This window comes from Symphalangus syndactylus, chromosome 4 (assembly GCF_028878055.3).
Source record: "Symphalangus syndactylus isolate Jambi chromosome 4, NHGRI_mSymSyn1-v2.1_pri, whole genome shotgun sequence".
NCBI lineage: Eukaryota > Metazoa > Chordata > Mammalia > Primates > Hylobatidae > Symphalangus > Symphalangus syndactylus.
Genome location: NC_072426.2, coordinates 138,077,509 through 138,149,597, shown reverse-complemented (window position 1 = coordinate 138,149,597; position 72,089 = coordinate 138,077,509). Strand labels below are relative to the sequence as shown.

The following is a 72,089-nucleotide window of genomic DNA, read 5'->3' as shown; positions in this document are numbered from 1 at the left end:
GTTCAAATTCTTTGACATTTTGAATTATCCTCAGAAGTCCTTTTGTGTATTTACTACACATAAAAATGGGTAAAGGCATATTTGGAAGAATGTTTGTTCAATACTGGAATGAAGAAACAGTTTCAAAGAAGAAAAAGCTATCATGAATTGGAGAATTAAAATGGTAACACAAACAAAATTGCCTTGGAGACAAAATTTAAACAATGGGGCATAGAAAAACTATCAAGATATTTTATAGGATGGATATTGCTAATTGCTGCCATTTACTGATTTTTTTTTCTTATGCGCCAGTCACTGTGCTTTATATACACCATAGCTTTTAAACTTCCCAAAAGTAATGTTCAGAGTAGCAGCTGGCAGGCCGGGCGCGGTGGCTCACGCTTGTAATCCCAGCACTTTGGGAGGCCGAGGCGGGCGGATCATGAGGTCAGGTGATCGAGACCACGGTGAAACCCCGTTTCTACTAAAAATACAAAAAAAAATTAGCCGGGCGTGGTGGCGGGCGCCTGTAGTCCCAGCTACTTGGAGAGGCTGAGGCAGGAGAATGGCGTGAACCCAGGAGGCGGAGCTTGCAGTGAGCCGAGATTGCGCCACTGCACTCCAGCCCGGGCGACAGAGCGAGACTCCCGTCTCAAAAAAAAAAAAAAAAAAAAAAAAAAAAAAAAAAAAAAAAAAAAAAAAGTAGCAGCTGGCTGTGAATTAAGACCGTTATATTTCCCATGATGAAACAAAGATGGGCTGAGAGATGTTGAATAACTTGTCCGTGGTCTTAGAGACAATAACAAAGCTAGGACTGACTCAAGGTGCTTAACCACATACTATACTGTTGATCTCCTTTAATGATTGTCTTATAAAATATCAGAGGAAAAAGGTTATAAATAGCTTTATTAGCTCAAATGAGATTTTATTATCACATTTGGCAAGGTTTTCGTACCTTATGAATGCAGAGGAAACTTTCAATTTTCAGATTTTTGGATTTTGGAATTATGATAAGGGATATGAACCTGAACTTAGTCTTTAAAATGCAGTATTAAAAAATGGTCTTGAGGATATTACCATTTTGGAAAGGAACGTGCTTTCCCAGAAAGACAAAAGCAGTCTCTGAAGCCCCATGTGCAACCTCGCATTTGGAAAAGCAGTCCCTTTTACATAAGAAGTGTTTTATATCTGTAGTTCATCATCTATAGAAGTCTTTCCTTGATAGAAAATAAAGCTGTTAAATGCATCAGGTTATTTCTTATTTTCTCACTTTTTGAGGGAACAGTTTGAGGTTTCATATATATTAATCAGTACATCATCTTCTGGAATCCATTTTACCTCTACTCTAGAGCCAATTCTGCCTCAAAAACAGTATTTCCTCTTTTGAAACATTCAGCTTAATTTAAATTTAAATTGGGAAATTTTACCTTATCCCTTTAGTTACTTTTACTAGATTTGGCATATCACTAATGTAACTCCTCTCCCCAAACCTAACTCAAACAGATTTACTCATACACTGGAGAAATAGCAGAGAAAAACTGAGAGGTCTTTTAGTACATTTTATGGAGCCTGTACAAATATTGGGAAATTGCAGATTTTTAACTTTTTTTCATGAATGTGCACTGAATTCATGTCAGAATTGTTGCTATATAGGTTTCAAGTATGAACCGTGTTCTTTATGAGCTTAAAGCACAATATGAGATGATATATGCAGTGGTTACCTGATATTAGGCATCTATCATGAGACAGAATAAAGTGACTGGAAAATGATTAGCTCTACTAGAAGACACTGGAGCTGAGCGCGGTGGCTCACGCCTGTAATCCCAGCACTTTGGGAGGCTGAGGCGAGCAGATCACTTAAGGTCAGGAGTTTGAGACCAGCCTGGCCAACATGGCAAAACCCTGTCTCTACTAAAAATACAAAAATTAGCTGGGTGTGGTGGCACGCTTCTGTAATCCCAGCTACTTGACAGGCTGAGGCAGAATTGCTTGAACCCAGGAGGCAGAGGCTGCAGTGAGCTGAGATCACACCACTGCACTCCAGCCTGGGCAGTAGAGTGAGACTCTGTCTCAAAACAAAAAGCAAAAAACAAAAAACAAAAACGCTGGAAACCAGGAATTATGGCTTGTTTGTATATTACCTATGGGCAAAATTCTTCCTGGTTGATGTTTACATGTGTTCATTTACATTTTATTGAATAAATAAAATAATATAAATATTATATATTATATAATTATTATATATTATATATTATTTATATTATTTTATTTATTTATTTCTTAGAGACAGGGTCTTGCTCTGTTGCCCAGGATATAGTGCAAATGGCATGAACATAGCTCACTGCAGCCTCGAACTCCTGGGCTCAAGCAATCATTTCACTTTGGCCTCCCAAAGTGTTGGGATTATAGGTGGGAAACACTCTACTCAGCCAATAGAAGTTTTTAAAGTACCAAACCAGAAAATGTTTTGGCAATTGACACACAGGTTAAGTTACATGTATATATATCATCTATTATTTTATGATTAACATCTTTTAAAAATTATGTTTTTATTTAATAAAAATTACGACACAGCCAAATGAAATATAGAGAATATTTTAATTTTTTACTTTTCCCATAAGGCATCATATATAAATAATATGAAGTCTTCTCCCTTCACTGAGCCATGACACAATTCCACATCACATATAAGATGTTTTCCTGGTTGGGCGCGGTGGCTCACGCCTGTAATCCTAGCACTCTGGGAGGCCGAGGCAGGCAGATTACAAGGTCAGGAGATCGAGACCATCCTGGCTAACATGGTGAAACCCTGTCTCTACTAAAAATATAAGAAATTAGCTGGGCATGGTAGCGGGCGCCTGTAGTCCCAGCTACTCAGGAGGCTGAGGCAGGAGAATGGCGTGAACCCGTGAGACAGAGGTTGCAGTGAGCCGAGATTGCGCCACTGCACTCCAGCCTGGGTGACAGAGCGAGAATCCGTCTCAAAAAAAAAAAAATGAAAAAAAGTTGTTTTCCTGTCTGTCACTTTAAGGCCTTGCAAAATGAAATAGTAAAATGACAGTATGGTTTAGCATAGAGTAGCCTGAAATGGTAGGTAAAATAGTTAATCCTGGACTTATTAGAAATGATTAATTTGTTGATATAAAAAATATTCTAATTTATATCTCAAAGTCATTATAAAAAATGTCTTTGGAATTACTTGGTAATTGCGGTGCATAATAGTAACAACCACATTTTAGTAGATCTTTCCTTTATGTTACTGAAAACTCAGGCTGGGTGCAGTGGCTCACGCCTGTAATCCCAGAACTTTGGGAGGCCGAGGCAGGTGGATCATTTGAGGTCAGGAGTTTGAGACCAGCCTGGTCAACATGGTGAAGCCTCCATCTCTACTAAAAATAAAACAGTAGCTAGTGTGGAGGCACATGTCTGTAATCCCAACTACTTGGGAGGCTGAGGCAGGAGAATTGCATGAACCCAGGAGGCAGAGATTGGAGCGAGCCAAGATCGCACTACTGCACTCCAGCGTAGGCAACAGAGTGAGACTCTGTCTCAAAATAAAAGAAAAAAAAAATCACACATGGTTACAAGCTGAGCCGAGCTATATGTAGCTCAGTTTAAGACCTAATTGCATGTGTGGTTTCATCTGTTATGTCTGAATGCTATGCTATTTTCATTAACTGTGCAACATTTTATTCCAGGGGTTGTTGATTTTAGTTATTTGGGTATCATTTATCAAACTGAACTTTACAACCTTTTATTTTTGCTCATAAATTTCTACAAATCTACTTTAAAATGAAAATTTTTCATATTAAAAGAGAGCACAATGGTTTATTTGTTAAATCACCAAAGCCTGGAAATTAAAAAGAAATTTAGATTTTTCTTAGTAAGCTACATGATATTCTAGCTTTGTGTGTTACTAGATTATGTGTATAATCTGGTGACATTTATTGTGCATCTTCTGATCCTGACAGAATAAACCTTTGATTTTGTGCTAAAGTTAAAACAGAATGTGTTCCTAGGTCCAGAGAAACCCAGCTTTTAATGTTTTGTTTAAGTTATATTTATCATTATGCTTTCAAAGAAGAAATAAATCATCACCGTTCTTCCATACAAGTCAAACAAATGACTGTGAAAATGTCACTACCAGTTTCATGATTTGATCTATTTCAAGATATGATCCCAAAACAGTGCCCAGAAGTACTCAATAAATTTACTCATCAATTTACTTCTGGTCTCTATAGATACCTTAAACAGTCTTTTCTTAAATCACTGAGGAAAAATGTAGATTCTATTGATCTACATTCCCAGACCCTTTGCCACTCACTTAAGAGACACTAAAACAATGATATGGAGTTTATCTAACTACTGTCCCCTGCCACCATCATTAACTAACAAAGACAAATAAACACTGATAAGTCATCAGAGGGCCTTTTAGGAATGTGTTAGCTCTTGGAAAAGCTTCAGGACCTCATTCTTCAGATTCGGTAGAAGAGAAAGAACTTCTTCCACCTTGATGTTGATGAGCACACCTGACTTTCAAGATTCAGGTTAATGGTGGACTCGCTTTCTTTACATGTACTTCCAATTCAAGAGATTAAATAGCGTGAGATCCATTTCCAATAATTAGGATCCAATAATTGGGCTTATTTCCTAACTGGGGTCCATTTAACTGTGGTGAAGGGAAATGACAGATTTCACAAGACTGCTCAGATAAGCCTTCACACACTTGCAGTTATCCACATTTCTTTATTCCAGCATATGAGTGGCAGATTTTTTCCCCATCTGAGTCTCACTTTGCGTTCATGTTTCTGCTCCTTTATGGGACACAGAGGTTCAGGTGTATTACAAGTTAAAAACATGCTGCATGTGAACACTAGCTTTACTTTTTTTTTTTATCCAGAGGGAGTCTCATCTCATTTCTTCAAAATCAGAATTTTAAAAAAGTATTTTGAATGCAATAGTGTTTCATACCAACATGAAAGTACCATTATAGTTGGTGGAACAGAAGTGAAGTGTTCATTAAGACAAACCAATCAAGAAGACATCCAAATAGAATCCACTAGAGATTTATTCAAAACACAGAGCATTGACATCTGTGGAAAAGTGCCACAAAAGATAAGTCAGCCTGATGGAGGGAGGAAAGAGCATTTTAGGCACAAAGAAGTGTAGGCAGAAAGGTGAAAGAGCCTAGAGAATGCCAGGAACTTAATAAAGATGATCAATGGGACCAAGATTGGGAGTGAAGGCGGGCACAGTCTGAGATGAGGGCAGGAGCCCTCACAAACACCAGATTTTGCACAGCCTTCTGGAGAAATTAAGGAGTTTTAACTTCATCATAACTACAGTGGAAAGACTGGAGAGTTTTAGGGTGTGTCTATTGTGGGATGGGGAAGGTTGGGAGGTAGATGGGATGACTGGGAGTCCTGTGAGTAATGACCAAATTTTTGAACAATACACTAGCTCCATGGTGGAGAACACGTGGAGGAGAGCCAGTGAGACTGGGAGGCTGCTTCCCACATGTTAGTGAGTGATTATTATCTCCGGGGTTCAGATGGTGGTGGTACAGGGAAGAAATGCAGATGCTTCAGGTCTCCAAGGTTCTTTGTATACAGTTTCATGAAAAGACAAAGGATGGCCAGGCGCGGTGGCTCACGCCTGTAAAAAAATCTCAGCCCTTTGGGAGGCCAAGGCGGGTGGATCACCTGAGGTCAGGAGTTAGAGACTAGCTTGACCAATATGGTGAAACCCCGTCTCCACTACAAATACAAAATTTAGCCAGGTGTGGCGGCGTGTGCCTGTAATCCTAGCTACTAAGGAGTCTGAGACAGGAGAATTGCTTGGAGGCGGAGGTTGCAGTGAGCCGAGATTGCGCCACTGCACTCCAGCCTGGGCGACAGAGCAAGACTCCATCTCAAAAAAAAAAAGAAAAGACAAAGGAAAGTAATTTGATGAGTAATGGAGGAAATACTGAAGATAAAGTGGGAATATTGGTGCTTTTCTTTGGTATATGGAATGAAGCCCAGTTTTTAATACAGTTTCTCATCTCTAATGTACAAAGGGCAAAATGTTATAATTCATTTTAGGAAAACTGAAAAAAAAAATCCAACTGAAATCATTTAATCTCCAGCAACATATACTGCAAAATGAAGATGAATGAAGACTTTCTTTTTAGACAGTATATTTTAAGTTTCTTAAGTGATTAGGCCAGGGAAGATATATTTTGGTATGTACAGCAAGAGACTTAATTGGATACCTAATCAAAATTACAGATTTTTTTTTCCCCTGAATTCTTTCCTTACATGATGATGCTATGATGTAATTGGTGAAATTACTCCTAGTTGACCCATAGAACTAGTGAAAGCTGAAAGCTGAGAAGCCTGTATAATTTGATCTACAGGTTTCCGAAATGTGTTCTCCATATGGTCTAAACTATTTAGAGTTATGTTACTTAAACTGCAGCAAGAGTGCAATAACAGCAAAGTACTTTTGTTTTTGTATTTTTTCTTAAGTGCAAAGGATTTTTTTCCTTGATAAAAAATGTTTGCTGTGGCCGGCAACTCTTTAGTATAGGCATTGTGTTTCTAAGAAGAGCTTTGAGTTTCCTACACAGAACTAATTCCAAGACTTAGACTGACAAAAGGGACAAGTAAACATGTTCTCTTTCTTTCCAGAAGACTCCAAGGTCATTCTGTCTTTTCCAGGCTTTTATGTAAAATGTATCTGTTCAAAATGTAATCTTTTCTTTCTTTCTTTTCTTTTTTTTTTTTTTTAATATAGAGATGGGGTTTCACCCTTTTGCCCAGGCTGGTCTTGAACTTCTGGGCTCCAGCAATCCTCACACCTCAGCCTCCCAAGGCGATGGGATTATAGGAGTGAGCCACCGCACCTGGCCTGGAATGCACATAATTTTATTCCCTCTTCTCTCCCTGTTTTTTTGCAGAAAATCACACAAGTCTGAGGACCTGTAAGGCAAATGACAGGGGCAATCTTGAGTCCTTTTTTAAAAAAGATGGTGTTTTATTCTTCACAGCAGCCACCTTGGGGCCTCTACGTACAGGGGCCCCACCTTTGCCTGTGACCCCCAAGGAGTAATTTTTATCTCTTGTGCCATATGTTAGATGAGTTGTTAATTCTTTCATTGAGCCTGGATATTATTATGAGATGCTCATTCAAGTTCCCAGACTCCTCAAAAAACCTTGCAACTGCATAAGGTCCTAAAATCACTCACGGAACATTTCCAGGGAAGTGAGGAGGAGGCAGAAAATCCCCAAGGCTAAACCCCTGAGGTTAAAATTTTCAATGCCTTTCTTGTAAACACAAATTTGTGGTCTGAGATCTACGGACTGAAATCCACACCTATAAATTTATCTCATTTATGATTTTCTGAGCCTGTTTCTATCTCTCTTTTTGGAGAATGCCTTTCTTCTCACTGAGAGGTAATTTGAAATCTTAGATGTGGGTAGAAAGGTTTTTCTTACTTCAACCTGAACGGTTTGATTACTTTACCTATGAAGGTCAATTTTTTTAATGTTTGATTTCTGAATGTAATTTCTAAAGTCTTATGTAATCTGAGCTCTAGCTTGCTTCTCCTTTTTGAAGTCTCGTATGAGCAATGTTGTGCTCCTACAAATGTTGTCTTGCGTTGATGTTTCAAGGAGGGCGAGTAGTATAAAGCAGTGCTTCCTAAATTCGGCAGCCTGGCAACCTCCCGGACTTTTCAGAAATACAAATTTCCAGGTTCTGCTTTAGACCTACTAAATCATACTGCTGGGGAGCAAGACTCTAGAGTTCATGTTTTATAAAGGCTTCCCAGGTGATTTTGATGTAACCATCGACTCATTTACAGATTGCCTTTAAGAGCTCTCTAAGCATTTTCTTGGACAGAGTTAATTTACTTAGAAAACCTCTGTATTTGGATGTGGAAAAGATTTTAGGACATCTTTTGCCATTAGGAAGGGTCATATGACAGGACAAATACAGATTTTCATTTTGGTGGCTGCCACAGTGTTAATTTTAATAAAAGTTTAAAAAAATCTAACTACCAGAAATTAAATCTATTCCTGATATTCAGTTCTCAGGCATTTAGTTGTGACAGGATGGGATTAAACATTTTAAAAACATGCATGGAAGCCTATAAGGTCAAAATTCTTTTTTTTTTTTTTGAGACAGAGTCTCACTTTGTTACTCAGGCTGGAGTGCAATGGTGCGATCTTGGCTCACTGCAACCTTCACCTCCCGGGTTCAAGCAATCCTCCTGCCTTAGCCTCCTGAGTAGCTGGGACTACAGATGCGCATCACCACACCCAGCTAATTTTTGTATTTTTTAATAGGACAGGGTTTCACCATGTTGGCCAGGCTAGTCTTGAACTCCTGATCTCAAATGATCCACCCACGTTGACCTCCCAAAGTGCTGGGATTACAGGCATGAGCTACTGCACCTAGCCCAAAACTCATTTTGACCTTACATTTGCAAATGTATTTTTAATGATTCACCATATAAGCTTAAACAATTAAATGTGCTTTGATAATTCAGACAGTCACATATTGAAGGCATAACCATATAAAGTTCCTAGTATTCAAGTTCATTGATTACTGGATTTAAAATGAATATAGTAGTCCAATTCTTGATTAAGCTGAACAACAAAAAACATAAGCTACAAACAAATAGATACATACAAAAGTACTCATTTTGTCAGCAGAGTCTACAGTCTTGCTAGAAGGTGAGAGAAGACTAAATGTATTTCTTTTTTTCTTTTTTTTTGAGACAGAGTCATCCAGGCTGGAGTGCAGTGGTGCGATCTTGGCTCATTGCAACCTCCACCTCCTTTCAAGTGATTCTCCTGCCTCAGCCTCCCAAGTAGCTGGGATTACAGGCAACTGCTACCACGCCTTGCTAATTTTTGTATTTTTAGTAGAGACAGGGTTTCACCAAGTTGGCCAGGATGGTCTTGAACTCCTGACCTCAGGTGATTTGCCTGCCTTGGCCTCCCAAAGTGCTGGGATTACAGGCGTGAGCCACAGTGCCTGGCGAAGAGTAAATATATTTCTTAGCATATGATGTAACGTTCCTTGAAAAGAAATGGGATAGGCTTTGTAATGATAATGGCCTGAGACCTAATTCAACCTAGCATCATGTGGTAGGATGTTGTTAATTATTTCAAGCAAAACTTTTGCAGGATCTCCTTTTCCCTCTCCCTCTCCCTCTCCCTCTCCCTCTCCCCCTCCCTCTCCTCCTCCCCTCCCCCTCCCCTCCCCCTCCCCTCCCCTTCCCCCTCCCCTCCCCCTTTCCTCCTCCTCCTCCTGTTCTTCTTCTTCTTCTTCCTTCCTTCCTTCCTTCCTTCCTTCCTTCCTTCCTTCCTTCCTTCCTTCCTTCCTTTTTACACAGGGTTTCACTCCCATTGCCCAGGCAGTAGTGCAGTGACACATCACTGCTTACTGTAGCCTCGACTTTCCAGGCTCAGATGACTCTCCCACCTTAGACTCTGGAGTAGCTGGGACTATAGGCATGTGCCACCACACCCAGCTAATTTGTTGTATTTTTAGTAGAGACAGGTTTTCACCATGTTGCCCAAGCTGGTCTTGAACTCCTATACTCAAGTGATCCTCCTGCCTTGGCCTCTCAAAGTACTGGAATTATAGGCATGAGCCACCATGCCTGGCCTCTTCCTTTTATATCCTCTTCTAGGTATTTCCAGATTCACAATACTGTTGATATCACACACGTTTATCACAATAAATATTTGTTTACTAAATCAATGCGTAACTGAAACAAATGTAATTTAATTTCCCTCATAATTTATGTGCTAAAAATAAATATTGTAGTGCAACCTAAGGTCTCTTGAGGAAGAAAAGTACTATCTTAGTTAATCCTAGCAACACTGATACTATACAAAGCACTATTGCAGGAAAAAAGCAAACTATGTTTTTTGAAAGACACAATTTCATTTAAAAAATAAGGCACACATACACAAAGTTAACTCAGAATAACATATGAAGGTTTGCATATGAATGAACATTATGCACTTTTTTATAATTATACTTTACCAAATTGATACAAATGTTACTAAATTTTAAAGCAGTTTATACTTGCTTATCTATTTCTTGAGTCCATATTTGTCTGCTATAAATGTAAAAAGGTAAGCTCAGGAATCAACCTGAGAGGTATTTGAGAATCCATACAAGTTAAATGTTTCTTTTAAAAAAGCAAATTCTTGGCCGGGCATGGTGGCTCATGCCTGTAATCCCAGCACTTTGGGAGGCTGAGGTGGGTGGATCACCTGAGGTCGAGAGTTCGAGACCAGCCTGACCAACATGGAGAAACCACATCTCTACTAAAAATACAAAATTAACAGGTCATGGCGGTGCATGCCTGTAATCCCAGCTACTCGAGAGGCTGAGGCAGGAGAATCAGTTGAACCTGGGAGGTGGAGGTTGCTGTGAGCTGAGATTTGTGCTATTGAACTCCAGCCTGGGCAACAAGAGCGAAACTCTATCTAAAAAAAAAAAATTCCAGTAAGATCATGTGAGTATTCTGATGTCAATAATAATCTATGGAAAATCATTTTGAATTTGGCAGTGTTGAGTAAAATCATTATTGAAATGTATTTGTTATAAGTTGTGTGTTTTCTTGATTTCTCAACAGGACAAAGACAATGCTATGTGTTCATCAAACCATTTTATTTTTGTCCTGAGCACATTGGAAGATGCATTTCCCAGTTTTCTTGCAGCTAGGTAGGATATCATATCACTAATTCTGGCCAATGGGATATTGGTGGCAACGATGAATGTATTTTCAAATCTGGTTCATAAAAATCTTACTTACATTTCTCTCCCTTTCTTATGGATGACATGTTGAAGCGGCAACATCACAATGGAAGCAGTCTTTGTCTCTGAGTCCCCACTGGGATGTAAGTAACCCATCCATAAAACCAAATTGTCAACCATGTTCAACATGAGAAATAATATATGCTCTCAGGTGCTGAGATTTTTCTTTTTCTCCTCTTTTTAAATTTTTGTTAAAACAGTATAGCATAGCTTCCCCTGACTAATTCCCACTTCAGCCTGTGTGCTAAGGATAAGCAGGTTTTGTCTTCATATCGCTCAGCATTTTCATATACTCTGAAACACTCTCAGGTCGGAATAATATCTTCTCAAACTTTAACATCTTTATTAATCCTTGTAAAATTGGCTGTATACTTTATTTTCCATGTGTTGTCGAGAACTTTGTGACTTACGGAATGTTAAGTGAAAATTGTAAGTAGTTAAAAGAAAAGATAAATTATACAAAAATAGACTTAAAACTATCAAAGATTTGAAGAGAATTACAAGAGAAAGCAAGTGGCAAATTCCAAGGGAGTAAAAGGTTATATTTGATAACTGAAATTGGATTTCTTTTATATTAGAAGGGCATGAACTTGAAAAAAAGAACTACCAACAGACATTTTTTGGGAGTTAATCCAATTTTTTGTCCATTTTTTCCTTTAACTATTTAAAAACAGCTAGTTAATGGATACGTAATTCATACAAATCATAGAGCATATTTTACTTTTTTAAATTTTAAGGATTTAATTTAATTAAAATTTATTTGTTGAATTATGCATTATATCACATGGTTTGAAGTTCGAAAGATACTATATTTGTATATGTATCTATATATCTATCTCTCTATCTATCTGTATATTTTTTGTTTTGTTTTGTTTTGAGATGAAGTTTCACTCTTGTTGCCCAGGCTGGAGTGCAGTGTCACAATCTCAGCTCACTGCAACCTCCGCCTTCCGGGTGCAAGCGATTCCCCTGCCTCAGCCTACCAAGTAGCTGGGATTACAGGCGCCCGCGACCACATCTGGCTAATTTTTGTATTTTTAGTAGAGACAGGGTTTCACCATGTTGGTCAGGCTGGTCTTGAACTCCTGAACTCAGGGAATCCACCCGCCTGGGTCTCCCAAAGTGCTGAGATTACAGGTGTAAGCCACTGCACCCAGCTCTATCTCTATATATTTTTTACATACATAAAACAGATTTAATGAATCGGTATTCCAAGAAATGCCAAAGTGAGGTACCAAGACACTGGGCAAATTCCTTCAATACTCTATGCCCCAGTTTCCTTAACTGTGAAGCAGAGGCAGCTATGGAGTCTCCAGGAGGGTGGCGTCATGGGAGAACTCCATGAGGCCACGTAAGGCAAGCACTTAGTCTTGCTCACAATAAACACTTGGGAGTAAAATCTACCCAGATGCACAGACAGGATGCCAATGCAGTTCTTCCAGTATCAAATGAAGGTAATGGTGACATTTCAAAAATCTAACCAAAGACATCTGCTTAGGGAATAAGAGGCTCAGGGTAAGATCTAAGGAATTCTAGCAAAACCAAAAACAAAACAAAACAAACAAACAAACAAACAAAAAAACCGATAGGACTCATCCCAACACGAAGAGAAAACAATACAAATCACAGTGAGGGAAATTCCAAAGTTCCCTAACATGAAAGGAATGCCTTCATCCTCAAGTGTGTGGTGTCCACCCTGGGGTTTGTCCAAGCACACAAACCTCTTAGGCTGAATGTTTCTGTAGAGCTTCAGACAGGCTGACCATGAAAAATCCCAGCCTGCTAGAGGGAGCTTGCGGAGACAGAGATGCCATTTTCTTTGCCTATGTAGTTATTCTTCCACTTCCGGAAGCTCTGAAAATTTGCATTTTTGAGCAAAGGTATCTACCCCTCAGATCCAAGTTACTCCTGGCAGATGAACCTCTGGAATTTGCTTCTCAGTAATAAAGAGGAGTTTTCTAACTACGTTCTCGTGCCAATTAAGCTTCAGGTGGCTTAAGGCTGCAAAGATGTTGGTTCTCATCCAAAAAGGACCGATTTCTATTACTCCAGAGAAGAAGATCTAATCATTTCATCTATGAACTAAGACTTTTCCTTGTTTATAATTTTTATTTTATTTTATTTTATTTTATTTTATTTTATTTTTTGAGAAGGGTCTCACTCGGTCACCCAGGCTGGAGTGCAGTGGAGCAAGATCACGGCTCACTGCAACCTCCACCTTCTGAGCTCAAGCGATCCTCCCACCTCAGCACTGTCCCCCACCTCCCTACTGGCAACCGGGACCACAGGTGCTCATCACCGGCTAACTTTTTTATTTTTCATAGAGACAGGGTTTCTCCAGGCTGCCCAGGCCAGTCTCCTGGACTCAAGTGATCCACCCCACTCGGCCTCCGAAAGTGCTGGGCCCACGGTCGTGAGCCACTGCTCCCGGCCATAATTTTTTAAAGGAATCAATTTGGTTCCATTTAACATACATTCAACTGAGACAAAGTATTAATATTTTCCTCTATGAAGAGACTTGGGGTTGGGCATGGTGGCTTATGCCCAAAGGCTGTATGTTCAAAAGTCTCCTTCCCACAATTGTTCCCAGACCCTTAGTTCTCATTAGGAACAAATAATACAACCAATTTCTTGTTTACTCTTCCAAAGTTTATATACAATTGTAAGCAATGACATATCTGTATCTACTCAGTTTCGCCATTATGGCTTCAAAACAGTCATAGTCAATACAAAAATGAATGAGCATGACTGTGTTACCACAATACCATATTTACAAAAACAGGGCTGAGTGCGGTGGCTCATACCTGTAATCCCAGCACTTTGGGAGGCTGAGGTGGGTGGATTACCTGAGGTCAGGTGTTCGAGACCAGCCTGGCCAACATGGTGAAACTTCATCTCTACTAAAAATACAAAAATTAGCCAGGTGTGGCGGCATGCACTTGTAATCCCAGCTACTTGGGAGGCTGAGGTGAGAGGATTTCTTGAACCCATGAGGCAGAGGTTGCAGTGAGCCAAGATTGTGCCATTGCACTCCAGCCTGGGCAAAAGAGCAAGACTCCACTCAAAATAAAATAAATAAATAAATAAAAGTACAAAAAAAGTTAACAAAAACGGGTGGGCAGCTGTGTTCTTAGTTCGTCAACACCTACCCTAAAGCATTAATGTTATGAGTTAATTTCTCTCCTGTGCAGTTAGAATAGTACTAGTTATGTACAACCCTTGGGAAAATTGAAAAAATAGTCACTCAAATAATTTTCTGTATGGCTAATTCTCTTGCAAACTGTTGTTGAAAAAGGCTGTGGGATCTAGAAAACCATCTTACAATTGAAGTCAACTAGTCCCTTTGGAACCTGAGAGCTGTGTCTCTGGAAATGGTAGGCTGTGATACATGTGGGACCAGCCCCTTTCATTCCTATTTAGTATCTTCAGTTTGTGATCTCTGTAGTTTCACCTTGTCCCAGCCCCTGAAGTTGGGTTGGAAGCATACACTGCTGCCTTCTCTGTTCTACTTCTAATTCCCTAATGTACACCACTTAATTGATGTAAACTGTATTTTTAAACAAACCTAACCTCATGAATAGTTGTTGTAACCTTTATTCAGTGGATGGGAAATTAATGGGTAGAGCACTAAAGATATTTATTGATGGAGGAAGCTCATGTAATTTTTGAGAGAAAAATCGGTGGCCAGAAGATTAATGACTCAAGCCCAGTAGCAGAGCATGTGGGGTCCAGGCTACATACACAGGTTGTGCCTTTAGAGTCACTTCGGGGTTACACAGAGCGGGATAAATTCTGAGACTGGGGAAAAACACAGTTTACTTGTCTCTCCACGTTTTTCTCTTCATGTTTTTACTTCCTGCAAGACTTATGGTCTTTTCCTTGTACTTTAATATCTTTTTCCACAGGGACTTAGAGCTGAAAGAAGAAAAAGATAAAACTTAAGCTGATTCGTTTAGTTTCTGGTTAACTATTCAAATAATAGATTACGCTTAAGAGAAGCTGGAAACCACTGAATGAAGTCAGCTTTTGTATTATTTGTGAAACTTAGTTATTCTTTCTCTACTTCCAGGTAGCACAAATAACGGATTGTTGGTTTTACTTTTAGAAAAATTTACATCTATTTTCCAGTCATTAGATAATAATCATTTTATTTGGATTGATAAATGCAGAGGTAACATTTTGAACCCATCTGTGGGTTCATCACTGTTATGAGTGCCTGAAATACAAAGGTCTTCTTAAGAATAAGTGCTTCTGAAGTCCCATCCTTTCTTCCCAAATCAGAGCAAAGAGAAATAAAGTACTTCAGTCTTTTATCAGTTAAAATACTAACAGATAGAAAATAACAAAGAATAGACTGTTTTCCTGCCTATTGTAAGGCCAAATAAAATGTTTACTTGTTGGAAACACTATAGCTTTCTTTTAGTCTCTCTCCCCTATCTTCTTATTTTCCTTGATGGACTCTTTCTCTTATCTGAGCAAACTTTTTGTTTGTTTGACTCTTAGTCTCTCAGTGGACAGCATAGCGACCCATTAGCTCCAGCGTTGGACTCTGACTGTGTCAAGAGTAGAAGTTTGAAATGCAATTCTTATCCATCATATTTCTCCAATTTTTAACTCTCCTTTACTGCCTTTTAAATACTTCACAAAATGGAAACCCCTTTTGAATAAGAACAGCTGATTTTCTGGGAGATGGACAAGGAAAAGCTATGGAGAGATGCTGGGTTTCTTTGTTTAGTATGTGGCTGCTTGAAAGTTGCTATTAGATCCAGAGAACTTTTTTGTTAACTGTGATTAGAGTTCAAGGAAAATGTTTATTTCTTAGATCCTTCTATTGAAACAAACATAAGGTGTCTATATCTGTATATCTATAATAAAATTCAGAAAGCAAGTACATATTTAAATCTATATTAACTGCACACATAAAAACAGAATGTATTTCTGATGGGTAAATTTCAAAAGGTCTGAGAGTTGTAATAAACACTCCAAACTTCATATACTTATCCGAACTCCTTCATCAAGAAACCGGGATAGGTTGCTATGAGAAAAGGATTTCTTAAGAAAATTCCTATACCTTCCAGTTTCTGGAAAACTCAGAACTTTCTCACTCAATTTACTATTGCTCTGACTGCAAATCAAAAATGATAGAACACTTAAAGTAAAAGATGGTAAGTTTGTTACTACATTGAAAAAAATATTTTATGCTGGATGAGAATACTGTTGAATAAATATCTCAGTTATTTATCTGAGATGGTTTGTCTATCCTTATAGGCAGACATGAATGGCAGAAATCTTATGTTCCGTATGTCTCTGTTATACAGTTGCTTTTGAAGCATTTTTTTTTTTTTTTTTTTAGACAGAGTCTCGCTCTGTCGCCCAGGCTGGAGTACAGTAGCACAATCTCTGCTCACTGCAAGCTCTGCCTCCTGGCTTTAAGCAATTCTTGTGTCTCAGTCTCCTGAGTAGCTGGGACTACAGGCACGGGTTACTACACCCAGCTAATTTTTGTATTTTTAGAGACAGAGTTTCACCATGTTGGCCAGGCTAGTCTTGAACTCCTGGCCTCAAGTGATCCACCTGATTCGGCCTCCCAAAGTGCTGGGATTATAGGCCATAACCAATCTACCAAAGCAATCCAAAATGCTTCAGAAGGCCATGAGCCGCCGTGAGCCACCACGCCTGGCCTTCTGAAGCATTTTAGATTGCTTTGGTAGATTGGTTATGCTTTGGGTAACAAAAATAATAGCCTGGGGTTTTGGCAGTTATTTCTTTTCTTTTCTTTTTTTTTTGAGATGGAGTTTTGCTCTTGCTGCCCAGGCTGGAGGGCAATGGCACAATCTTGGCTCACTGCAACCTCCGCCTCCCAGGTTCAAGTGATTCTCCTGCCTCAGCCTCCTGAGTAGCTAGGATTACAGGCATGGACCACCACACCCGGCTAATTTTTGTATTTTTAGTAGAGACGAGGTTTCACCATGTTGGCCAGGCTGGTCTCTAATTCTTGACCTCAGGTGATCCACCCACCTCGGCTTCCCAAAGTGCTGGGATTTCAAACGTGAGCCACTGCGCTCAGCCTTTTGCAGCTATTTCGTAAACATGTTAGGGAAATTTTATTTTACGTGTCCTCTTTAACATCTAATTTGACAGGTTTTTAAAATTTTTTGTTTTTTGAGATAGGGTCTTCACACCCAGGCTGGAGCTCACTGCAGCCTCAAACTCCCAGGCTCAAGCGATCCTCCTGCCTCAGCCTTGTGAGTAGCTCGGACTATAAGCATGCCCAGGGCGCCTGGCTGACCTGACAATATTCCTAATTGTGAAGTGCCTCCCATTTCCAGTCAATGCAGTAATATATGTAAGATGGGCTAAGGGAGTGAATGGAGCCTCATCCGAGTATTCAAAACCATGTTGTAGATTTTTCCGCTTTTCTGAAAAAACGTATCAGTAAACTTAAAAGTCCAAGTGTCCCAAAATGCTTTCCAATAATAATAGGTAGCCTTATTCAGCAATGATCCTAGGCACTGAGTTAAACATTTTGCTTATACTATCTCTCATCCATTCATCAACCCAGCAAAGATTTTTTTAAATGCTCATTTTTTCAGAGAGAACACCAAGGCTAGAGAAATTAAGTAATTTGCCCAAGGTCATATAATAAGGAAAGATTGGAGCAGACTCAAACCCAGATCTGCTCATCTCTAAAGCCCATTCTCTGTCCTCTCTGACTTAGTGAGCCCTTTTAAATGTTTAGTACTCTGACCTGGGTGACTACTTGGTTAACTTTGTAAACATTCTGTTTACACTAGTATGCCTATCTCTCTATGGCAGAAAGCCATCTTTATTGAATCTTTCTTGAAAGTGAGCAGTATAGGGCAGGGGTAAGTACAGATAAAGCGAGTCTCTCACATGACTAAAACTCAGTGGCAATGGAGACCTGAGCTATGATTCTTACGAGATGCAGGTAGGTAGGTATCTTTGGTTGTATCGTGGATTCCTTCCTGCCACGATAATGCTGCCAGCATTGATTGTGATAGTTTAATGTCTGTAAGAGTTATAAATAACAGGCCAGGCATGGTGGCTCATGCGTATAATCCCAGTGCTTTGGGAGGCTGAGGCAGAGGATCGCTTGAGTCCAGGATTTGGAGACCAGCCTAGGCAACATAGAGAGGCCTTGGTTCTACAAAAAATTACAAAAATTAGCTGGCTGTGATGTCACATGCTTGTAGTCACAGGTACTTGGGAGGCTGAAGCAAGAGGATCACCTGAGCCCAGGAACTCAAGGTTGCAGTGAGCTATGATTACACCACTGCTGCACTCCATCCTCGGTGACAAAGTGAGAGCCTCTCTCTCTCTCCATTTTTTTTTTTTTTTTTGAGATGGAGTCTTGCTCTGTCGTCCAGGCTGGAGTGCAGTGGCACGATCTTGGCTCACTGCAAGCTCCGCCTCCCGGGTTCACGCCATTCTCCTGCCTCAGCCTCCCGAGTAGCTGGGACTACAGGCACCCCCCACCACGCTCAGCTAATTTTTTGTATTTTTAGTAGAGACAGGATTTCACCATGTTAGCCAGGATGGTCTCGATCTCCTGACCTTGTGATCCGCCCACCTTGGCCTCCCGAAGTGCTGGGATTACAGGCTTGAGCCACCGCACCCGGCCTCTCTCTCAAATTAAAAAAAAAAAAAAATTATAAATAACAGAAAACTTTCAACTTTTAGGACGAATAAAGGACACAGAATGACAATTTTTCCTGGATGCTTACACATTAAGGATTTACATAGTATTGGGATGAGAGATTTACAAAAACTCATGTCTCTGTAAACCATATTGCTTCAGAAAACATAGACATTTGTGTTTTAAAGCCTACTGAGGCAATGCTAATATTTCCATTGAATGTAAACCTTTCAAAATTTCTGCTGTAAAGCTGTAAAAATATATAGTGTTTTTTCCCTCTTTCACCTGTTTCAGATACGGAAGCAATAACACAGTTACTTATAGCTTTTCATTATCATTTGTTAGGAGAATTAAGACAAAAATTATCGTGTGTGTCGCAGGATCAAAAAAAATGATTAAAATTTATTTTTTTTTTTGTTTTATCTTACCAAATTGTAACACATGTAGTTTTCTTCTTTCTCTATCTTCTATTTTATTATTGTAACCACTTTGGCCTTTTTTTTTTTTTGTATAATCAATTGCAGCTAGAATGGTGCATAGCTCTTAATAGATATTTTGGATAATGCTGAGTCCCAGAAATGTTGTGAAACCTTTCCTGAGTATTGAGTTCATTAATGGTTATTATCATCGTGTTTAATCAGTAAGTGATTTTAACTTTCTTCATTATCCCCTCCTCTTGTTTACTGTGGTTAAGTAGTTCCCATGGATTGCTTCCTCTGTCTTCGTAGCGAGAAATATCCGTGGCTATGAGATCATAGCTCAACAGCTTCAATTCTATGCTCTTCCTCTGAGCAATTTTTCTTCTTTTCAGACTTTTTCCTTTTCTTTTCCTTTCCTTTTATTTCATGTTCTTCCTCTACAATAAAAAAAGAATTTAGAAAAAAGAATGTAAATTCACCATTTGGAAAAAGTAGAAATTAACTTCGGTTATAAGAAGACTTGGGTGCTCACTAGCGTAACTTTTCCTGTTGGCTAGGAAAGGGATTACATCTAACGAAAGGAGACAGAGCAAGGATGAGAGGACATTTGCCCACTGAGAAGAGACTACTGAACACTTGTTTCTTCCTAGGTAATGTTTTGGTTCAATATTGCAAAGGCTAATGACATCTTTTGTAAGGTGTGAACTGCCTCTGAACTAAGAGGCACTAAGATGATGAGCAGAAAGAGCACTAAGATTGATGTTAAAATTAATGGCATGGGCCGGCGCGGTGGCTCACGCTTGTAATCCCAGCACTTTGGGAGGCCGAGGCGGGCGGATCACGAGATCAGGAGATTGAGACCACAGTGAAACCCCATCTCTACTAAAAAAATACAAAAAAATTAGCCAGGTGTGGTGGCGAGCGCCTGTAGTCCCAGCTACTCAGAAAGGCTGAGGCAGGAGAATGGCGTGAACCCGGGAGGCGGAGCTTGCAGTGAGCCGAGATTGCGCCACTGCACTCCAGCCTGGGCGACAGAGCGAGACTCCGTCTCAAAATAAATAAATAAATAAATAAATAAAAATAAAATTAATGGCATGTGAGAAACATGTCACATATAAAGACAGAGAAAGCTGTAGAGGGCTGGGTGCTCAAGACAACTTGTGATAGATTTTGGGAGCTCACTGTCCACAGACTGGGATCCATAAGCCTGAGGGGCATTGTCACTTGGTCCGGTAACCCATCTCAGTCTGTTCTGGGGTCCCTGGACCTAGTGTGTGAACTATCAAGATACCATTTCTTAGGCACTAGTTAATATTTCCTGAAATAAATAAGTTAAACAGGCCAGATGCGATGGATCATGACTGTAATTCCAGCACTTCGGGAGGCTGAGGCGGGCGGATCGCTTGAGCCCAGGAGTTCAAAACCAGCCTGGCCAACAGGGCGAAATCCCGTCTCTACTAAAAATTTAAAAATCAGCCCGGCGTGGTGGCACGTCTGTAATCCCAGCTACTCAGGGGGCTGAGACAGGATAATTGCTTGAAACTGGGAGGTGGAGATTGCAGAGAGCTGAGATAGCACCACTGTACTCCAGCCTCGACAGAGAGAGACTTTGTCAAAAAAAAAAAGAAAAAGAAAAAAATAAGTTAAACACCCTTTAAATGTAATTATGACTGTCCTCTGGAACCTCAAGAAATCTAGGCTAAAGCATTCCCTAGGCAAGAGAAGTGGTGAAGAGCTGAGGAAAACTACTAAACTAAAAGGCTCAGATTTTCTTTACTCTTTGCCACTAGTTTGCAGAATGATCTCTCATAAACATTTGATTTCTCTGGTTCTGTTTCCTAAATGTTTTAAAGGGGTTGTGTTGGGTGAGCCTTAAAGCACCTCATGGCTTTGAAATTTTACTTCTATCTGCTTTGATTGCACGTATTGTCCATTTATATTATTAGTCCTGATGTCAATTAGCACCACTTATCTTCAATTATTCATTCACTCATTCATTCAGCAATTCTTACTGAGCACACACCATGCTTCAGACTGTGTTTTAAATGCTTGGGACACATCAGCGAATAAAACTGACAAAGATCACTGCCTCTTGTGATGGTTAATTTTTTGTGTCAACTTGAGTGGGTCATGGGTGCCCAGATTAAACATTGTTTCTAGGTGTATCTGTCAGGGTGTTTCTGGGTGAGATTAGCATTTGAATTGGTGGACTCAGTAAAGCAGATCGCCTTCACCATATGAGTAGGTATCATTCAACCTGTTGAGGGCCTGAATAGAACAAAAGGCTAAGGAAGGAGGAATTCCTCCTGTTTTTCCTGCCTCACTACTTGAGCTGGGGATCTCATCTCAGATATTCTTCTGCCCTGCATTAGGCTGTTATTTCCATTGCTATTAAAAAAATCACTCAGACTGGCTAATTTATGTTTATATTTGTTTTATTTATTTATTTTTTATTTTTTTGAGACAGGGGCTTGCTCTGTTGCCCAGGCTGGAGTGCAGTGGCGTGATCTTGGCTCACTACAGCCTTGAACTCCTGGACTCAAGCGATCCTCCCACCTCAGCCTCTTGAGTAGCTGGGATTACAGGCATGTGCCATCATACCCAGCTAATTTTTGTAGTTTTGGAGGGATGGGGTTTTGTTATGTTGCCCAGGCTGGTCTTGAACTCCTGAGCTCAAGAGATCCACCTTCCTTGGCCTCCTAAAGTTCTGGGATTATAGACGTGAGCCACCACGCACAGAGACTGGGTAATTTATAAAGAAAAGAGGTTTAAGTAGCTCATGCTTCTGCAGGCTGCCCAGGCATGGCACCAGCATCTGCTCAGCTTCCGGGGAGGCCTCAGAGAGCTTTTACTCATGGCAGAAGGTGAAATGGGAGCAGACACTTCACATGGTGAAAGCAGGAACAAGAGAGTGAGGGGGAAGATGCCACACACTTTTAAACAGTCAGACTTCATGAGAACCTACTCACTATCACGAGGACATCACCAAGGGGATGGTGCTAAATCATTCACGAGAAATTTGCCCCCATGAGCCAATCACCCCCCACCAGGCCCCACCTTCAACACTGGGGATTACAATTCAACATGAGATTTAAAGGGGACAACATCCAAATAATATCATGCCCTGAGACTGCGGTTTATGTCACTGCCTCTCCTGGTTCTCAGGTCTTCGGACTTGAGTGGAAATATACCATCAGCTTTCGTGGATCTCCAGCTTGCAGACAGTAGATCATGGAATTTCTCAGTCTCCATAATCCCCTAAATCAATTTCTCATAGTAAATCTCCTTTAAAAATCATTATATCAGGCCAGGCTCGGTCGCTCATGCCTGTAATCCCAGCACTTTGGGAGGCCGAGGTGGGCAGATCACGAGATCAGGAGATCGAGACCATCCTGGTTAACATGGTGAAACCCCATCTCTACTAAAAAAAAAAATACAAAATATTAGCCGGGCGTGGTGGTGGGTGCCTGTAGTCCCAGCTACTCGGGAGGCTGAGGCAGGAGAATGGCATGAACCCAGGAGGCGGAGCTTGCAGTGAGCTGAGATTGAGCCATTGCACTCCAGACTGGGCGACAGAGTGAGACTCCGTCTCAAAAAATAAAAAAAATAAAAAATAAAAATCATTATATCAAAAAGATACCTATACTGATATGTTTATCGCAACAATGATCACAATAGCAAAGACATGGAATTAAACCTAAGTGTCCATCAATGGATAATTGGATAAAGAAAATGTGGTATGTATACACCATGGACTACTTAGCCCATAAAAAAGAATGAAATCATGTCTTTTGCAGCAACATGGATGGAACTGGAGGCCATTATCCTAGGTGAACTAACTGACAAACAGAAAGACAAATACTGTGTGTTCTCACTTATAGGTGAGAGATAATCAATAGGTACAAATGAACATTCAGAGTGGAGTAATAGACATTAGGGACAACAAAAGGTGGGAGGGTGGGAGAGTAGTGAGGGTTGAAAATTACCTATTGGGTATAATGTTGACTATTTGGGTAATGGGTACACTGAAAGCCCAGATTTCACCACTGTGCAGTATATGCAGGTAAGAAATTTGCACTTGAGGCCAGATGCGGTGGCTCACACCTGTAATCCCAGCACTTTGGGGGCCTAGGCAGGCTGATCACCTGAGGTCAGGAGTTCAAGACTAGCCTGGCCAAAATGGTGAAACCTCGTCTCTCCTAAAAATACAAAAATTGTCCGGGCATGGTGGCACACACCTGTAGTTCCAGCCACTCCAGAGGCTGAGGCAGGAGAATTGCTTGAACCCGGAGATGGATGTTTCAGTGAGCCAAGATCATGCCACTGCACTCCAGCCTGGCTGACAGAGTGAGACTCTGTCTCAAAAGAAAAAAAAAAAAAGAAAAGAATAAAGAAAAGAAAAGAAATCTGCACTTTACTCTCTAAATACATATATATATATACATGTATATAAATGTCCTTTCTTATCTGTGTTTATATCTATATTCTATTGGTCTGTGTTTCTGTAAACCTTGACTAATATACTTTCTTCCCATATCCCCAAGTTTACCTTCTTGCAGACAGAGATAGACAATAAATAACAAAATATAATAAAGAAGAAAATGTATGGCATGTTAGCATGCATGATATAAAAAAAGTAAAACTTTGCAAGGAGGATCAGGAATGCTGAGGTAAAGAGGAGATTGAAATTTAAATGATGTGGTGAGCGTAAAGCTTATTAAGAAGGCGACATTGCGTAAGTACTTGAGGGAGATGAGGAGTGATGTATGTGAATATTATTAACTAAAAGACTCGTCCAAGCAATGACAGCAGCCAGTAGAACAACCTAAAGCAGGAACCCCTCTGTGTATTTCAGAAACAGTTGGAAGAACAGTGTAGTCAGGGGTCTCAGAGACAGATACAGAAAAGAAGATCAAGAGGCTGGGTGAAAGACGTTAGGCTCTGTTAGTCATTGTAGGAATTTTGGCTATTGGTCTAAATGAAATAGCAAGTCATTACAAGATTTTGAGCCAATGAATGATATGATCAATTATTGCCGTACTCTGGGGTGAGAGATGATGGTGGCTTGGATCAGGGTGGTGGCAGTGGAAGTTTAAGGAATGTGATCAAATTCTTGGTGTATTTTGAAGCTACAGCCAACAAGATTTGCTGACAGTTTGGATATGGGTTATGAGAGAAAGAGGTTTGTCTTGAGCCACTGGAAAGGTGGAGTTGCCAACAAGTTTGAAGGGAAGGTGGTGGGTGGATGAGGTTTTGGAAGCAAGATCAGGAATTAAGTTTGGATTTGACTTTGAAGTAGGCATGCTGAGCAGAAAAGAGGTCTAGGCTAGAGATACAAATTTGTGACTCATCAGCTTACAGATGTTGTTTAAAGCCAAAGTAACAAGGTAAAAGCGATCCCCAAGGGAATGTGTACAGATAGAGAGGAGGTGGAAGGACTGAGTCCCAGGCACTCCAGCATTAGGCGGAACCTACAAAGGAGGCACACAAGGACTGATAGGGGAAGTACAGGGGGAACCAAGAGGTGTATATCTACTCATTTCTTGTTATTGAAGGAATTCAGATTTAAAATCATCACCGCAGTAACATTTTCGGCAGTTGTGAATAAATTAAGTTTGCAAACTGAAGAAAAAGAACAGAATAAGTGATGCTGCAGAATTTATTTTACACATGGTGGCTTGAACACAACCCAGCCAACAGAAATAGTGCATCTCCTGATGGGCTAGTTGAGGATTTATCAGAGGAAATGATTCAAGTTCACTTATATTTTGGGTAAGCAAATTCAGGCATTAAAGTATTTCTAAGCCCACTGAGAATTAGCCCATAAGCTGGATACTTCTGTAAATTTCTGATAACATGGCCACCCTCTCAGAGTCTTTTGAGGATGTCAGCAAGGAGTGAAGGTAGGGGTTTCTCTGCAGTGTCTGGCGACCTGTGATCAGAAGCCGAATGGAGGGAAGTGAGAAGTTGCACCTCACTAGACTGTGCTTTCTCGGAGGGCAGAGGTTCTGCTTTAGTCACCTTTATACTATGCATCCCCGGCATATTGTAAGCAATTAGTAAACAGTTATTAAATGCATTATTAACTGATTATAATTAATACTTGATTGCTTACAACATGGCAGGCCTTGGAAATATGAAAATGACTAAGAAATACAATCTTTATTTATTTATTAAACATTTGCTCTTCCCAACAACTCTGTGAAGTAGGATTATATTCAATTATCTTATATTTGCTTATATTCAATTATCTTACTCTAACAAATTAGGATTCTTCTTTTTTCTTTCTTTTTTTTTTTTTTTTGAGATGGAGTATCTCTCTGTCACCAGGCTGGAGCGCAGTGGCGTGATATTGCCTCACTGCAACCTCTCCGCCTCCCAGGTTCAAGTGATTCTCCTGCCCCAGCCTCCAGAGTAGCCGGGATTACAGGCGACCACCACCAAACCTGGCTAATTTTTGTATTTTTAATAGAGACAGGGTTTTGCCGTGTTGGCCAGGCTGGCCTCAAACTCTTGACCTCAGGTGATCCACCAGCCTTGGCCTCCCAAAGTGCTGGGATTACAGGTGTGAGCCATGGTGCCTGGCCCCTACAAAGTAGCTCTCAAGGAGTCAGAAGCAAATTTGAGATTTGAATGCAGAACTTTCTGATTCAAAGTCATGATACAATGTTGACTTCATTAAAATTAAATTTTGTACAATCATGTAGCCGAATTTAGAACTTGCAGTGTAAAAATAGAGATTTATTAGTATTGAGAGGACAATTTTATTTTCTCATTGCAAAGTATGTAAAGTAAGAAGTGAAAGTTATTCTTTTCTAATTCCACTCATTAGAGTTCATGTTAAGAGGCAATAGTTCATTTTATATATATTTCCAGATTTAAAAAAATATTTTTTAAAAAATATTTTTATACTTTCTCTTCCTCTCTGTGTATCTCTATAAGATATATTTATTTTAGTTTTTAAAAATTATTATTATTATTATTATTTTTTGAGATGGAGTCTTGCCCTGTTGCCAGGCTGGAGTGCAGTGGCCTGATCTCGGCTCACTGCAACCTTCACTTCCTGGGTTCAAGCAATTCTCCTGCCTCAGCCTCCTGAGTAGCTGGGACTACAGGGGCACGCCACCACGCCCAGCTAATTTTGTATTTTTAGTAGAGATGGGGTTTCACCATGTTGGCCAGGATGGTCTTGATCTCTTGACCTTGTGATCCACCCGCCTCGGTCTCCCAAAGTGGTGGGATTACAGGTATGAGCCACCGCGTCTGGCCTTATTTTAGTTTTTAAAGAGAAATGTGATTGTACTAAACGTATTGTTCTATATGTTGCTTTTTTACACTAAAGATTGTGGAAATTTCCCCACATATACATCTACTTTTCTTTCTCTTTCTTCTTCTCCTTTTTTTTTTTTGAGACAGGGTCTCACTCTGTCACCCAGACTGGAGTGCAGTGGCACAATCATTCATGGCTCACTGCAGCCTCAACCTCCTGGGCTGAAGTGATCCTCCCACTTCAGCCTCCCAAATAGCTGGAACTACAGGTGTGCACCACTGCTACCAAGTAAATTTTTTAAATTTTTTGTAGAGATGCGGTTTCCTTATGTTGCCCAGGCTGGTCTGGAACTCCTGGGCTCAAATGATCCACGTGCCTTGGCCTCCCAAAATGCTGGGATTACGGACATGAGCCACTGCGCCTGGCAGGTTGCCTTTTCAACCTGTTGATTGTGGCTTTCGATGCACAAGTCTTTAAGTTCAATGTAGTTTATGTCATTTATTTATAGGTATTTATATTTACTTTTGTTTGTTCTTACTTTTGGTTGCATATGCTTTTGGTGTCATAGCCAAGAAATCATTGCCAAGTCAAATGCTACGATGCTTTTCTTATGTTTTATTCTAGAAGTTTTATATTTTTGAGTCTTACATTTAGCTCTTTAACCCATTTTGAGTTAATTTATGTATATGGTATGTTATAGACTGAATGTTTCTGTCCCACTTAGCCCCAAATTCAGATGCTGAAGCCCTAACCCCTACTGTGTGTGTTTCGAGATGGAACCTCTAAGGAAGTCATTGAGGTTCAATGAGGTCATAAGGATGGGGCTCAGGTCTAATAGAATTAGTATCCTTATAAGGTGAGACACCAGAGATCTTGCTCTTTCTCCCTGCATTCACACGAAGAAATCATGTAAGCAAACAGCAACATAGTGGCTGCCTACAAGCCAAGAGAAGCAGCCTCAGAACAAAACCCACTTGATCAGTACCTTGATCTTGGACTTCCCAGCCTCCAGAACTGTAAAAAATAAATTTTTATTGTATAAGCCGTCCAGTCTAAGGTATTTTATTATGGCAGGCCTAACAGACTAATACCTGGTGTAAGATGAAGGTCCAACTTCATTCTTTTGTATGTGGATATCTAGATTTTGTTTTATAATTTCAACTTTTATTTTAGATTCAGGGGTTACAAACACAGGGTTGTTACCTGAGTTATTGTGGGATACCGAGGTTTGGAATACAAATGATCCTGTCACCCAGATAGTGAGCCTTGTGCTCAATCATTAGTTTTTCAACCCTTCTTTTCTCCCTCCTCACTCCGTTAGTCTCCAGTATCTATTGTTGTCCATGTTTATATTCATGAGTACCCAATGTTTAGCTTCAGCTTATAAGAGAGAACATAATGGCATTTTATTTCCTGTTCCTGTGTATATTTGCTTAACGTAATGACCTCCAATGTCAGCCATATTGCTGCAAAGAACATGATTTTGTTCTTTTTTTATGGCTGCATAGTATTCCATGGTATTCAGTTTTCTCAACACCTGTTGTTAAAGAGGAGGCCCTTTTGCAATTGAATGAGCTCTTTATTCTAATCCATTGGTATGTTTTTTTTCTGTTTTTATGCCAGTGCTACACTGTATTGATTACTGCGGCTTTGTAATGTTTTGAAATCAGGAGATATGAGTCTTCCAACTTTGCTCTTATTTTTCAAAATTGTTTTGACTAGGGTCCCTTGAGACTCTATATGAATTTTATGATAAATTTTTTTATTTCTGCAAAAAAGGTTATTGAATTTTGGTAGCAAGTTTGTTGAATCTGTAGAAAACTTTGAATAGTATTTGGATTTTTATGTGTACTGAAGTGGTCTTCCATAGTAGTAATCACAGTTCAGATGCTGAATTCACCAATTAATAATGCTAAAAGAAAAATTAAAAAGACAAAAGCTTTTGAAACAAATTCAGTACTTTGAAATGCTATAAAATTTAGACAAGTTTTGGCAAATTTCTCTTTTAGGAATTACAGACTGCATCTTCACGTTGTTCCTTTCCTCAAATCTCATGTAGAAAACCTTAATTAAATAAACTGTGAAAAAAAGTTATTGCTAATGATTTATTGGCAAAATTTACATAAAGACAAACTAAGTTTCCCAAAGGGTGGAGAAATTTGCCAAAATATTGCCTAAATATTATATTACTTCGGAACACTCCTTTTGTTAATGAGTTTCTACACATCTTTAAAAAATATATTTTCGATTATCTTCCCCTTTTCAGACAGCTTTCAAGAAACTGCTTTGAAAAAGGTTAATGATAATCCAAAATGTTGCTACTTAAAGTGTAGTCTGTGGCCTAGCACCATGACATCACTTGAGAGCATTCTGAAACAATGCAGAATCTCAGATCTACTAAATTAGAAGTTGCATTTTAATAAGATCTTCAAGGGAATCAAATGCACATTAAAGTTTTGAGAAGCACTGATTAATGCATAGCCAATTCAATGGAACTTTGTGTAGCAAGGATCTAAAGCATCAGCTTGCCCTGCCTTGCCCAGAAAATCTTGTGTAGCTGACAATAATATTGAATAGAAAACCAAATACCACATGTTCTCACCTATAAGTGGGAGCTGAGCTGTAGATACGCAAAGGCATACCAAGTGGTATACATAGACATGGGAGACTCAGAAGTGGAGAGTGTGGGAGGGGGTGAAGGATGAAAAATTACATATTGGGTACCATGTACACCACTAAGGTAATGGGTACACTTAAAGCCCAGACTTCACCACTCCACAATAAATTCAAGTAACCAAAAACCACTTGTAACTTAAATCTATTGAAATAAAATTAAATAATAATAATAGTAATAATATTGACAACAAAACGTCTGAGAACCATTGTTATAGATGATTACTGTAGACATTATAACTAGTTTGTTACGAATGAGTAAACTTTTGGAAGGCCAAGGCAAGTGGATTGCTTGAGCCTAGGAGTTGGAGACCAGCCTGGGCAAGGTAGTGAAAACCCCATCTCCACCAAAAAATTACAAAAATTAGCTGGGTGTGGTGGTCTGTGCCAGTAGTCCCAGCTACTCAGGATGCTGAGGTGGGAGGATGGCTTGAGTCTGGAAGGCAGAAGTTGCAGTGAGCTGAGATCGCACCACTGCAGTCCAGCCTAGGCAACAGAGCCAGACCCTGTCTCAAAAACTGAAAAATGACTAAAACTACCAAATGTATTATAATTTTTAAAACAGTGATACATCATGTCTTCTTTCATAGTAGGCAAATAAATTTGTATTCTAACAGATTTAAATATTTTAATGATAATTAAGAAAACATTAATCTACTCAATGTAATACATTTATTGAGAATAAGAAAAAACAGTCCAAGATAACATTAGAAGTAGCTATAAATTAACGACAAAAGAGGATAGAAGTTATATCTGTGATCTGGAAAAAAAATCTTGAAAGTGACTATTCTTGGATATTTTTCCTTATACACATAACAAGCATTAAAGAATAATTTAATTATTATATGGAGTTTTTCAGCTTCAGTGCTAGCCTCTGAATGTTTGCGGATTCCACAGATCTGCAAATAATTAGCTGACAATGCTGGAATGCAGAAACAGGTCTATAATCTATTTGTTGATTGACCATACATATTTTTCTTTGAATATATATTTTTCTAAAAATTGTTAAGGTCTTTTATTTTGATTTCTTAAGATAACCTCTGCAGCATTTGTTTCTTACATTAAAGTTCTATACTTACGCATTCTTTTCACCATAAAATCTAGAGGTGAAACTAGATCAACAGATGAATATGCCCAAAGAGTATACTTTTTACTAATGAAAAGTATGTAAAATTTCAAGAAACTGCTTTGAAAAAGGTTAATGATAATCTAAAATGTTGCTACTTAAAGTGTAGTCTGTGGCCTAGCACCATGACATCACTTGAATAGAAAACCAAATACCGGCCGGGTGCGGTGGCTCACGCTTGTAATCCCAGCACTTTAGGAGGCCGAGGCGGGCGGATCACGAGGTCAGGAGATCGAGACCACGGTGACACCCCGTCTCTACTAAAAATACAAAAAATTAGCCGGGCGTGGTGGCGGGCGCCTGTAGTCCCAGCTAGTCAGAGAGGCTGAGGCAGGAGAATGGTGTGAACCTGGGAGGCGGAGCTTGCAGTGAGCCGGGATCGTGCCACTGCACTCCAGCCTGGGTGACAGAGAGAGACTCTGTCTCAAAAAAAAAAAAAAAAAAAGAAAACCAAATACCACATGTTCTCACTTATAAGTGGGAGCTGAGCTGTAGATACGCAAAGGCATACCAAGTGGTATACATAGACATGGGAGACTCAGAAGTGGAGAGTGTGGGAGGGGGTGAAGGATGAAAAATTTTAACCTTAAATATTGTAAAGGTTTGGTAAAGTAAAAATACAAAACTTTATTTTATTTTTCGTGTCAAAATTTAGTCACTTTGAGGTTTTCTGTGTTTTATTTTTCAGCAGCCTTGGTTACTGGAAGCATGAGAAAAAAAACTAAGGCTAATTTACTTTATTTGTAGTCATAAGAATTTATTCCCACTCCCACTGCTTCACTGGACTAATAAAAAATGGAATATTGTCATGTGATGTCACTTAAAGTGAATTACTTGCATGTTGAAATTTATTAGATAACCTTATTAGTGATTTTGCAATCTGTAACATATGTAAATAATTTAGTTTTCAGAGCTTGTTTTAATACTTGAATACTAATTCATTTAAAAGGATATTTTTTTAAAAAAAATACAGTATCATTCAAATCAGTGATAGCAGGTGAAGTAATTATTTAGCTTATAAGTTTTCAAATTTCCTGTTTAGGTGTTTTAGTCATCATAGCATTTCATGTATATTTTTTAAAGTTAGGATTTTGCTTAGTAAAATGTGCCTAGAAAGTAAAATGTGCCTAGAAGAATTCTGACGCTGTGTGTGGCCTATTAAAAACTAGGGAATCATGTGTTCTTTGTTTATCTTTTTCCCTTGAATATATTGTGAGACAGAAGTAGGCATAACCTGAAGAAAGGAAAGCTGAATGAAGTCTCCAAATGAATAAATGTGTATTTTAGGGTCTTAAGTCCTCTTCTATGTATAACTAGATTTCTAGTCCTTTGTTACATAAAAACAGACATACTACATAACAATTTTAGGCTTGTTTGATGTATCCTGGAAATAACTAAGAGATCCAAGAGAACAGGGACTCAGAGAGAGAAACATTAACTTCAGTTTTTGTCAGAGAAGGATAAAAGATGAAACAGAACTTATTCTCAAGAATAAGTACCATCTTCCAGCATTGCTTATCTCTTGAGTTGCAGAAATGCACTGTGGTAATGCAAACACATTTGTGACAAAGCGTCGGATTAATAAAATTTAGTGAAACCCTTACATCTCTGTAATGACTATGGGGTAAAATTCATTTGAATTTTACTCTTTTCCACTTATAAATCTTCTATATAGGTAGGAGCAAGATCCCAAAAGCTAAATTACTAAAAATTATGCATTGAGAGTATTCTGCCTCTACCCAGTGAAGTTTCTCCTAGAGTGGACAAATATTTTGGTAGTCATGAAAACGCAATCATTTAAAATGTTCAGTTAAATTACAAGATGACTTTTATGTAAGTATGAGATTCTTAAGTTATTCCTTAATTCAGTCCATATAGACATTTGAGAAAGTTTTTTGATATTACCCATGGAGTGTAGATAAAGGAGAGACTGAAGTCTTTTCCTGAGTGGGTTCATTTGTACCTCTGCTGGCCTTTGATTCTCCCTCAGTACTTAACACCAATGCTGCTGACAGACCTGTTTCCGCATTCCAGCATTGTCAGCTAATTATTTGCAGATCTGTGGAATCTGCAAACATTCAGAGGCTAGCCTTGAAGCTGAAAAACTCCATATAATAATTAAATTATTCTCTAATCCTTGTTATGTGTATAAGGAAAAATATCCAACAATAGTCACTTTCAAGATTTTTTTTTTCCAGATCACAAACAATTTTCAAGTAAGAGCATTAGCCTTGTACACAAATCAGTTTCTTGTTTTTATTGCTTCTTAAATCTAAAGTTCCATTAATGTCTCAGAACTCCCCAATTTTCCAGTTAAAAGATAAAATCAACACATTTTTCTTTCGGGAATGATAAATTTTGTACTGAAATAGCATATAGAATACCAAATATTTCGATTTGAAAATGTTTAAAATTTCTGAAGAAGAGATACAAAATATAGCACATGTTTTTAAATCTAGCTCAAAAAGTGCTCTTAAAAAATTAGAAGAGGCCGGGCGCGGTGGCTCACGCTTGTAATCCCAGCACTTTGGGAGGCCGAGGCGGGCGGATCACGAGGTCAGGAGATCGAGACCACGGTGAAACCCCGTCTCTACTAAAAATACAAAAAATTAGCCGGGCGTGGTGGCGGGCGCCTGTAGTCCCAGCTACTCGGAGAGGCTGAGGCAGGAGAATGGCGCGAACCCGGGAGGCAGAGCTTGCACTGAGCCGAGATTGCGCCACTGCACTCCAGCCTGGGTGACAGAGCGAGACTCCGTCTCAAAAAAAAAAAAAAAAAAAATTAGAAGAAAAGGGCCGGGCGTGGTGGCTCGCGCCTGTAATCCCAGCACTTTGGGAGGCCGAGGCAGGCAGATCACCTGAAGTCAGGAGTTTGAGACCAACCTCAACATGGAGAAACCCTGTCTCTACTAAAAATACAAAATTAGCCGGGCGTGGTGGTGCATGCCTGTAATCCCAGCTACTCGGGAGGCTGAGGCAGGAGAATTGCTTGAAGCTGGGAGGTGGAGGTTGCGGTGAGCCGAGATCTCACCATTGCACTCCAGCCTGGGCAACCAGAGTGAAACTCCGTCGCAAAAAAAAAAAAAGAAAAGAAAAAGAAAAATTAGAAGAAAAGAAATTTTATAGATTCGGATTGGCCACGAGTAGTTAGTTTATTTGAAATATTTTTCCATCAGTACTACCCCAGGGCATTAAGTTTGGTGATTCTGTTTCTCCTTTTATAAAATGAAAATTCTAATATCTCTCACAGTTTTACCACACAGGACAACACAGTGCATTTAGCCCTGTAAATAGTGTTATTGATCAGAAGAATTGGCACTAGCAAGTCTCAAGAGTTAGAGGGAGCAATTATCCTCAGCTCTCTACTTTTCTGAAACATAATTATTACATAGCATTAAAAACATTCTTCCAAACAGGGACCAGTGGGTTCAATGGATTGCTGATGATATTTATTTTCCAGTAAAAGCAAGTTATTGAAAATACATCTGAGAAACATTTCTGCAGTCTTCCTAATATATATTGTGTAAAACTGAGGATGGTGGGGAGAATCTTTGAAAAGTACTGAACCAAAGAGCTGAGTGTAGAACCTAGGCAGGAAATGGTATTATAATTCTGAAAAATTGATGATAATATGTGCCCCAATGTAGTAGTACATCTATATATAAGTAGATTGCCGAAGATGTTAAAAGAACAAATACGTGTCTAAATCAGAAAGTGACGCTATTTTCAAAGACTTTCTCTTAAATGGCTGACGTATAGCACTAAAAAGACTTGAAGAGAACTGGATGAAAAATAGGCCTATATCCTTGGGCACATGATAGTGTGCATATGTTTACATAAAACACACTTTTTAAAGAGGTAGGGATTTGGAGGCCAGGATTAAAAGATCTAGAATTTCCATTATCCAAGTAAAGTGAGTTCTAGTTCATGACATTTGAGATTCAACTGTCATGGGAGAGAGAAGACAGAGCACACTGGGCCTGCTCTGACTGTGTCCACTAGTTTTCGCTTAAAAAAAAAAAAAGCCCAAATGCTTATTTTTAACTTTGAAAAAAAAAGAATAGAGAAAAGAAGGAAAAAAAGGGAGAAAGAAAGAAAGAAAAGAAGGAAATAAATTAAAATATAAGAACAACACTGCGTTTATCTTCTGGAAACTCTGCATTTCTTTTTTTCTTTTTTTTTGTTTTTTTTAATCGAACACTTCATGAATTTGCATGTCATCTTTGCACAGGGACAATGCTAATCTTCTCTGTGTTGTTCCAATTTTAGTGCATGTGCTGCCAAAGCAAACATCATTTCTTTCTCTAAACATCTTACAGTAGTTTAAAAAAATCTTGGCACACCATTTAGTATCTCTCCAAATGCTGTCCAGGAAGTAGTAACTAATACCAATTTACCACAAATGTCAATATCCCATTGTTAAGTAGTTTTAAGAATTATTTAATAAAAACTCGGAGATACAAAAAAGGAGATTGAAAATTATTAACACACAACCATCTATCCCTGAGGGTAGGACTTAATGTCACTTCTCTCCCTTAAGTTGCTGTCCTTAAACATTTCTGCGAAATGTTCTTTAGTTTGTGCAAAGAATTACTGGTGCCACCTGTAACCTCATGGTTCTACTAGCAATTCCAAGAATAAAGTTTGAGCTATGATTCCTATTGGTTTATGTGTGCTTATCTAAGCTCAAATAATTTTTTAATTAAATGTTTTTGTGTCCTATACCTACTCATTTATGTTTGAAGTGGTCCATCTGGATGAAATCAAGCAGGCTGTAAGCCTTTTGACCCAATGTAAAGTGTCCACATGTTCAAACAAGGCAGTGACAATGTCCTTTGGGATAGGGGAAAATTTAATCCAGCTTTATTGGCTTGGATCTATACCTATAAAGCCTTGCCACTAGCATTTGGGCGTTTAGGCACACAAAAAAGAGGGATTTTAGTAGCTGAAGTGTGAATAAATTTTCTGGATAACTAGTTTCTGACTCAAGAATGGTAGAAAAGAGCACTAGAATTCTAGCACAACATATACATAAAAGCTAAAATATGTTTTCAAAAGTGAGCAAATATTAATCTCTCTCTTTTTTTATTTTTGTTATCCAGAAATCCTAGGGTTTCTGGCAATAATTCAGATTATCCATAGCACAGTTTTAACTATCCCTAAGGAAATGTAGTTATCATCATTTCTGGAAAGATGTCTTTGATGTACTCTTTCACCTGGAACACAGACTAGGCCCTGGGAACAGCTTTCAGGTAGCTCCTGAATGGCGTTTTCAGTAGCTGCTAGGGTAGTTTAAATGTAACTCGTTACGTAAAACTGGAGCCACAAAGGCTGTAACTGCTAGCTGGTGGGAATTGTTTTACTGAGCAAATAGTATAACAAACATCCATCCTTAGCAAACATCCTTCAACCAAGATTAAGTTCCTGGGAAATTGTGTCAGAAAAATAAGTTTTATTATTTTTCTAAAATCTGTGAAGTTGATTTTTCCTTAGGGTTATAATATTTAGATTTAAATTTGATAATGGTTTATTTTACATGCTGTCTTAAAAGTGCTGGAAGTCTCGATCATTTCCGATAGGAAACCGTAGTTTATGTGGTCTTTAGGGACAACAGCTATCCCTCATAATACGTGATTTTTACTAGCTACAAATTGAAGTTTGGGATGGGATTTAGGGAGCTCCAAGGATCTGGGCTATTTGTAGCCGTGACATTTAATAACCTATTCCAAATGATATTCTACTTCTTCCGTTATAAGAAACTGATTCTTAAAAATTCTCAGAAGATAGGTTTCCTTTTGTTAAAGATATATGTGTATGTATATATATATATATGTGCATGCACACACAAGAAGCTTAAAGATTATGTAAATATATGCTTGCATAGCTGAACACTGAATAAGATTAAGGTTAAAGATATGTATATATACTCACACACAATAAGTTTAAAGATTATGTAAATAGATGCATTGCATAGCTGAACACTGAATAAGATTAAGGTTAAAGATATATATATATATATATATATACACACACACACAAACACAGTAAGTTTAAAGATTATGTAAATATATGCATTGCATAGCTGAACACTGAATAAGATTAAGGTTAAAGATATATATATATATATATATACACACACACACACAAACACAGTAAGTTTAAAGATTATGTAAATATATGCATTGCATAGCTGATCTGTGTCTCAAATTCATTTCAGTATCAAAGAAAATATATTTGGTACCTACATAAATAATTCCTTAAATATGGTTACTATTTTATAGTTTCCATATAATTTGATTCTCACAAAAACCTTGGTATGTGGTGCTATCTCCATTATATAGAGCAGGAGATTGAATCTTACTAATGTTTGATGATGGACCTTGAACTTTGGAGTTAGTTAATAAAATTTTGAAAAACAAAATGTAAACAAACAAGGAAAAAAATGGTTAAAGAAACCCATTTTGGAGTGTTTTTAATTGCTCTTGTCATGAAGAAATCATTCTTCTTTTAGTAAATGTTACAAGATTATTTTTTTATTTTTTATTTATTTTTTTGAGATAGTCTTGCTCTGCCGCCAGGCTGGAGTGCAGTGACATGATCTCTGCTTACCGCAACCTCCACCTCCTGGGTTCAAGTGACTCTCCTGCCTCAGCCTCCTGAGTAGCTGGGATTACAGGTGCGTGCCACCACACCCGGCTAATTTTTTTGTATTTTTAGTAGAAACAAGGTTTAGCCATGTTGCCCAGGCTGGTTTCGAACTCCTGAGCTCAGGCAATCCGCCTGCCTTGGCCTCCCAAAGTGCTGGGATTACAGGCGTGAGCCACCGCGCCCGGCCTTACAAGATTATTTTTACAACTCAAGGAATTAAAAAAAAAAAAACCCAAACAAATAAACAAACAAAACCTTGGGGAGCGGCTGATGATAGCAAAGATCATTTGATTTCATGTATGGCCACTAATCTCTTCTTTTCCAAACATAGCACTCCAAAAGCATCCTATTTATATAATCAGTCCAATGAGCCCAGCTATGGCACAACTCCTTGAGATGATTCTGTACTGATTCTTGTGATTCTCAGACTCATAAGTAGGACCCAGGATTCCCAAACTAGGCCTTTCTTATTTCCGTTTCAACACTGTAGGAAGTAAACTGTTAGTAAATCTTATTTCTCCCAGCATCTTTGTAGTCCCTTCAACAGGAATCAACAAACCATATTCTTCAATTTACTGGCTTAGTGCTGAATTTCCTTTCATACAAAATTCATTATATATTATCTGATTCTACCTGTTTGTGGTTGTTTTGCCATCTTTTTAAAAAGTTTTCTTGTACTCATCAAATGACTTTTTCTGTATTAGAAAAATACTTTATCCAAAACGTGACATATAATACTATCAAGAACCAATGGCGTCTAGCAGTTACATTTACCCACCACAAATAAAACTCCTGTTTGTTTCAGGGTTCAGTTAGAGAGCTAGCCAAACTGCGGTCATTAGTCTATAATAACTCAAAGGCAAGCAGTCTTGGGAGTCAAGCTTGGAACGTCTTTTGTTGCCTTAATCATATATTTTACATCTCCCTGGGGAGTGGTGAGAAAGTCTTAATGTGCAGTTACCACTCCCACAGTATTAGTCTCAACTCCCAGCTGGGCCCTCGCCCCCAAATTTCTTCATCGTTAGTTGTACTTTTAATTTTTATTTTTAGGGCCACCATTCTTCCAGCCAATGATGTGTGAGCAGGGGAATTTATTATGCTCTGGTGAAGGAAAATAATGCCTGGAATTCTTGTCATTTCCAAGTTACTAAAGCAGTACTTTGAGAGTTAATTTTAAAAATTTTATGTCATAAAGAAAACTCCTTTTTTTTCACATTTTCTGAGGTTTCTCTGTATAAGTAGTTACAGGAAAATTCATATAAATGAAGTGAAAATGTCAGTACAGGCAAAAAATTAATTATTTTATTTTAGCAAGATATATCACATATTTTTCTTTTTATGTGTGTATGTATTTATTTTTTCAGAGATGGAGGTGGGGGATGCGGTCTCGCTGTGTTGCTCACGCTGGTCTCGAACTCCTGGCCTCAAGTAATCCTCCCACCTTAGCCTGCTAAGTAGCTGGGATTACAGGTGTGATCCATTACACCCAGTTTATGGATCACATGTTTTTCTAAGAAGCATGAAGAAAACACTGTTTTCTGTATTGGCAGACGTTTAGAAATTTCATTTCCATTTAGAAATGGAATGGAAATTCCTTTTTTTTTTTTTTCCTTTTTCTGAGACAGAGTCTTGCTCTGGCACCCAGGCTGAAGTGTAGTGGCTCAACAGGGGCTCACTGCAACTTTACTTCCTGTGTTCAAGCGGGTCTCCTGCCTCAGCCTCCCGAGAAGCTGGATTTAGAGGCTCCCGTCACCATGCCAGGCAAATTTTTGTGTTTTTGGTAGAGATGGGGTTTCACCATGTTGGCCAGGCTGGTCTTGAATTCCTGATCTCAAGTGATTCACCCTCCTTAGCCTCCCAAAATGCTGGGATTACAGGTGTGAGCCACTGCACCCGGCCGGAAATTCCTTTTTTTTTTTTTTTTTGAGACAGAGTCTCGCTATGTTGCCCAGGCTGGAGTGCAGTGGCCTGATCTCGGCTCACTGCAACCTCCACCTCCCAGGTTCAAGCAATTCTCCTGCCTCAGCCTCCCGAGTAGCTGGGACTACAAGCGTGTGCCACCATGCCTGGCTAATTTTTGTATTTTTAGTAGAGATGGGGTTTCACTGTGTCAGCCAGGCTGGTCTTGAACTCCTGACCTCGTGATCTGCCCGCCTCGGCCACCCAACGTGCTGGGATTACACGTGTGAGCCACCACACCCGGCCCGGAAATTCCATTTTTATTTAGAAATTTATTTAAGAGATCCAATAAATTCATTTTTTTGAAATAATTACTGTAAGTAAACTATTATAAAGTCTTTAAAAACTATCCTGTATGTATAGATATCCAGTTATTCATAGATAGAGAACTTTAAACCTTGCAGTACTGTTTACATATTTTATCATCATTTCTATATTAATTTATTTGATATTTGATGTGAAAATTCAGAACTTTGTTATTCAATGCTGAATTAAGTAGTATTCTTTTTAAGTTTAGGAATCTCTCCTATGATGTTTATATCACTTAAGAGACAAAGTAGTGTTGGGGCCGGGCACGGTGGCTCACGCCTGTAATCCCAGCACTTCGGGAGGCTGAGGCGGACGGATCACGAGGTCAGGAGATCGAGACCATCTTGGCTAACACGGTGAAACCCCGTCTCTATTAAAAATACAAGAAAATTAGCTGGGCATGGTGGCGGGCGCCTGTATTCCCAGCTACTCGGGAGGCTGAGGCAGGAGAATGGCATGTACCCGGGAGGCAGAGCTTGCAGTGAGCCGAGATCCTGCCACTGCACTCCAGCCTGGGCAACAGAGCAAGACTCTGTCTCCAAAAAAAAAAAAAAAAAAGAGATAAAGTAGTGTTTTATAGGTTTGTAAAAATTCATTTTTAAAATTTATGTAGGGTAAAATTCACTTTTTTTTTTTTTTGAGACGGAGTTTCACTCTGGTTGCCCAGGTGGAGTGCAATGGCGCGGTCTTGGCTCACTGCAACCTCTGCCTTCCAGGTTCAAGGGATTCTCCTGCCTCAGCCTCCGGAGCAGCTGGGATTATAGGCATGTGCCACCACCCCCAACTAATTTTGTATTTTTAGTAGGGACAGGGTTTCTCCATTTTGGTCAGGCTGGTCTCGAACTCCCAACCTCAGGTGATCCACCCACCTCAACCTCCCAAAGTGCTGGGATTACAGGCATGAGCCACCATGCCCGGCCCAAAATTCACTTTTTAAGGTAGATAGGCCCATGAGTTTTGACAAATGCACAGACAAATACATCACCCATCATCAAGATGTGGAACAAGATTCTGGCTTGTGCAATTCCCTGTGCTACTCCTATGCAGTCAAATCTTCTTCCTGGCCTTAATGCCTGGCAGCCACTGTGCTGTTTTCTGTTTCTGCAGTTTGGCCTTTTCCAGAATGTTACGTAGGTGGAAGCATCCACTATGTAACCTTCTGAAGTTGGCTCTTTTTGCTTGGCACAGTGGGTCTCACCTGGGAAAAACCTTGGCCTCTCCAGGGGACATTTGGCAATCTCTGGAGACATTATCGGTTGCCACAACGAGGTGGGTTGGGGAAGTGCAACATGGATCTAGTGGGAAGAGGCAAGGAGGCTGCTAAAAGTCCTCCTATGCTTAGGACAGTCCGCTACAACAAAGAATGATCTGGCCTAAAACAATAATGAGGTTGAGAAACACTAACTTAGCAAAACACATTTGAGATTCGTTTGTACTGTTGCATGTATCAATAGTTTGCTTCTTTTTTATTGCTCAATAATATTCTGGTTTATAAATGTATTATAGTCTGTTTATTCATTTATCTGCTAAAGGACATTTGGTCTGTTCTCATTTTTTGGCAATTATCAATAATGGTGTAGACATTTGTGTGAATGTTCTCGAGTGAAGGTAAGTACTGGGGTAGGATTGTTTGGTCCTTTGGTAAGCATATGTTTTATCTTTATAAGAAATTCCAAACTGCTTTCCAAACTGGATGTATCATTTTGCATTCCCACCAGCAACATACGAGAATTCCAGTAGTTCTTCATCTTCAGCAGTACTTGGTATTGTGTGTGTGTGTATACGTAAATTTAGTATATATAGGGCCAGGAATGGTGGCTCACACCTGTAATCCCAGCACTTTGAGAGGTGGAGGTGGGACAATTTCTTAAGGTCAGTAGTTTAAGACCTGCCTGGGCAACATAGCAAGACCCCTGTCTCTACCAAAATTAAAAAAATAGCTGGATGTGGTTTCATGTGCCTCTAGTCCTAGCTACTAGTAGGCAGAAATAAGAGGACTGCTTTAGCCCGGGAGTTTGAGGCTTCAGTGAGCTATGATTGTTCCACTTTACCTAGCCTGGGTGACAGAGCAAGACCCTATCTTTAAGAAAAATAAAAATTAAAAAAAAAGTAGTATATGCATTTAAATTTTAGTCATTCGAATAGATGTGTTGTAGTATCCCATGATGGTTTTAGGTTTGTCTGTTTTGGCTAATTTTTAGAATTTTAGAATTTAATGCACATTTTCTGAGATTTCAAAAACAGTATTATAAAAACAGAGTGTTTGATAATACACACAGTTATTAATGCCTTTGTAGCATTCATTCCGTTCTTCCTCACTGTAGAGCTACTGATCCTTTTACAGCTTCTATTTTAAGATAATCCAGTTTACCAGTGTTAGGATTCATTGATCTACAAAGGCCTTCAGGACATACCTGGCCTAGGCCCCTGCCTACTAAGTGGATTTTGAGAAAAAGAAAAGAAGCTATTCGTTTTTTGTTGTTGTTGTTTGTTTGTTTGTTTGTTTTTTGAGATGGAGTTTCGCTCTGTCACCCAGGCTGGAGTGCAGTGGCACAATCTCGGCTCACTGCAACCTCTACCTCCCGGGTTCAAGCAATTCTCCTGCCTCAGCCTCCTGAGTAGCTGGGACCACAGGCACGCGCCACCACGCCTGGCTAATTTTTTGTATTTTTAGTAGAGACGGGGTTTCACCATGTTGGCCAGGCTGGTCTTGATCTCCTGACCTTGTTATCCACCCGCCTAGGCCTCCCAAAGTGCTGGGATTATAGGCGCGAGCCACTGCACCCGGTCACTATTCCTATTTTTAAATATGATTAAGGGATTATCTGGAAGAGTTGCATGCATTGCTCACAGTTCACTGGGGAAAAAGACAAAGCTTTGGCATTCCCAGTGTTTAGCATGGTGGCTGGTGTGAAACTAGTTCTACAGAGGCAGCGCCGGAACACAACAGAGCAAAATTATTTTTCTTGGATTCGGGTGTTTGTCAAACATTGCCATCTACTGGCTGGCTGCTGCAATTACTTCTAAGACATACAAAGAAATCAGTTTGTTGCCTGCTCTCAAAATTTGCTGTCTCCACCTCTAACAATCCATATTAAATAGATTAATAATCCTTCTTTTAAAGCATAACTTTATTGATTCCTCTATATCCCTAAATATGTGTGCCAGGAGCATTGATGCATAGAGGATATTTTGATTTCATTTAAAACAAGCCTGAAATTTGCCCTAGTAAATAATGAACATTTCAGGCAAGTTCGTGGCTTTCAGTTGAGATAAATAGGAAGACCTCAGTCTCACTTATGGCCATGCCTTCTTAATTTTGGACAATTTGGTTTATAAAAGGAGAAGAGTCATTGTATTCAGAGATAACAGAAAAATTGCAAAAAAAATTGTTGACTTTTTTCATGACAAAAATTTGCAGAAAAATAGCTTTAAAACTCTGTGAAATAATAGAAAATCTACAGATTGGCCACTAATCTCAGTTTGGTCTTTTGCTAAATAGGGGCTTTCCTCACTTTTACGAAGCAAAAGCAGAAGCTTCCAATTCAGGATCCAGACATTTTGGCATTTTTTTCCTAGCAATTTAACTGGAAACCTTGGTGCCTGTGGCCTTTGGCACCCACAGAACTATGTTGTGAAGTATTAGCTCAGCATGCCCAATAGTTTACCCACACACTACGGAAATAGCCGGGGTGACCAAAATGTAAATCCACCTCTAATTACTGAAGAGTTAGAAATGAACACAGTCTTCATGACATTCTCTAAGACTACACTGTTTTAGGCATACATACTCGAATGTTGAACTTCTCTGCGACCAAAAGACATTTAATTTATGTTCAATCAAACCTAGTTAATTACAAACACAACTTTAAGGTAGTTAAAGAAACCCTTAGTTGAAAATGATGTAGCTGATGCACTGGAGTTTTTTTTTTTTTTTTTTTTTTCCTGTTTAGTGGATTCCATTCTCAATATTATTTTACATTTTTTCCAGGTCGAGAGGCCATTTTTTATTCACGAAGAGTTTATTATTATAGTAAACATGGTGGATCATCAGTATCTGTCTGTGTTTGTTCAAGGATACCTGAATTTAGATATGAGGGTTAACTTAGCAACTTGCCCATGATCACGCAGTTAATTCTGGGTCAGTTCCCATTTTCACACTCACCCCTGTCTCAGGCATGTGGATGGAGAACCTGAGCCGTGGTCATGCTCACAGAGCTCTTCCTGCCTCTTCCTCTCCTTGGGCACATTGCTTCTGGGAATTTCATTTTCCTTATCTCCAAAGTAGACATAGCATTACTTCCCTGCTTTACAATGTGGTCACAGGGATGAAAGGAGGCTTAAATATGTTAAGTGCTTGGCATACAGTGAACACTCAACATATTATTTTTGTGCTATAGATATCATCAGTTCTTATTTTGCAGACTACCCAAATTGTGTACCAAGGGAAGAAATTTCTCATCGAGTCATCACATGTAACTCCCTAAATGTGTGCAGGTACTATCAAATCATTTTGTATATTATTAGAGGTGTATATTAAACTTTTGTGCTTAATGTTGATTTTGGAGAAGAATGAAGTGGCATTGCGAAAAAAAAATTTTTTTTAATCTATTTACGTGGGTAAAGTTTGTAGCTTCCCTACTTGATTTTGCCTCACTACTCTTGAGCGCTGAAAGGTTTATGTTTATTTATTTATTTATTTTTAAATAGAGACGAGGTCTCACTATGTTGCCCAGGCTGATCTCAAACTTCTGGGCTCAAGCCATCCTCCTGCCTTGGCCTCCCGAAGTGCTGGGATCACAGGCATGAGCCACTGCATGTGGCCAGGTTTATGACTTTGACTCTGGTTTGTGAGGCCAGCTTTGAAAAAATGGTAGGGATCTTCTTAAATAACAAACATGCTTATTGCTGTCTGATTAATATAGAATCACAGCAGTGGCAGTTTTTCTTTATGAACAGATGTCTTTCTGTGCTGTAGTGCTGTAGGGCCTTTTGGCTACACTGACACAGTTGGACAACAGCAATATATGTAATATCTACATGAATTCTTAACAGACATCAAGTTTTAAAACCTAAGACTTTCTAAAATTATAAAGTTGATTCTAATCTGGACTGGGGATCTGCCAGCCTTGGGCTTACTTTCTTTAAAGCTCTGTGCATCATGGACAAAGTCACCAAGACTGTTCACCTGGCAGTTACAGCTATTCTGGAAGGGAGTGTCTGGCATGGGGATGCTGGATAGCTACTGTTTGTCAAGAGGCTGGACACACCTTTGATGAAGGATCATTACCTTCCCAGAATATCCTCATAATTCCCTGATGGGTCACTTACATTTTATCACTTCCTACTGGTCATTACACCAGACAACTTTCAAAGACAGGGCCTAGTGTGCAGGTGAACAGCAATATAATTCAGGCAGGAAAGAGCTGCTACTGCTGCGTCACTATGTGCTACCTCTAGAGATATAAATAGAAAGTTATACTAATCTCTTCTAAACTGATACTGCAGCTTCACAGTGGTAAATTTAAAAACTAAAGAACAACGAAATAGGTGCAAAATGATTCTTTATAATTTAAGAAAATACAAGGAAGCAGTGGTCTGGGTAACACAAAAAATGGAAATACACCATGCCATTTATATTTGACTTTGGCTTGCAGAATATAATTTCTTCTGCCCTGAGGGCATGCCTACCCTGGTCATGTTATGTTTGACAGACATTAAAATCCATTTTCAATTCATGAATATATCAAACCTGAACATTACAGAAAGTTGATCAAATATACATTGAAGACCATAATGAAAAGCCTGTCTACATTGATTTGTGTTATTCTGAATTAATTTGTGCTTCATGTCACTGAGTTTTCAAGAAGGAGGTTTATGAATAGCCCATATATTATCTTTGTGCATAAATCAGCCTGTGATTCTGCTCATATACAAGTCCATGAGATCCTAGTGAGTATTTCCGAGGATGTTAGATTTAGTGTAGTATTATAACACTACTCATAGGCCGAATCTTAGGATTAAATCATTAATATAGATAAAGCAACTTGAACTAGTATTAGGTAAAAAGTTGTAGGAAGAGCTATAGAATGAGTGAGAAAGATGATGTATAATGCTCATGAAATGTGAAACTCATATGTTGAGCTTCTCTAAAGAAATAAGCTGTAGGTATTTATTAATTTATCCAGTCATGAGTTACTGAAAACCGCCTATTTCCCAAACAGTGTTCTAGGTGCTGGGATGAGCACTGGTTAAACAGACCAAATCTGCATTATGGAGCTTACATTCTAGATGACACGCAAAGTGTGATTTCTTATTATCTTTAAAACATGCTTTTGTTAGTTTGCTATTTTATTTTTGGCCATTCAAGGAAAGGCTTCACACAGGGATGAAGAATTTTATTTTTATGTGAATAGGAACTATCATCCTGTACTTTGCTACCTGTGTTACTTCTCCTCTGAGACTCTAAACTTTAAGGGCAAGACTGGTAATTGGCTAATTTTTCATCTGTGCCCATGCCTCTACAGTGCCTTCTTGCAAACAGCATGTAAAAAAGTACACTTGCTGAATGGTCAACCAAGTCAAGTAACAAATCATGGAACTCTAGTTCATTATTTTATAGCCTCTTTTCCTACTCATATAAACATAACCAATAGTACAAGGTGATGAAGATAAGCACCAAATTAGTGAAATATTAAAATGCTCTATAAAAGTTCCACAGAGAGGGAGTTCATTTTGGATTAGACTGATTAAAGAAGAGAGAAAATGACTTATTTGAAGAATAAGCAAGATTTAAGCAGGGGGGAGGAGGGGATTATTGGTGGACAGGTGGACATTTTCTACTTGGAAGAATAAGAATGCTCAAAAGCCTTGGAAATTTTCATTTTATTCTGCAGGCAGTGGCCAATTAGTGAAGGTTTCTGCCTGGGAGATTGACATGTAGTTTAGGTGAATTGCCACCAGCCTTGCAAAAAAGAACAAAACAGAATGCAAAATATTGGAGTATATCACCTGTAGAGAGGCTGAGTTTATGAAATTTTCATGTCAGCTGCACACACATGGGTAAATGTGTTGTAGGTGAGGGAGCAGATCTGGAAGAGGGTTTTACTGAAAAAAGTTCCAACATCCCTGAGCTAGAGCCCCTAATGAGATTCTTTTCTAGTGAGCCATTGCCTCTTTTCTCCGTGCCAGAAATAGTTGTAATCTTACTAAGCAACTATATTATTTATCATATCCACACCAGTTTGTCGTATATAGGGACCAGATTGTGTTTTGTCAAAGACACACACACACACACACACGTGTGCGCACAAGTAAGCAGATTGATTTTATTCAAGCTATTACTATAGGGAGAGCACCTCAAATCCAGAGATCAAAGTAGCTTGACGGGGTAGTTTTACTTTAGAATTTTATAGGGAGGAGTAGAAAAGTTGTAGGTAAGATGATTTATAGTTGGGATTGTTTTGCTATCAGGAGAAGTCTCAAATAGCTGTAATGCAAATGTTTGGCTCTATCTATCTGGCTAGTTTCAGAAGGACAAATAGTTCAAATCTCAGCTAAATCATTCATGAGACAAAGAACAGGGAGTTGAAAGGTCTGTGTCTGTTCTTGTCTGCAGCTTCAGGCGAAAGAGGAGAAAGGTCTATATTTGTCCAAGGCTCAGGTAAGCAAGCGAGTCTTCATGGGTCTTAGGGAAGTCAGGAGAAAGAGTGGACAGTGAGTCTTATCTATGTCATAAGGGGAAAGGTAGTTCTTTTCCTTAAGCCATTTCCTGGAAAATAAGAGTGGGGAGATTTCAGAAAATAAAAGGTTGGTGGAATTTCTGGATTATATCTGCTTTCCAGAAGCACAGAGCTCAGATAAAGTTCAGTGTTGTCAGTTTTCTCCTCTGGGCTGGCTTTAAAGAAAGAAAAGACCCAAATGTCTGGCCCATTTCCTTTAAGTAGATTTAAGAGCATGCCTCCAGCTAGTTCCTTGGATGATAACTGATGTTGGCTAACACTGTTGAGGATATCATTCTGTAACAGGTAATTTCTTTTTAATCTGAGAATAAATGGTACTGGAATGGATCAATTAAAGTGAATTTACTTGAGCCAGGGCAAAATTTAATATAAAATAGCCAAAAAAAAAATACAAAAAACAACTTTGAATGAAACTTTATATTGAAACTTGAAAGTAAAAATAATGAAAATAAAATTATGTTACTCATTTAATAAAATGCAGTTTGTAATTGCAACTCAAAGTTAATTTTAGACAAAGAATGGATGAGATGTTGATTTGGGTGGGTTGGGGAGCATCACTTTTCTGACACATTTGCATCATAGCTCCATACAATACTCTTCTTGTTACTTGTGATTTTCATAGCACGATTCTATAGAGGATACCATTAGCAAAAAATATTCAAAGCATCATTAATTTTCTGAGATGTCTTCACTTCTTTGGCATTCACTTCACACTATTTTGGGGTGCTTATGTACCCATCTCTTCTTTATTGGATAGGTGGTCTAATTCTATTAAGCACTCATTTGTCAGTGGCTTTGCCTGAGGGATTCCAGTGGCCCTAACTTTACCTTCCCTTACATCAGATTTTTATCTTTTGTGACATGTGTGATGTCACCTTGCAATTGATTTGTGTGGAATGTATTGTATTGCTAGATATTTAAAACAAAGACATTGACCCAGTGTGTGGATTAAGGGAATACAAGTTGTATTGGTTTTGTAATAAATATTTTTCATGATGATGACCCTTTTTTTTTGAGACAGAGTCTTGCTCTGTTGCCCAGGCTGGAGTGCAGTGGCATGATCTCGGCTCACGGCATGCTCTGCCTCCCGGGTTCATGCCATTCTCCTGCCTCAGCCTCCCGAGTAGCTGGGACTACAGGGGCCTGCCACCACGCACGGCTAATTTTTTGTGTTTTTAGTAGAGACGGAGTTTCACCGTGTTAGCCAGGATGGTCTCGATTTCCTGACCTCGTGATCTGCCCGCCTCGGCCTCCCAAAGTGCTGGGATTACAGGCGTGAGCCACTGCGCCCGGCCAGATGATGACCCTTATTGCTCTATCTAAATTTCTAATCATGAAGACTCCCAAGAAGAAGACTCCACTAACCGTCACCCTTCAGCATTTTATATGCTTTATTTAATTCTCACTGCAACTCTGCAGGGAAGGTTCTATTACTATCCCCAATACATGGATGAGGGAATGGAGGCTGATAAGGTTTGGCTGTGTCCCCACCCACCCAAATCTCATCTTGAATTGCAGTGCCCATAATCCCCACGTGTTGTGGGAGGGACAAGGTGGAGGTAATAGAATCATGGGGGCAGTTACCTCCATGCTTTTCACCTGATAGTGAGTGAGTTCTCACGAGATCTGATGGCTTTATAAGGGCCTTTCCCCCAATTTCGCTTTCTTCTTCTTCTGGCCACTAAATTAAGAAGGACATATTTGCTTCCCCTTCCACCACAATTGTAAGTTTCCTGAGGCCTCCCCAGCCATGCTGAACTGTGAGTCAATTAGACTTCTTTCCTTTATAAATTATCCAGTTTTGGGTATGTCCTTATTAGTAGCATGAGAACAGACTAACATAGAGGCTTTGCAAATTTGTATGATTTTTCCAAAGGCAGAATTACCCAGTGGCAGAGCCAGGACATGAATCCAGGTGTGACTAATCACAAATTTGTGCTCTGTGCTGAAATGGTATGCCAGCCTCCTTCTCTCTACCAAATTCACCCATTTTTTTCCTACCCTAATTTTTCCTTTTGCCTGGATGTCCTTATCTACTTATTAAAAATTAAGTTGTATCTTGTTATGTCTTTTTAGCCAATTTAAGCCCTTTGTAGAAAGAAAGAGAAGTATATATGCTTTTTTTTTTTTTTTTTTTTTTTTTTTTTTTTTTTTTTTAAAGCCAAGTATCTTTTTCAAGGTTATCTGAAGAGAAAGTATGCTGGTTATGCACACTCCGGATTCTGGAGTCCTATAAGCTGGAGACCAACTTCTAGCTCTCTTATTAGCTGAGTGACCTATGGTAAAGTTTAAAACTTCAGTGTCCTTGCTTGTGAAATAGTGAGGTTATTATTACTCATCTCATGGGATTGTTTTAAGATTAAACACAATAATATCTCTAAAGTGCTTCGCGTTCTGCCCTTTTCATGGAAGGCTCCTGATACTGTTTGGATCTGTGCTCCCTCCCGAATCTTCATGTTGAAATGTAATACCTAGCGTTGAAGGTGGGGCCTGGTGAGAGGTGATTGGATCGTGCGGGCAGTTTCTCGTGATTTAACACCATGCCCCTTGGTGCTATCGTCATGGCAGTGAGTTCTCATGAGATCTGGTTGTTTAAAAGCGTGTAGCACCTCCCTTCCTCCTTTTCCCTCTTCCTCCTGCTTTGGCCATGTGAGATGCCTCACCACCCCTTTCCCTTCCACCATGATTGGAGGCTTTCTGAGGCTTTCACAGAAGCAGAAGCCACTAGGCTTTCTATACAGCCTGCAGAACTATAAACAAATTAAAATTCTTTTCTTTATAAGTTACCCAGTCTCAGGTATTTCTTTTTTTTTTTTTTTTTTTTTGAGACGGAGTCTCGCTCTGTCGCCCAGGCTGGAGTGCGGTGGCGCGATCTGGGCTCACTGCAAGCTCCGCCTCCCGGGTTCACGCCATTCTCCTGCCTCAGCCTCCTGAGTAGCTGAGACTACAGGCACCCGCCACAATGCCCGGCTAATTTTTTGTATTTTTAGTAGAGACGGGGTTTCACCGTGTTAGCCAGGATGGTCTCGGTCTCCTGACCTCGTGATCCACCCGCCTCGGCCTCCGAAAATGCTGGGATTACAGGCGTGAGCCACCGCGCCCTGCCTCAGGTATTTCTTTATAGCAGTGCAAGAATGAATTAATATAGCTCCTGATAAAAATTTCCATTGTTTTTTATGCTTACAGGCGAACAAGATAGTAAACAGTGTACTAAACTGGGAAAATCAGCCCTGCTTCATTCTAATTTCCACTACAGCTAAATAATTTCATTTTAATCAATTTTTAAGCCACCAAAATGAGACAACCATTTTTCCAGATTGAGTGGATTCTTTTTTAATTTTTAATTTTTGTTTTTTGAGACAGAGTCTTGCTCTGTCACCCAGGCTGGAGTGCAGTGGCACAATCTCGGATTACTGCAACCTCTGCCTCCTGTGTTCAAGTGATTCTCCTGCCTCAGCCTCCTGAGTAGCTGGAGCTACGGGTGGGTGCTACCAAATCCGGCTAATTTTTTTTATGGTATTTTTAGTAGAGACGGGGTTTCACTGTGTTAGCCAGGATGGTCTTGATCTCCTGATCTCGTGATCCGCCTGCCTCGGCCTCCCAAAGTGCTGGGATTACAGGCGTGTGTCACCGCGCCCAGCAAGTGGATTCTTTACAATTTATGTCAAAGATGGAAAGAACCAAGGTAGAAGTAATCTGAGTTCCAAGATTTTATTAAGTGCCACGCCAGCCTTGAACTCACTACCTCCGGGCTTCCTGTCCTGGTGAGGGAAATACATTATTATGTAGTTAAAGTAACTGCTATTTTGGTTTTACTCTTTCAGCCAAACCCATTTTAAACTAACAGTGGAAACAATTGTGAGCAGGAAAAAGATTTTATAGATTCCAATTATGTTTCGCAATCTGCAAGTCAGCATGAACTGGAATGTCTATTTACTGCAGCTTTTTGTTTCCTAGTTATGATAGTGTTGTATGTCTATAGGATAGAATAGTCTTCTAATTCATAGACAGTACTTATTTTGTAGTCAAGAATTGATGGGATTGGGGATAAGCTACGAAGCACAAATACAATTTGCTTTTTATGTTTTTATCTTATTCTCTATGGATATATATAATTTCCTAATTGTATATTTACACACACATATACACAAATAAATATAAATTTTTGGTTCCCAAATGTATCATTTCCCCAGTTATCAATTTGTCTGAAATGTGGTGGGCCCTGAACTACTAAGCACAGTCATTTAAATTATATATTTCTCTTATTAACAATTGTTTTTACTGGCAATGAGGAAAAAAATGTGGTACTGGGTTTTTAAAATACTTCTACATAATTTTTTTAAATGTTTGGGCTTTACCAAGAACTCATTGAAAAATTCTAATCCTTTTCCTTTCTATGTATAGTTGAATGAACACACATACACACACACATGCCACAAAACAAAAACAAAGTTATCCTCACACACAGGATAGAAACCAAACCAAATCCCAACACCCAGCAAGATGATAGGCAGAGAAAAGGACACAGTAGCCACAAAGAGCTTTTTTCTTTTTGTCTTTTTTTACCTTCATTACTGTCATCCGGAGTAGTATAGATGGAAGCCAGGGTAAATAAGGAAAAGATAACAAAAGCCAATAAAATGAATGCCATTTCCAAGTTGGTGTAGGGAAGCTCCATGAACTGCCACTGAAAACTTCTTCACCTACAATAGGAGTAAAACATGGGCTCAGCATACTCTAATCCAGAGAGAGCTTGCTCAGCAATGATTTATTTTAGAATTCAACATGTGTGAGATTTACTAAAGCTTGTTAAAATACTTCCGTGTACCTGGAACAATGTATTTGGCAGTGGCAAGAATGGACTGTGCTCTTGTTTTCTTGAAATTTGGCATAAAATTTCACTGTGTAGATTGGAAGAGAGCCTAGAAATCTGAATGGCAGAGTCAATTTACCTTTACACACCTTTGTGAGTTTTTCGACACAACTCTGGGAATAAAGATAAGGTATGCTGACATGCAACGAGCACTTAAATGGGACCAGGCACTTGAAAATCTTGAGCTATTACCTCCTTTAATCCTCATAATAACTCTGTAAGTGAGGTACCAGTATTGTCTCAATTTCATAAATGAAGGAACTGAAGCACTAAGATGTAACTTACCCTAAGTTATGCATCTAGTATATGGCAGAGGTGAAATGCCAACTCTGGCAATCTGGTTACAGAATCCTCACTCTTAATCAATATACTATACTGACACTCGACTAACCAACTAACCAACCAACCAGCCAACCAATCCCAAACCCACCGTAATGTTTAGGATCATGTTTTGCAAAAGCATTATGTGGATTGATTGGAGAGGAGTTTTTATGTTAGGTAGTAGAAGATACAGTGGGTTAAGTAAAGGTTAATGGAAAGAACTTAACGTCAAGATGAGAGCTTAGTCTTTTTTCAAATGATATTAGAAGATGAATATAAGGTCCTTAGTAGTACGGAGACATGATGAAGCAGTATTTTGAGAATATTAATGGCATCTCCATGTAGAGGAGAGAATGAAGGAAGAGAATGGTAACTGGAGAAAACGCAGAGTGAGGTTTAGCTCTATGTTAGGATTTTAGCAGGAAGGATAGAGAGGAAGGGATAAAACTCAGAGCCTATCTGATGGAAAGGCAGAAGGATCTTGGCAGCTTGTTGGCTATATAGGGTGCAGAAGGTGCCCCAACATTAAAATGAAGTGCAGGGAGAAAGAGGAGAAACAAAGATCACTGGGAAAAAGAGGCCCCCAGAAGCATGTGTGAAATTGGTGGTAGAGAATATTAATTCCTCAAACTTCCTTGTGGTTAGTAGGGATGCAGATGTACTCTCACATATTTGGCCATTCATCAATATTTGGAAAATGAATTGATCAACTTTATGCTTCTTCAGAGAATATGAAGACTATTAACTCTGGTAAAGCAGCACAGAGAATACGCTTATTTTTACTGTCAGTTTTCTGTGAGGACTCTTTCCTGAAGAAAAAATAAAAATAAAAACAGAAAAAATTGTGCCATCTAGTGGTTTTTAAGTGCTATAGGTCGGAGAAAGAAAGGATGAATTGCCCACACTCTCTAAAGATGTTTCATTATACATATGTGGTACCCTGTGCTCATGCAAAATGGTTTCTCCTATTCTCCAGTTTTGTCCTACGCCTAGAATATCAACAGAGTTTAAGGTAGCTGTCTTTGAGAGGAGGCAGCTGTTAATGTTTTCTGGACACATAGCTCATATGTGGTGATTCCCTCCCTCCCTCCCTTCCTCTGGCAATCTGGTTACAGAATCCTCACTACTTTTTTTTTTTTTTTTTTTTTTTTTGAGACAGACTGTTGCTCTGTCACCCAGGCTGGAGTGCAGTGGTGTGATCTCGGCTCACTGCAACCTCTGCCTCACGGCTTCAAGCAGTTCTCTGCCTCAGCTTCCCGAGTAGCTCCTTCCTTCCTCTCTCACTCTCTGTCTCTTTCTCTTTCCTTCTCTTCTTTCTCTTTTCTTTCCTTCCTTCCTTTCTTCCTTCATTTCTTTTCTTTTCTTTTCTTTTTCTTTCTTTCTTTCTTTCTTCTTTCTTTCTTTCTTTCTTTCTTCTTTCTTTCTTTCTTTCTTTCTTTCTTTCTTTCTTTCTTTCTTTCTTCTTTCTTTCTTTCTTCCTTTCTTTCTTCTTTCTTCCAGACAAAGTCTTGCTCTGTTGCCCAGGCTGGAGAGCAATGGCATGATCACAGTTACTACAGCCTCAGCCTTTTGGGCTCAAGCAACCCTCCCATTTCAGCCTCCAGAATAGCTGGGGCTACAGGCATGCACTAGCACACCCAGCTAATTTTTTGATTTTTTTTTTGTAGAGACAAGGTCTCGCTATGTTGCCCAGGCTGGTCTCAAACTCCTGGGTTCAAGCGATCACCCACCTCGCCTCCCAAAGTGCTGAGATTACAGGTGTAGCCACCGCATCTGGCCCTGTGATGCGTTATTTCTAGCTCAGTATCCTAGATGCTGTCATTCTAGGCATAATAAACACAAAATAATGGTCTTTGAATTTTCAGTAGTAATTGAAAGTTAGGGGAAAAGACATAGTGGGATAATAGATATTGTCAGACATCTATGACTATGGAACTTGGAATCTGTCTACCTTCTTGTCAAGTGCTCAGGGCAAAGAGCCCTTGACCAGGAGCTCTCCACAGCTATGCCCTAAATTCCAGAAGAAGTGATTTCTGCATAAATAAACCAGCCAAGAGTTATTTTCTAAATGCAAAGATGATGCTTCTGGTGCCTACACGGTTCCCATTCTTGCGTATCCTTGATGGAGCATCTGAAGAACAGTTGGTTTTACAGCCTTCATTTCTTCCTGGGTTGTGTATCTGTAGTCTGTTCTCTGGACGTTTTCTCCAACTCAGCTTACTTGGTGCAAAAATGTATCACTTGTTCCCTGCAGCTTCTCTAAGGGTTAGGACCAATTGAAATTATTATCTAGTAACAGATAGTAGGTAAATCATATACTTTTTTGTATGATAAAAATTAATCTAACTCCTTTTATCATATGTTCTATCACATTTAAGCTTATCTAAGCTTAGTTAAGTTAAAATCATTTACTAGTCACTAAAGCAAACGTTCCTTGATATGTCATTATTTCTTAGATAATTTAGGAAACAGATTAAATTCAGACATTATCTTCTTGATTTAAGGAGGGAAATGGGTCATTAGACTATCCCAACCCTACCATTCTGTATTCCTACTATCCTTCAGCATCGTGAAGGGAATCATCTTTATAAATGTAAATCAGATCCATTCCTCTTCTACTTAACTAGCCCATGGCTTCCCTTGGAATAAAATTCAAACTCCTAGTTCTTCCCTACTAGGCCCCCATCACCTGCCCCACATCCCGTCTGATGGTAGCATGTGTGACAATTTGCATGCTCCTGCACTGACCTTGCTTGTGTTCCTTGCCCTGCTAATCTCATCCTCTCTTCCTCCTGCCTGAGAATCTCCTCTACATTCTCATTTGTCTACTTTCTCTGTGTCTTCTCTTCAGTTCAAGCAACACCTCCCCACAGAGGCATTTCTTGACTTCTAATCTAAGCCAGGTTCTCGGCACTGTTTTATTTTCATCGCAGCTATTCTCTGCATTTTTTTCTTTTTTGAGATGGAGTCTCGCTCTGTCACCAGGCTGGAGTGCAGTGGCACGATCTCAGCTCACTACAACCTCCACTTCCCAGGTTCAAGCGATTCTTCTGCCTCAGCCTCCCGAGAAGCTGGGACTACAGGTGCGTGCCACCACGCCTGGCTAATTTTTTGTATTTTTAGTAGAGATGGGGTTTCACCATGTTGGCCAGGATGATCTCGATATCCTGACCTCATGATCTGCCTGCCTCAGCCTCCCAAAGTGCTGGGATTATAGATGTGAGCCACCGTGCCCGGCTGCATGTTTTTGTTATTGTTTGTCTGTCTTTCCCCATTAAAGTTCTATGAAAGCAGGCTGCTTTGTTTATCTCCGTACCTATAGGGCTTAGAAAAATGACTGGCAGATAGTACATTTTCCATAGGTGTTCATTGAATGACCATAAACGACTGGATGCAAGCAGCACCGAAGAACGCAATTTGATGCAAAAATCTGAATTTCACAGCTGCGAATGGAAACTCTGGATTGAAGATGTATTTGGAAATCTCAGCGGCATCAAGCACTTTATTACTTGAGAAAATCCCACCCAGAGGACAAGAAGTATATTTTGAAAATGGCTTTAAGGTTTCCGTAAAACAGGCAGCGTGGTTGGGATTGATGGTTTTTCTTGCTGCTATTGCCCTCACGGGGGAGATGTGTTTCCTTTCCTTTGTTGCTTTATTTTTCTGTCTCATGGTTGCTGACCAAGCTCACTGCTCTCTTTGTGCACCATCCATTCATTCTCTTGTGGCTCCCTTGAGTGCTGTTATGATTGCTTGGGGACAGCATGGAACATGCTCTTCTTATTGGGTCTCCTTCCTATTGTAGATGCTGTGTGCATGCATCAAGGGCCAAAGGGACTGGGTAAAATGACTGCCTTCATCTAAAGAAAAATCTGCCAGAGTAAAAATAAAGGGCTTATTTACAGGAAGTAAATGCACTTTTCTGGGCAGTGGGAATTTAGTGTTTTGAATTCTTACAGCCTGCTACATTAGAAAACTATGGGCTGAAAAAAATTCTGTGAGATACTGCAGTGCCCACTCCCCCCTTGCCTTCAAAGGCCTTGTGGAAGAAGTCTAAAGGCTACTAACCAACGTGCATGCCACTTCTGTTGCTTACTGGATTTATCTGCCTTTTTTTTTTTTTTTCTGAGACAAAGTATCCCTTCCTTCTTTAAAAATTCTGAACAAGACTCACCTGCTGCATTGAATGCTTACCTAATTTAAATAATCTGAAACCCGTGGCACTTTTTTCTGTTTTATCTGTGGGAGGGTGGTTCTGTCATGGTGTAAATCCTGTCTACTAAACAAAGCCTTGAATTATCCCGTCCATCTGTGAAATGCTCATTAGTCTCTGCATATGGTTTCTGAATTATGTATTCACCTTGAAGGCTCATACAGGCAGAAAACTGTTTTTCTTATTTACTCCCTGACACTAAGTACTTGGCAAATCACGCTTGCTGAATGACAAATGATGTGTCCTAGCTCCTGTCATTGCTGTCACTACTTGACATTTCAACCTGCTACGTGTCTCTTTGATTTTCTCCATCTTTCTTTTTGGATGGATCCCCTATCATGTTGCCTTCCTCTGTTTCTTTGGGCAACTCCATGTTTCAAGTCTTCTGGTCAAACTTTGAACAAAAAGCCATCTTGTCCTTGAGAACTTTCCTCCAAATAAAGTTTCAGGTTTGGAAAGAAAATAAAAAATCACCTTGTCCAGACACCATACAATGATTGAATTTTCCCTAAACTGTTTTGGTGAAATAGATGCCCAGCCTGAATTCCTCTAGTGATGAGGAACTCACTATCATTGGAGGCAATCCGTTTAATCTTTGGATAACCCTGCTCTTTAGAAAACTCTATATGAGCTACAATTCTGTTCCTTTTAACTATTACCACGTGATTCCTAAATACAGAACAAAAAGTTCTTCTTTTATGAAAGGGGTCCTCAAATATTTGAAGACCAGGAATTTGTCATGTTGCCCGGGCTTTCTTTCCTTTGTCTAGACAAATATTCTTCATATGACATAATTCTGTGTCCTTTGTCACTTTTGATTTCTCTCCTTTACTTCCAAATCCCTCTAAAGTGGAGTAACCAAGCTGAAGGCAATATTTTGAATTAGGTTGACTGGATTCCAGTAAGGCAACAGCAAGGCAACAGTACCCACCACATTTTTTTCTTTTTTTTTGAGATGGAGTCTCTCTCTGTTGCCAGGCTGTAGTGCGGTGGCACGATCTTGGCTCACTGCAACCTCCGCCTCCTGGGTTCAAGCGATTCTCCTGCCTCAGCCTTCCGAGTAGCTGGGACTACAGGCACACACCACCACGCTCAGCTAATTTTTGTATTTTTAGTAGAGACGGGGTTTCACCATGTTGTCCAGGATGGTCTTGATCTCTTGACCTCATGATTTGCCCACCTCGGCCTCCCAAAGTGCTGAGATTACAGGTGTGAGCCACTGTGCTCCGCCACACTCACCACATTTTAACTCAATGGTCTGGTTACCAGTAAGGCCTCATTTAAAAAAACATATAATATAGGGCAATCCATGCCTCCATTGATAGTGAGTTCCTCATCACTAGAGGAATTCAGGCTGGACATCTATTTGACCAAAACAGCTTAGGGAAAATTCAACAATTGTCAGTTTTCAATTTATTTAATATCACTTTCTGAGTTTCTAAAGGATGACTTAAAAATTACAGTTATTAATTTTTATGATTATAAATATATGATTATAAATAATATGTTGAAGAATTTTGGAAACTAAAGATAGATATAGCACTTCCTATCTACTGTTATTTTTCTTATCTCACAGAATGTTTGAAGATTCCTTTGGCTGTATGTCAACCACAAGGTTTTTTCCCCCCAATTTTATTGAGGTATAATTGGCAAATAAAAATTGTATACAGTTAAGGTGTACAACTTGATTTTTCATATATACACACACCCACTAGGTTAATAAGCAGGTGTTCTATGCCTTCTTTTAAATCTTTGGCAAAAACATTGCCTGAAACAAGGTTATCTTTTCCATAAGAACAAGCTAAATGTACTGTGTTGAATTTGCTTAACCTGTAAGCTTAGGAGACTGATTTTTAGAGTTTTAGGGAGGATCACATGTAAAATAAAGAACTTTGAACAGTGTCTGGCACTTGGTGAATGCTCAATCATACAGTCATTGAGATTCATCCCCCTTTCTGTGTCACTATAGGAATTCTGAAGTTTAATTCACTATTGCAGATTTATTCTTTAAAAAGTTTTTTTCTTTAATTTTAGCCTGAATTTCTTTTTGGTTCATTTTTTAAAATTCCGAGATGTAAAATGTCTTTTAAAAGACATTCTCATCCTTCCTGATGTACACTTTAGTTTTCAATTTATTTAATAACACTTTGAGTTTCTAAAGGATGATTTAAAAATTCCAGTTATTAATTTTTGTGATTATAGATAATATGCTGAAGAATTTTGGAAACTAAAGAGAATAGGAAATAGGAAATAAAATCATGGAAGGGTTTGTGTTTTTATTTTGATATTCTCATTTAATGAATTGAATTATTGGGGCAATGGGCATTTATAAGGTTGAAAGAAGCATTGCCAAATTTGCAAGTCTCTAAGGTATAGGTTTACTAAAGTTCTTTTCCCCTTCATAAGGGTATATACACCATATATAACGTTGTGAATAATAACTTTCATTTTTTTATTTATGCCTTTTGTCTTTAACTAGATATTCATCCCCTAAGCAAAACAATTAGAATTCTTTTGTGCTTGAAAAATATTAGAGGTCCAAAGTCACTTTAACTTGGAGTCATTAGAGCTTCATTTTGCCCAAGGAGAGCATGAATTCAGGTATCTTTAGGTTTTCCCCTTTGTGTGTTCTTCAAAGCATTTCATTCTTCTAGGCAGAATGGAATCACATAAACTCACCCACAACTGTGTAGCTCTGATGCTCTCAATCTGATAGGTGAAGTGTGCACTGAATATAAGCAAATGTTCTATACATTGTTTTATAGCAGCATTGTCAGCTCTGATTAGATACTGAATACTTTCTTTCTTTCTTTCTTTTTTTTTTTTTTTTTTTTTTTTGAGACAGAGTCTTACTCTGTTGCCCAGGCTGGAGTACAGTGATGCGATCTTGGTTCACCACAACCTCTGCTTCCTGGGTTCAAAAAATATATATTTTTTTGTATTTTTAGTAGAGATGGGGTTTCGGCCTGTTGCCCAGGCTGGTTTCAAACTCTTGACCTCAAGTAATCTGCCTGCCTTGGCTTCCCAAAGTGCTGGGATTATAGATGTGAGCCACCAAGCCTGGCCAGATATTGGATACTTTCAATCATTTGATTGAATTAAACATTTATTGAGTCATCTTGGTTGAATTAGATATTTGGGCTTTACTTAGAACATTATACCTTATTCCCAATTCCTTGACTTTCTATTGATGTTAGGTATATCTCCAGTCTTTAGAATCTCTAAAATTTTGCAGAGATTATTCTGTTTTTGCCCATGCTTGCTATCCATTTTAAGGAAGATATATTTATAGTCCCCTTTCAGTCATAAGCTTCACACCCCAAAGTTCCTATTTCAGGTTGCAAGCAGTTTCCCATTTCACAACCACTAGACCCTGCAGAGTGAGCTCTGTGTGAGCCTTGGGGGTGGTGGCATGTGGAGAGGTGGGGTGGCTCCCTCACATTTCTCCTCCCTCCTGCCGACATTGGCTGAGCTAGCAGGAGCTCTGGAAGTGGGAGCTGATGCAAAGCATCAGAGACCTGATTATTTATTTATTTATTTATTTATTTTTGAGGTGGAGTCTTGCTCTGTCGCCCAGGTTAGAGTGCAGTGGCGGGATCTTGGCTCACTTCAATCTCCACCTCCTGGGTTCAAGCAATTCTCTGCCTCAGCCTCCTGAGTAGATGGGATTACAGGCACCAGCCACCAGACCTGGCTAATTTTTTTTTTTTTTTGTATTTTTAGTAGAGATGGGGTTTCACCATCTTGGCCAGGCTGGTCTCGAACTCCTGACCTCATGAGACACCCTCTTCAGCCTCCCAAAGTGCTGGGATTACAGGCATGAGCCACATTGCCCAGCCAGAGACCTTATTAAACTGAGTCTTATGAACAGGGTGGAGATCACCTGTCGCAACCCAAGTATAACTATGACGGTGGGCCACTGGGCTGCTGGACAGTAGAACTGACCCAACTCTTTGCAACTACAGACTCTACTGTAGGCATGAGGAATTGACTGTGGCTTCTTTTATAATGTGAATCAGTGTTGTAATTTCTATTTTGCTAGGTTTCAAAGGGCAGAAACTGTAACTACCTCGCCAAGGTTCAAAGGTGATTTGTGAATTTTTTTAAGATAAGGATGAATGACTTAGTAACAGAGTTAAGATGATTATGTAAAGAATAAAAATCAATTTAAGAAAATCGTTCTATTTGTTTTCTAGAACTCTTAAATTGTTGATTTACTTCTTCATAGTAGAAAGACTATTTCTCTGATAAAGTTACGCTATGGCATAAAGATAAATTATGAGTAAATCCTGTGATTTTCTTTTAAACGAAAAATTGACACTCAAATACTACTATATTTGAAAATATGGTTGGTTTCAAAATGGGAAAAATAACCAAGGCATTTAATTCTTTGGCTTAGAATGGTAATAAAAAATTTATCATAAATGGGCAATTGGCTTTGAGAAAATATGTAATATTTTTAAACTTCAAGAAACTTAAGAGATTTAACTGGACAAAGATCTCATGCATCCTTGGACTTGTACATACTATTTCTCAAACTTAATGTGTTTAAAACAGAATTCCTTCTTTATCTCACCGCCTTTATTTCCCTTTTCATTTGACAGCAGCTCCATGTTTCTAGTTGTTCAGGATAAAATCCTCAAAGTCATCCTTGACTCCTATCTTTCTTTCACAGTTTATATCCTCTTCTATCAAGAAATCCTATTGGCTTTGTCTTTTTTTTTTTTGAGGTGGAGTCTCACTCCGTTGCCCAGGCTGGAGCATAGTGGCATGATCTCAGCTCACTGCAACGTCCACTTTCCAGGTTCAAGTGATCCTCCCACCTCAGCCTCCTGAATAGCTAGGATTCCAGGCACCCACCACCACACCTGGCTCATGTTTGTATTTTTTTTTTTTAGTAGAGTTGGGGTTTCACCATGTTGGCCAGGCTGGTCTTGAACTCCTGACCTCAAGTGATCAACCCGCCTCGGCCTCCCAAAGTGCTGGGATTACAAGCATGAGCCACTAGGCCTGGCCTCTATTGACTTTATCTTCAACATATATTCAGAATCCCACCACTTCCATTGCAACCACCCTGATTTGAAGCACTACTACTCACAAAATTTAATGAAATAGGGTCTTAACTGATCTCTCAAATTCTCCCTTTGCTTTTCTTTCTACCCTTAAGACAGCATTTTAAGGCATATACATTGCCTATCTGGTCAACACTCTATTATGGCTCCTATTTCACTCAGATTAAAAGCCAGCATCCTTGTAAATGTCCTGTTGGAAGACCCTAAATTATCTGGTCCTGCTTTGTCTCTGACTTTCTCTCCTACTTTGCTCCCGTCATTTGCTCCATTCTAGGTGCACTATCCTCCTGGCTTTTGCTCCTTCACCCCAGGCATATTTCCACCAGAGGGCTTTTGTACTGGCTATTCTCTTTACCTGGAATGCGCTTCTCTGCAGACCTGAATGGCTTACCCTCTTACCTCCTTCAAGCCTTTGCTGAGACGTCTTACTTTCTCAGTGTGGTCTACTCTCACCATCATATTAAAAGTTGGAACTCCCCCCAGTCTCCTTAGCCTGCTTTGTTATATTTTTGCAAAGCAATTATTACCTTCTAATCTTTACTTATTTATTATACTTATTGTTTAGTATAATAGAATTTAAGCTTCACAAGGGCAAGGATTTTTGTGTGTTTTGTTTGCTGAGCCTAGAACAATGCTTGGAATAGTACCTGGCTAGTGGGAGGAGCTCAATTAGTATTTACCAATATGATTCAGTGAATGAATGAATGAAGATCTAATGAAGTGGATACAGATTTGCCTAGTGGAATGATACCCCATTGATAGGGATATCTTAAGGTCACTATAAAAATAAATTTGATAGGGAGTTTAGTTGAATGGAGAAAGCTTACCCGTTCGAGTCATACCTGACTGTAGCCCCTGGCACTTACAGATACAGTTTTTGTATTTTTGACATAAGAATAATATCTATTCTCAGGGTTGTTGTGAGGATTAAATTAATTAACATATGTAACATACCAAATGAAGTAACTGATACATTGTAGGACCTCACAAAATGATAGCTATTATTATTAGCAGTTTCCTCTTCCATGGAAAGATTGTGAGGAGCTCTCACAAGATGAGTGCATTCTATCAAACACTTAAGGAAAAAAAATTTACATAAAATCAGAAAATAGAGGCAGAGGAAATAATTCCTAATCATTTTATGAGGCCTGGATTAGTTCTGATATCCAAAACTGGCAGACTTTACAAAAACAATAACAAAAGTAAATTGCAGACTAATATTCTTAATGTACATAGACACAAAAATCCTAATAAGATGATAGCAAATGAAATCCAGCAATGTACATAAAAGGATACTATAATGATTAAGTAGAGTTTATCCCAGCGTCGGCTTAGCATTTGGAATTCAATCACTGTAATGTTCTCTATTAACAGAATAAAGCAGAAAAACTACATATATGAGGCAGGGCATGGTGGCTCATGCCTGTATTCCTAGCACTTTGGGAGGCCAAGGCAGGTGGATCACGAGGTCAGGGGGACAGAGTGAGACTCCGTCTAAAAAAAAAAAAAAAAACTACATGTATGGTCATTTCCATAAATACTGACAAGGCATTTGAAAAAACTTAACACTCTTCATGATAAAAATGCCCAGAAAGTTAGGAATAAAAATGATCTTCCTCAATTTGGTAAAGGACATCTATGAAAAACCTAGAGCTAACACCATACTTAAAGGTGAACTATTGAATCCTTTGCCCCTAAGCAACAATATTTACTTCAGTCATTTCTATTCAACTTATACTGAAGGCTTTAGCCAATGCAATGAAGTTAGAAATAAAAATTTAAAAGCCTAAAGATCATAACTTGAAAAGTAAAACAAACTCTATTTTTAGATGATATGATTGTTTATGTAAAAAATCCTAAGAATTTTATAAGGTAACTATTAGAATTTAGTAACATCTTAGGATACAAAGTCAATATTGAAAAATCAATTGCATTTCTATATATTGGCTTCAATAATTGTAAAATAAAACATAACAATTATATTTTAAATAGAATTCAATAATTTAAAAATAAATTAACAAAAAATACAGAAGACATATATACCTAAAACTATAAAACACTGCTGTCAGAAATAAAATATCTAAATAAATTTTCAGCGTTTTTTTTTTTTTTTTTTTTTTTTGAGACGGAGTCTCGCTCTGTTGCCCAGGCTGGAGTGCAGTGGTGCGATCTCGGCTCACTGCAAGCTCCGCCTCCCGGGTTCACGCCATTCTCCTGCCTCAGCCTCCCAAGTAGCTGGGACTACAGGTGCCCGCCACCACGCCCGGCTGATTTTTTTGTATTTTTAGTAGAGACGAGGTTTCACCATGTTAGCCAGGATGGTCTCAATCTCCTGACCTTGTGATCCGCCCGCCTCGGCCTCCCAAAGTGCTGGGATTACAGGCGTGAGCCACTGTGCCCGGCCTATTATAACTTTTTAAAGTTTCCTTTTTTAGAAAATTTTACTTTAAGTTCTGGGATACACGTGCAGAGATGTTCTCTATATCTTGACGGGGGTTTGGATTACATAGATGTATGTATCCATTAAAATTCATCGAATCATAACACTAATGATTTGTACATTTCACTCTAATTGAATTTTATCTCAAGAAAATAGTTAAACAAGTATTGATTTCTAGTTAGTGATAGACTTTCCTAAATGTTTAGGGGTAAAGTTTACTGAGGTCTTCAACTTTAAAAGGTATCATAAAAATAAAGAAGGTGAATCAGTGGATGTACAGACAGATGGACATTAGATAATATGTAAAGAAGCCAATATAGCAAAATGTTAATTGTACAATCTACATGGAAGGCATTTGGATGTTCATGATACAATTATTTCAATTTTTCTCTGTTTGAACAATTTTCATAACAAAGTGTTGGGAACTAAAAGGCTTTGCTACTACTGCATTCCAAATAATTTTTTAAATTGTTAATGACGTAATTGCTAGTCTCTGTCCCACCAGAGACTGGTGTGAAACTGGGTGCGTTTTTTATATTTTATCACATGGGACAAAAGGCAAATCAGTAACATCAGTTTCATTCAATTTCAATTTTCAAGGCATACCCCATAATATTTCAGCTCAGATTTGCGGGTTGAATATCTAGAACAAAACAATGCTGGCCACAGATTTCCCTCCCCTCCCCTTCTCTCCCCTCCCTTCCCCTTTTCTGTCCTTTCTTCTCCTTTCCTTTCTTTTTGAGACAGAGTCTCCCTCTGTAGCACAGGTTGGAGTGCAGTGGTGTGGTCTCGGTTCATGGCAACCTCTGCTTCCTGGGTTCAAGTGGTTCTCCTGCCTCAGCCTCCCGAGTAGCTGGGATTACAGGCACACACCACTGTTTCCAGCTAATTTTTGCATTTTTAGAGACACAGGGTTTCACCATTTTGGCCAGGCTGGTGTTAAACTACTGATCTCAAGTGATCTGCCTGCCTTGGCCTCCCAAAGTACTGGGATTACAGGTGTGAGCCACCGCACCCGGCTGTGGCTGTGGATGATAGAAAAATATTTCTATCATCAGATTTATGTTATTAAAAGCCTTTAGAAACTCAGGAGGAAATACCGTCATTTATCTGCTTTTAACCTTAAACTTGAAATAAATAATTATTTAACTATATCCCTTTAAAATATTTCCTTTGAAATTATTTCCTGCTTTCACCAAAATATGGTACCATATTTTCAGTAGTAGAAAAATATAAGAACCGAGTGAAATCGTATGATTTAATTTAATTTGGTTAATTCTAGCTTGGAATTAAATAAAAATACATATCTTCTGGGTTTGGAAAAAAACAAAACTAGGACAAATAAACCAAACATAGCAAAAGAGAAGAAAAATATTCTGAGGGGGAGTTGTTCTACAAAACAGAAAATTTTCCTTCCCTCTTTAGCCATTTTTTTTTTAACAGTAAAAAAAAAAAAAAAACCTCCAGGAAAGAACAATAAGTAAAATTTCTTAGCTGTGGCAATTAAATATTACATTTCTAGTCAATATGAATTAGTAAAAAAAAAAAAAAAGAGTTTTGAGGTAAATAAAATAGAGGATTTATAAAAACTTACCAGAAGCATTCCTGTCCCTGAGAGTGGCTAGGAAGGAACCCGTGAGTCCGATTCAAACAGAGTCTTCAGTGTCTTGGGATTTGGGACTGAATGGCCTGTGTCTGTTAATGAACATTTTCACTGAATGCTACCAGGCCATGAAAATGTAGGCACTTCCTGATGCCACTTCACTAACCAAGGCTTACTAATGTTTTAGCCGGGGTTTTAATCAGGACTTGACTAAGTCAAGGGGATTCTGTACCTCTAAAAAAGAAAATCTTCCCTTGTGAAGGATCAAGAAGGAAACAGGAAACTGTAATGAAACGTAGTTATTTACTTTTTCTGTCACCCAACCATCTGTAAATACCACTACTATACACAGTTCTGAGCAAACAACGATTGTGCTTTGGCTGACAGACAAGAAATTCAACAGGTAGTTTATAGGAGTGACGTGTCTGAACACAGGTCAATTTCTATAGTATTCTTTAATGTCTTTAATGATAACAGGCAAGCCGAACACATGAGAGTTTGGTAAATAATTAACTTTTCAACCACAGTTTATCTTGGGACTTCACAGCTACTTGTCAGCTTTTGTCTTTGGGTTTCTTTTTTTTTAGATGAACCCTCGTTCTCTCGCCCAGGCTGGAGTGCAGTGGGGAGATCTCGGCTCACTGCAAGCTCCGCCTCCCGGGTTCATGCCATTCTCCTGCCTCAGCCTCCCGAGCAGCTGGGACTACAGGCGCCCGCCACCACGCCTGGCTAATTTTTTGTATTTTTAGTAAAGACGGGGTTTCACCGTGGTCTCGACCTCCTGACCTCATGATCCACCTGCCTCGGCCTCCCAAAGTGCTGGGATTACAGGTGTGAGCCACCGCACCTGGCCTTGTCTTGGTTTTTATTGTTGCATATTAAGTGGCCCTTTTGCTGTTTACAATAAGGAGATCTTATTTCTTTGCTTTATTTTTACTCATTATTTTTATTTTTAGTTTCTACTTTTAGTTCAGCTGGGAAAAATAAAAAGGGAAGAAGTGAACTATCAGTAATGGTACAGATGAAGGCTGAGGATGAATTCCACTTGGACCACTTGACCACTTGTTATGGCACTGATGTCCAACTTTTTTCATTTTTTTTTTTTTTTTTGAGACAGAGTCTCACTCTGTTGCCCAGGCTGGAGTGTAGTGGTATCAGGGGAACCCACCCCCAATATTTCAACTTAGGTTCTTTCTATTTTCCATAAGCGTTGGCTGGCTAAGAAATAAAGAGAAAGAGTACAAAGAGAGGAATTTTACAGCTGGGCCGCTGGGGGTAACATCACATATCGGTAGGACCGTGACGCCCACCTAAGCCTCAAATCAGCAAGTTTTTATTAAGGGTTTCAAAAGGGGAGGGGGTGTAAGAACAGACAGTAGGTGAAAAGATCACATGCTTCAAAGCGCAAAAAGCAGAACAAAGATCATGTGCTTCTGAGGGAACAGGACAAAAGGCAAAAGCAGAACTACTGATAAGGGTCTATGTTCAGTGACACACTATTTTCTTGACAAACATCTTAAACAACAGAAAACAGTGTTTGAGAGCAGAGAACTGGTCTGACCACAAATTTACCAGGGCAGAGTTTTTCCCCACCCTAATAAGCCTGAGGGTACTGCAGGAGACCAGGGCGTATCTCAGTCCTTATCTCAACCACATAAGACAGACATTTCCAGAGCAGCCGTTTATAGACCTCCCCCAAGGAATGCATTCCTTTCCCAGGGTACTGATATTAATATTCCTTGCTAGGAAAAGAATTTAGTGATATCTCTCCTACCTGCACATCCATTTATAGGCTCTCTGCAAGAAGAAAAATATGGTTCTTTTTGCCCGACCCCGCAGGCAGTCAGACCTTATGGTTGTCTTCCTTTGTTCCCTAAAAATTGCTGTTATTCTGTTGTTTTTCAAGGTGCGCTGATTTCATATTGTTCAAACACATGTTTTACAATCAATTTATACAGTTAACACAATTATCACAGTGGTCCTGAGGTGACGTACAGCCTCAGCTTACGAAGATAACAGGATTAAGAGATTAAAGACAGGCATAAGAAATTATAAAAGTATTATTTGGGAACTGATAAATGTCCATGAAATCTTCACAATTTATGTTCCTCTGCCACGAGTCCAGCCAGTCCCTCCATTTGTGGTCCCTGACTTCCCGCAACATCTCTCCCTTTGTTTTTATATAAATGTGCCATGGCGATGAAGGCTTGTTCATTCTCTCGATTTTGATGCAGGATTCTTTGACTGGTCCGCACACTAAAAACAAGCCGATTAAACAGAGAAACATGATTCCAAAATCTACTACAGTGGAGCCCCCAATAGACTTAATCCGAGTCATGGGGTTTAGTCCAGAAAGACTTTCTGCCACCTGATCTAATGCCTCAGCTCCAGGCACAATGGATAAATGAGCTTGAGAGGCTTCAAAAATTTGTTTCTTTAATTTAGTTATGTCCAAGGATAAATTATCTTCCCTACCCAGAAGGTGTCCTTTGACCATTTCCCGTGAATGATCAGTCTCGTTGTAGGAATATGGTGTGATACGAAGTCAGAAGTATTCTAATCGCACTGCATTTGCATGCAATGTTTGAGACTCATTAGCCAATCTCCAAGCCAAATAACAGACTGTCTTAAATCATTAATTTGATTAGCTAATTTTTGATCAATGCCCTGTTGAGAATTCCACATTTGGGTAGAATTGGCTTGCCAATCATTAACAAAATGAGCCGTTTGAATAGATTGGTGTAATGCCATTCTGGCAGTGGTGGCCAGTGCAGTGACTGTAATTAGGCCCATGATCACAGTGATTAAAGTGAAAACAAATCTCTTAGATCTTTTGAGAACTCATTGTAACACTTCATTAATTAAATGTACTGAGAGGAAAGGTTCCCAAGGTCTGGGTAAAGTTACCGGTATCCAGATTCCTTCTTGAGCTCGAACCAACATTACCCTTTTCCTGAAGTCAAAACGGGAGTTAACACAAGTGTATAAATGATAATTAATGCATTGGACAGTTGGGTTGCTTGTCCAAATTTTGATATTTCCCACTAACAGCATGTAAGGAGGCTTAACACAACTCTGTATAGGAATAGTCAGGTTGGAGGTTAACAAAGCAGAATGTTTGAATCTACGTTGATACTGAGGGAGAGGAGCGGCAGTGGCAATGCCCGATGTTCTCCACCGTAAAGAAGCAATCCAAGGTGCCCAGGAATGCCAAAGAGGTAGAGGGGCATACCTGGGTCGAGAAGAATTATCATAATGCCAGTTGGAGTCCTATAAAGGGGGATCGGCAGCAAAAAGAGGAAAAGGGTTCAAAGGGGATTTATCATAGGGTTCAGAATCACCGATGCGAGGGGCGGTAGTGGGGACAACAGACAGAAAAGTTTCCCCTTCCCATACTCACAGTCCGGACATGGCAATAGCCAATTTCCAAAGTTCTGGGTGTTTTGGGCTCAGAATGGGGAATATCATACGAGCTCTCGGACGGGTAATACCCTTATCTTCCCATTTTAAGGGAAAGAATGAGCTGAACCTGCTATGCAAGGTAGGATGATGATCCTCGTCCTCCCAATAAGAAATAAAATAAGTAGCCTCCAGCCATTCCCTTCTGCCAGAGGAGCAATTGTTTTTTAAATAGCCCTTTAGTGCCCAGTCTATTACTAAACTATATGAGTCATTTTTTATACTACTGCCTGTGAATTAACACAGTCTTCCCAAATTAAAGTTTTAGATGGGCCCTCAAAATTTTTAGGACATGGTTTTTCTACAGGTTTATATTGAAATTATGGGGTATCTCCTGTTACTCCCCTTTTCATTTGTCTTAAGGGAGAAAAGGAGGGGCCAGAGACCAAGTGTCCCCGTTCTCCTGTGGCTAATCTCTCTGGAAGGTAAGCAGCCCAGACTTGAGTTTCTAGATGGATACAACCAGGTGCATGTCCGAGGCACAGAGGAGGGTATTTATAACCCATAGTAACATTAAATGCAGTGCCTTCTTCTCCTGGTTGAGTGGGGCAACAGTCATCTGTAGCTCCAGGCATCCACACACTATCATTAGTGTAGATTTCTGCAGGGCCATCCATCCAGGTGAGAGGTCGAATAAGTGGAGGAAAAGGCACATAAGTGCAATAAGAATAATTTTGTGTAGCAGGGAAATCAGTTTAAGGGAAACTGGCAAGACAGTATAAGGAGGAGAATTATTAAATAAAACCTATTGTGAGTGAGATCCAGTGCTGAAGGAGAAAGAGAAGAACAGGGGGATGTTATTTTCAGGCTAATAGAAATGGTGAGATTTTTAGGTTCATAAGGAGAAAAAGAAAGGTAATTAGGGGAAGTGAGATTAGTTAGAGGGGTCTCCATTGCCATTAGGGAGGATTGAACCAGACCCATTTTGATTTGGCGTGCCAGTTTCTGAGGAGTCGGCACAGATCTCACCACGTATGAGGGCAGTCTCTGATGTGGACATCTTTTCTCTGTGGTTTTTATTGTCAGTATTCACAAAAAATTTCAGTCTTCTAGTGGGCACCTAGACAGGGGATTGATGATCTGGTGAAACACAAGCATACCCTCTTCCCCACGTTATAATTGTTCCAGGTTCCCAGGTATTGGTTTGGGAGTTTTAAGAGTTATGTGAAATATTAATTTCAGCCCCCCATTGTGCCAGCAAATCTCTACCCCAAAGATTAATGGGGATTGGTGTGATATAAGGCTGAATTATACCCTTCTGACCATCACGGCCAGTGCAAGGCAAGATAAATGTGCTCTGGTGAACTTCATCAGCTTTTCCAATCCTTACTAGTCCCATGTTAGCAGGATGTTTAAGCCAGGAGGAAGGCCATAAATTAGAGGAAATAATAGAAACATGAGCCCCAGTATCTACTAGACCCTCATACTTTTTTCCTTGAATGTGTATGATGCAGGTGGGCCATTGTTTAGAAATTACATTAATCCAATAAGTGGCTTTTTTGCCACTGGAGCCCATCCCAGGGCCCCATGTCTTATCTCCTTTGTTTAAAACAATATTAGGTAGTAAAAGTAATTGAGCAATTGACTTACTGGCCAGAATGGAAACAGGAATCTTGGCAGACACCATAAGTTTCATCTCAGCAGAGGAATCAGAATTAATGAGACCAGTATGAACTATGATACCTTTAGCGGAGGTGGATGCCCTACCTAATATCAGACCCACCGAACCTTGAGGTAAAGGGCCAGTGACCCCCGTGGGGACAATTAAAGGCAAAGAATTAGGTAGTAAATTTAGAGGAATGGTACTGCAGAGATCAACTGCCCCACCCCCTACTGTGGAGGTGGACAAGCATTGTACTGAGACAGAAGAAGAGGCTGGGACCCATCTGGGTTGGCTGTAGGTAAATTTGTTTGTGCTAGGGGCTGCGTTGGGACCACTTGAACAGGAAACGCAACACTGGTCTGAGTCTGAGGTGTCCCATTTGATATTGGGGCCAGGGACTGGCCCCGCTTCCTGTTTCCCTGGTTCTGTGGCAGGGGGTTTCCATCTATATCAGACTTAGAGTGGCCAGTGTTTACCTTTATGCATGTATAATCTAATATGTAAAACTCTGCTTTTTTTAGCCGAGTATTTTTTAGCACAAATAGTAGATTATCACATTTTTTTGTATTTGATTTTTGCGTTTGATACATCTTGGAGATTGTTCTAAGACATAAAGCCTATAAATAATTATGAGGGCTTGTTCTTTCAAATGCCATATTAAAATGTTTTTCCCTGTGCTGTAGTTGCTTGCTTTTATTTTAATATAAAACATTATTAAATATCACATTAAAGTCAAAAATATTCTAAAAGTTAACATAGACCACTAGATAGTGCTGTCATCACAAAGAAATAAAACATGTCTTTTTTTTTAAAAACAATTTGGCCATCTAAGGAAAAAAATCCAACTACTATAGAAGTGTATAAAACAAAAAGTAACAGCTGGGCTTCTAAGTTCTGTGTCCCAAAAGTAGTCACTAATAATTGAGATTTTTCTCTTCCCACTTATTTTATCTATACTGTTTGTGTGTGTGTGTGTTTATGCTCTTTTATAAAAAGTATCTAATACTGTACATTGCTATTTTGAAACTTGTTTTTCTAGAAACCTAATATATGATGGAGTTCTTTCCATGTCAGTACATATACATTGATTTCATTCTCCAATGAAATTTGGTGAATAAATTATTTTAAATTATCTGAATGTTATAAAATGTGCTATAATTTCTTTCATCTCTAACATTAGGTGTTCAGGTTGTATATGGGTTTTTGCTCATATAAACGATGCAGAAACCATCCTTGTACATTTATTATGGTGCACTGGCTATAGACATCTCTGATGGACATGATTTTCTTTCAGAACTTTAAAGGCATGATCTTCTATTGATTAAAGCTGCAGCATTGTTGTGGAGTAAATATGCCATTTGGATTTCTGATTCCATTCAAATCCTTTGAATTTGATATGTTCACTTTCTATTTACACTCCTCCTCTCCTTCTCCACTTTAATAATTGTTTGTTCACTCCTACAGCTCTTAACACTCTTGAGGAAAGTCCCCATTGCCATTCCTTTTTCCCAAATGCTGTTTGGACCTCCAGTGAGCCCTTTTCGTCTGAAAACTTAGGTCCTTCCAGTTTGGAAAATGTCCTTGTATTAGTTCTTTGATGGCTTCTTCCCTTCTATATTCGATTTCCTCTTTCAAGAACTCCTATTATCCAGATGATCTACCTACCTTCTAGAAAAAAAAAAAAAAAAAAAGAAATATTTTTTTCCCTTTTATTTTTTCTTTCTTTTCATTCTACTCCTGCATTTTATCCTCAACTTTATTTGTGAACCCTTCAAATGGCTTCTTATTTCTTCTTAAGTCATGTCCTTAATTTATTAAAGCATTCCCACTTTTCAGCAGGGTCACCAGCTCTCCTGGTTTGCCTGGGACTAAGAGTTTTCCTGGGATATGGGACTCTCAGCT

The 72,089-nt window shown here is 39.2% G+C and overlaps 1 protein-coding gene, 1 long non-coding RNA gene and 1 other non-coding gene across 3 annotated transcripts; 1 reads left to right on the top strand and 2 right to left on the bottom strand.

Annotated features, from left to right (window-relative positions):
- The first annotated feature begins 10,625 nt into the window (after nucleotides 1-10,625).
- LOC134736422 (uncharacterized) lies at nucleotides 10,626-15,430 on the top strand. Its single transcript, XR_010120426.1, has 3 exons — nucleotides 10,626-10,710; nucleotides 10,837-10,886; nucleotides 15,307-15,430. It is a non-coding gene; the product is annotated as an uncharacterized lncRNA (long non-coding RNA).
- Nucleotides 15,431-16,589: 1,159 nt separating this feature from the next.
- SMIM31 (small integral membrane protein 31) lies at nucleotides 16,590-65,402 on the bottom strand. The gene is made up of 3 exons (XM_055274066.1): nucleotides 65,117-65,402; nucleotides 51,170-51,306; nucleotides 16,590-19,316 (listed from the first exon to the last, which is right to left on the bottom strand). The coding sequence occupies exons 2-3, from the start codon at nucleotides 51,279-51,281 to the stop codon at nucleotides 19,213-19,215; spliced, it is 216 nt and encodes a 71-aa protein (XP_055130041.1). The 5' UTR covers nucleotides 51,282-51,306; nucleotides 65,117-65,402; the 3' UTR covers nucleotides 16,590-19,212.
- LOC129481387 (U6 spliceosomal RNA) lies at nucleotides 34,132-34,234 on the bottom strand. The gene has a single exon (XR_008657394.1). It is a non-coding gene; the product is annotated as a U6 spliceosomal RNA (small nuclear RNA).
- Nucleotides 65,403-72,089: the final 6,687 nt, after the last annotated feature.

Coding starts and splice junctions, on each gene's coding strand:
- SMIM31 (XM_055274066.1), bottom strand. CDS start 51,281: ATGGAGCTTCCCTACACCAACTTGGAAATGGCATTCATTTTATTGGCT. Junction 19,317..51,169: donor TCCGGATGACAGTAATGAAG/GTAAAAAAAGAC, acceptor TTTTTATTGTAG/AGGAAGAACATGAAATAAAA.